The 69,629-nt window shown below is 32.9% G+C and overlaps 10 protein-coding genes across 19 annotated transcripts in view; 4 read left to right on the forward strand and 6 right to left on the reverse strand.

The window, feature by feature from the left end:
• Positions 1 to 4,457, reverse strand: part of LOC101249577 (mitogen-activated protein kinase kinase kinase NPK1) — a 7,542-nt gene extending 3,085 nt beyond the window's left edge. The window contains exons 1-14 of the mRNA XM_004229368.5: positions 3,986 to 4,457; positions 3,805 to 3,846; positions 3,414 to 3,479; positions 3,228 to 3,338; positions 2,728 to 2,808; positions 2,552 to 2,629; positions 2,384 to 2,466; positions 1,324 to 1,405; positions 1,122 to 1,222; positions 866 to 905; positions 617 to 676; positions 489 to 535; positions 171 to 393; positions 1 to 89 (exon numbers count right to left, since the gene is read on the reverse strand). The exon at positions 1 to 89 is cut by the window's left edge and continues 145 nt beyond it. Of these exons, the coding sequence (XP_004229416.1) occupies positions 1 to 89; positions 171 to 393; positions 489 to 535; positions 617 to 676; positions 866 to 905; positions 1,122 to 1,222; positions 1,324 to 1,405; positions 2,384 to 2,466; positions 2,552 to 2,629; positions 2,728 to 2,808; positions 3,228 to 3,338; positions 3,414 to 3,479; positions 3,805 to 3,846; positions 3,986 to 4,312 (1,430 nt within the window). The 5' untranslated portion in view covers positions 4,313 to 4,457. The remainder of the gene's footprint in view (positions 90 to 170; positions 394 to 488; positions 536 to 616; positions 677 to 865; positions 906 to 1,121; positions 1,223 to 1,323; positions 1,406 to 2,383; positions 2,467 to 2,551; positions 2,630 to 2,727; positions 2,809 to 3,227; positions 3,339 to 3,413; positions 3,480 to 3,804; positions 3,847 to 3,985) is intronic.
• Positions 4,458 to 6,615: 2,158 nt separating this feature from the next.
• Positions 6,616 to 14,691, forward strand: LOC101249855 (peroxisomal adenine nucleotide carrier 1). Its single transcript, XM_004229369.5, has 5 exons — positions 6,616 to 7,024; positions 12,084 to 12,315; positions 13,219 to 13,365; positions 13,585 to 13,745; positions 14,141 to 14,691. The coding sequence occupies exons 1-5, from the start codon at positions 6,882 to 6,884 to the stop codon at positions 14,418 to 14,420; spliced, it is 963 nt and encodes a 320-aa protein (XP_004229417.1). The 5' UTR covers positions 6,616 to 6,881; the 3' UTR covers positions 14,421 to 14,691.
• An 810-nt stretch (positions 14,692 to 15,501) lies between these two features.
• Positions 15,502 to 16,838, forward strand: LOC101250154 (uncharacterized). The gene has a single exon (XM_004229370.5). The coding sequence runs from the start codon at positions 15,730 to 15,732 to the stop codon at positions 16,588 to 16,590; it is 861 nt and encodes a 286-aa protein (XP_004229418.1). The 5' UTR covers positions 15,502 to 15,729; the 3' UTR covers positions 16,591 to 16,838.
• A 305-nt stretch (positions 16,839 to 17,143) lies between these two features.
• LOC101250442 (uncharacterized GPI-anchored protein At5g19250) lies at positions 17,144 to 20,652 on the reverse strand. The gene is made up of 2 exons (XM_004229371.5): positions 20,337 to 20,652; positions 17,144 to 17,846 (listed from the first exon to the last, which is right to left on the reverse strand). The coding sequence occupies exons 1-2, from the start codon at positions 20,413 to 20,415 to the stop codon at positions 17,341 to 17,343; spliced, it is 585 nt and encodes a 194-aa protein (XP_004229419.1). The 5' UTR covers positions 20,416 to 20,652; the 3' UTR covers positions 17,144 to 17,340.
• Positions 20,653 to 23,464: 2,812 nt separating this feature from the next.
• AGPL3 (ADP-glucose pyrophosphorylase large subunit) lies at positions 23,465 to 27,575 on the forward strand. The gene is given in 15 exon segments (NM_001247048.3): positions 23,465 to 23,711; positions 23,959 to 24,072; positions 24,169 to 24,342; positions 24,428 to 24,520; positions 24,921 to 25,004; positions 25,102 to 25,157; positions 25,297 to 25,390; positions 25,477 to 25,589; positions 25,885 to 25,957; positions 26,154 to 26,234; positions 26,411 to 26,497; positions 26,582 to 26,686; positions 26,911 to 27,017; positions 27,114 to 27,174; positions 27,271 to 27,575. Coding segments are annotated over 15 exon segments (1,548 nt in total). The 5' UTR covers positions 23,465 to 23,507; the 3' UTR covers positions 27,373 to 27,575.
• An 830-nt stretch (positions 27,576 to 28,405) lies between these two features.
• Positions 28,406 to 34,257, reverse strand: LOC101250731 (DEAD-box ATP-dependent RNA helicase 58, chloroplastic). Of its 8 annotated transcripts, none has more exons than XM_010324244.4 (10): positions 33,920 to 34,257; positions 33,352 to 33,445; positions 32,480 to 32,593; positions 32,252 to 32,374; positions 31,402 to 31,506; positions 30,267 to 30,425; positions 30,094 to 30,162; positions 29,638 to 29,733; positions 28,853 to 28,993; positions 28,406 to 28,709 (listed from the first exon to the last, which is right to left on the reverse strand). In XM_010324244.4, the coding sequence occupies exons 1-10, from the start codon at positions 34,138 to 34,140 to the stop codon at positions 28,446 to 28,448; spliced, it is 1,386 nt and encodes a 461-aa protein (XP_010322546.1). In that variant the 5' UTR covers positions 34,141 to 34,257; the 3' UTR covers positions 28,406 to 28,445. The 8 variants fall into 8 exon arrangements, with proteins under 8 accessions (XP_010322546.1, XP_004229420.1, XP_069155334.1 ...); XM_004229372.5 differs by having other exon boundaries at positions 29,638 to 29,727; positions 33,920 to 34,236; XM_069299233.1 differs by having other exon boundaries at positions 29,638 to 29,727; positions 33,352 to 33,506; positions 33,920 to 34,232.
• A 6,457-nt stretch (positions 34,258 to 40,714) lies between these two features.
• LOC101251028 (E3 ubiquitin-protein ligase RHF1A) lies at positions 40,715 to 46,609 on the forward strand. Its single transcript, XM_004229373.5, has 9 exons — positions 40,715 to 40,915; positions 41,001 to 41,132; positions 42,171 to 42,217; positions 42,350 to 42,412; positions 42,638 to 42,728; positions 42,815 to 43,122; positions 43,320 to 43,415; positions 43,494 to 43,869; positions 46,218 to 46,609. Exons 2-9 carry the CDS (start codon positions 41,016 to 41,018, stop codon positions 46,227 to 46,229), a joined length of 1,110 nt encoding a protein of 369 aa, XP_004229421.1. The 5' UTR covers positions 40,715 to 40,915; positions 41,001 to 41,015; the 3' UTR covers positions 46,230 to 46,609.
• A 1,530-nt stretch (positions 46,610 to 48,139) lies between these two features.
• LOC101251323 (peroxiredoxin-2F, mitochondrial) lies at positions 48,140 to 51,880 on the reverse strand. 2 transcript variants are annotated; one of them, XM_019215084.2, is made up of 6 exons: positions 51,548 to 51,880; positions 51,409 to 51,438; positions 49,754 to 49,912; positions 49,008 to 49,100; positions 48,651 to 48,745; positions 48,140 to 48,394 (listed from the first exon to the last, which is right to left on the reverse strand). In XM_019215084.2, exons 1-6 carry the CDS (start codon positions 51,728 to 51,730, stop codon positions 48,289 to 48,291), a joined length of 666 nt encoding a protein of 221 aa, XP_019070629.1. In that variant the 5' UTR covers positions 51,731 to 51,880; the 3' UTR covers positions 48,140 to 48,288. The 2 variants fall into 2 exon arrangements, with proteins under 2 accessions (XP_019070629.1, XP_004229422.1); XM_004229374.5 differs by lacking the exon at positions 49,008 to 49,100 and having other exon boundaries at positions 51,548 to 51,871.
• Positions 51,881 to 54,684: 2,804 nt separating this feature from the next.
• Positions 54,685 to 56,364, reverse strand: LOC101251812 (uncharacterized). The gene is made up of 2 exons (XM_004229376.5): positions 56,143 to 56,364; positions 54,685 to 55,228 (listed from the first exon to the last, which is right to left on the reverse strand). The coding sequence occupies exons 1-2, from the start codon at positions 56,272 to 56,274 to the stop codon at positions 54,971 to 54,973; spliced, it is 390 nt and encodes a 129-aa protein (XP_004229424.1). The 5' UTR covers positions 56,275 to 56,364; the 3' UTR covers positions 54,685 to 54,970.
• Positions 56,365 to 63,052: 6,688 nt separating this feature from the next.
• LOC101252115 (NEDD8-activating enzyme E1 catalytic subunit) overlaps positions 63,053 to 69,629 on the reverse strand; it is an 11,941-nt gene continuing 5,364 nt past the window's right edge. The window contains exons 4-9 of one of the 2 annotated variants that reach the window (XM_010324263.3): positions 66,399 to 66,631; positions 66,255 to 66,317; positions 66,089 to 66,145; positions 65,769 to 65,890; positions 65,494 to 65,611; positions 63,053 to 63,391 (exon numbers count right to left, since the gene is read on the reverse strand). In XM_010324263.3, coding sequence (XP_010322565.1) covers positions 63,341 to 63,391; positions 65,494 to 65,611; positions 65,769 to 65,890; positions 66,089 to 66,145; positions 66,255 to 66,317; positions 66,399 to 66,631 — 644 coding nt within the window. In that variant the 3' untranslated portion in view covers positions 63,053 to 63,340. Of the gene's footprint in view, positions 63,392 to 63,514; positions 64,039 to 65,493; positions 65,612 to 65,768; positions 65,891 to 66,088; positions 66,146 to 66,254; positions 66,318 to 66,398; positions 66,632 to 69,629 lie in introns of those variants that run through there. The other variant, XM_004229377.5, reaches the window with a different exon arrangement.

Here is a 69,629-nt window from a genome sequence, read left to right on the forward strand (position 1 = left end):
TCAAGGTTAGCTTGACTTTTCGTTAACACAGGACTTTCATCGAATTTGCAAGGCCAATCATTATCAGGTTCAGACATCGGGTTAAAACTCTACATCCAAGAACAAATGAAGATATACATTAAGTCTTCTCATTCACAACAACACATTATATTGACAGAAGGAAACTGCACCTTATAATTAGCATGGGAATGCAAATCTGAACTGCATTTCACAGATGCACCAAACATAAAATCATCATTATCCATCTGGCACATGTCATCGTCTGAATTCCCTAGTTTCCAAAGTGACTCGTTTCCGAATGAATTCTCAGGATATACAGTGGAGCACCTCACAGTGCTCACGTCGCAAACATCTTTCAAACCATTGCAGGTAGCTCTGATATCAGGATTGGTTCTGCAGCATCATAGATCCTCAGCTATTACACAGATTGTCATGATAGACAAAAAAGAATCTTCAGATATCCAAACATAGGAAAAGTAAATGCTTACGAGGTTCTAACATCCATCCTTTGTGCTGCCATGTTTTCGGAATTTCCCTGTTGATTGATCTATTAGCTTTGTTTTAACAAAAGTGTGATGAGTATTACGCCACAGTAAAGAAGTTTAAACAAACTAACCAGAAAGGAAGAACGAAGAAAAGTGTGTGCTTCCTGATGCTCTCCCGTAACAAATGGATGCTGCGCACAATTAGAGAAAACAAATGTTCCATCAGTGCCACGTTTTTTTATGTTTCTTACTGTTGCTAAAACCTATAAGCTTTGCACAAGGCAGTATTATACATATTAAAGCATCACGCCTCTATCACCAAACTAAATAACGTTTAACCCAACAAACATTCAGAAGTGAAGGACCAATTTCATGAATACCTGTAACAAATTTGATGCAGAAGTCCTCAGGTGTGGTTCCCTGCCAGAACATTAAGTCAAAACGAAGGAATAAGGATGTGAAGGAAGATATATGATAAAACTGAGCATCTCATGGAAATAATCCAGCTTATGCTTCATTTGCTAGTAACTTCCCAAGAGAGGGAATGCATAAACTTAAAAATAGGGTATAATGGCTGGGTGGAAATAGGGGGGGGGGGGGGGGGGGGAGGACATCAAGCAGAAAATCCAGACATACTTCTGCAAACATTTTAATAGGAAGTCCTTTGCTTCAGCAGACAGATGCTCTGGGATGGGAGGATGGGATTTAGTTGTCCCTATATGAAAAAGAGCAGCAACCTGAAATAGAAAAGTGTCAGGCACGAGGGTACCTATAATATTGAAATATTTATGTCAATTTCACAATGTAATTACTAACAATAAATGAAACACAAGCTTACCTCCTGATACTGCTGGCTCCAAGGAGGCTTTCCAGTAGCCATTTCAATAATAGTACATCCGACACTCCATATGTCAGCAGAGCTATCATTTTTAGAATAGCACAATTATTGTGGTGTCAAAATTCAGAAAATGTAGGGATTTGTAGAAGGGAAAAGCAACCAAAGTACCCAATCAAAAGGAGAGGCATTGATTCAAGAGGCAAAGTGCTTCTCCGAACACTAGGACATTTCATCAGTAAAGTGAGGCATTTAAATTGTACTATATACTTGAAGCTTGCCAACTTTCAGTTCCAAGGTCAAGTAAACAATTCATAATGGCACAGAGGATGATTAATTGGTTGAAAGATCTAAAGTTTCTTTCCAATGTTCTAATGAGGTTCATGCCATATGTTTTTAGCAAAACTTCCATGCAATTTGGGAAAACAAACACTGATGCTACTAACAATATAGGAGGATGGGTGAAGTTTAACAGATGATTGTTGGTAATAATTTATGTGCTATATTTGACTTCTTCTACAAATTTGCATGTGCACCATTTACTTTGATCAATAGTAATTTTTTCAACATAATTTTGACAAAACTAAGACTGGAGTTAAATCATAAATACTAACTAGTTAAGGAAAAATTGATTGAGTCTCTATTATGTTTTTTGTCGGAACAGCTAAACAGATGATTCAACAATCCAATCCTGCAAGTACCATTAAAATCCCACTTAGGGTCTCTACTCTGAAACTACTAGACACAATACCAATCATATGTCATATATACTGAAACATGAGGGTGATGTTTTGCGTGCATTAAGTAATCAATTGTTAATGTAAAGATATGACACTTGGGCTTAACTCAAACCCCAAAAGCTAGCTCAAGAGGGGAGAATTGCTCAAGTCCACATAAGCAGACCACCGGTCCATTCCCTTACTAATGCGGGACTCTAACAATTAAAAATACTATGTGCCATACACAATCAGAAAAACATGTCTTCTTTTTATAGTTACAGCTGGTCCTCTCAACAGTCCATACATGACAACTTGGATATTTTTTATGAAATAATTCTACTCACAAGCTATGGCCAGTCTGCAGAATAACTTCAGGAGCCATCCAGTATGGAGTACCCTTCATGGACTTGGCACCAGTCATAGTAGCCTGAAGCAGTGCCAAGAGTCAGCTATAAAGTACCAAAAGCAAGACCAAAAATAATAAGAGACAGTGAAGCCAAAGAAGTCCATACCAATTCAACAACCTTCTTGGATGCACCAAAATCAGCAAGTTTAATGCAACCTTTATTATCGACAAGTATGTTTGCTCCCTAAAGGGAAAAGAAACCTCATCAAACTTGGAGAGTTGTGGGGAGGGTGAGCATGAAAACAAGCTAATCTCATACGAATAGTTGAAGAAAAGAATTACCTTAATATCTCTGTGCATAATTCCATTCTTATGCAAGTATTCCAGACCCAATAACAATTGTTTGGTGTACATTCTTATAACCTAGTATGCCATCAAAAGAAATAATGAGATGCCCCAGAAGATCAGGAACCACTATCTGTGCTGATAAGCAAATTTCAGGTTGCAGTTACAGTAGTTAAGTCCGTTCTGACAAACTAGAAGTGTTGGCTGTTGGCTATGGGAAGAACTTAAGAAAGGTTATACAGAAAGGTTATACATTGGGCGATCATGGTATCCCAGTTGCCTGTCTACTTGTACCTTGTTGGCCAGGGTCCGATACACACCTTGTAATCCCCTTCCTCCTTTGTGTAATACTAAGAAGTTCTGTTATTCGTTCCTATTTGAACTAGTTACAGCCAAATGGAATGAGTTTTTCTTGAAAATAAAGCCAGAAAAGCAAATGCATACCAGTATGTACCCTTTTGTAATTCAAATAATAGACATATGCAGCCAACACTTACAGATTCAGGGAAGGATCCAAATTTTCCCAAAAGTGATGAGATTGAGCCACCAGGAACAAATTCCAACAATATATTTAGTGATCCCACCTCTCTTGCAGTTCCCAAGTATCTCTGTGAAAAAAAAGCACAATCAAGAATTTTATACTCAACCTTATGCAATTCAATAGACAGCAGAACTGCACTCACCACTATGTTGGGATGGGAGAGATTCTTCAATAGATTCACTTCTTCCTCGAGCTCTCTAACATGAGCCTGAAAATTACAAATACAGATCAGCTAAACGAAAAAAATAGAACTTTCCATAGAACTAAACGAAGGAGATTAAAACTAGTGAAACATAACTATAGTCTGTACGAACATGATAAACAATCTTGGTTCTTTAGAAATCAAATTGCTCGTAATAAACTACTGTTACTACTGAATCTATATCAGGTAGAGTCATTTATATGATTCTTATATATCCACCACACTATTCAGACCCATTTCACACCACTGGGGAAGTAATTTATCTTATAGGGAAATTGATCATACACTAAAGCGAATAACTGAAGCAATCAGCTAAATCAAAATCTCTTACTTGAGCTCGCTCTCTTGAAGCACCATTCATCGCAATGGAAACCTGCAATTGAATTAAATCAAACAGAAAGTATTAAAAATACAATAACCAAAACTCACAAATCTCTTGAAATGTTTTTTTTAAAAAAATGGAGAAAAACATAATGAATATTACTAATCAACTGAAACAGCAAAAAAATCACCTCCTTTATAGCTAGAAGCTCTCCAGAATCAACATTCATCCCCATATACACCCTACCAAAAGCACCACATCCAATCATTTCACCTTTCCTCCAGCGGATTGGCGTATTATCATCTTTCTTATCCGCCTTCACCGGTAAAGACTCGGCTTTAGAAATAGCCGGAAGAGCAGGAACTTGAGACTTGGAGAAGATCCCTATACTCGATTTACGTATACTGGAACCGATTTTCTCAACGAAACCTCCAAATGCACTGCCGGCACCGATTTCCGAGTCGCCTGAGGGTTTGAAAACTAGAGATCGGCGAACGGAGCCGATGAAATCCTGCATTTTGAGGGAGCAAAGAGAGGGAGAGTTGTGGATTAGGGTTCAGTGATTCGCATTTGATCGTTGAGAAGTAATGGGGGGATTTGTTTTCAAAAATAAAATAAAGCTTTTTTTTGAATTTGTGCCTTACTGTTCTTGGAGTTTGTGGATGCGTGTGTCCACACTCTTTCTTATTTAAGTTTCCCATTTTACCCAACTAACGGCATTATTATTTGGTCCTTTTTTAAATGCTTTGACCAATTGACAATTTTTAATATTTTTCTATTTCTTTTTTTTAAAAAAAAAACAAACTAATTTTTACATTGCACAATATGCTAAAGAGTCATGATGCACAATTTTATGAATTAATATCATATTATTAAAATATAAAATAAAATCTTTGTCAAATAATTATACTTAAAAGAATAAAGTCTGAATATTTGTGAATGATGAATATAGACTGAATAACGTATATATATGAGTTGATTATAAATTTTATCTATATCAAATTTTTTTTTGAGATTGAATATATCAAAAATATTTATTAAATAAAGTGATGAAATTCTGACTTCAACGAAAATAATTTGGATAAAATTATTGGAAAGTCATGAATCCTTTTACAACATGAGGTGCTAGAAGATCCATGGGCTCGCAAGCTACTTCATGTCTAACTTTTTCACATATTAAGGGATATTTGATTGCTAATAGAGTTATGCATATATTAGTAATGTAAGGATTAGTTATGAGTTAATTCATAATTTAGTTATTCATGTGATGGTTCTTTCATTTTCATAAAAAATTAATATGTTATTGATTTCCTCGTAACTTGTACATATATTAGCTATGCGAGATTGTCAATCAAACAACGTACTTGATTTGCTGAATTTATATATAACAACTAAAATACTACAAAACGTGATATAATATTGGTTTAATAGATAATTAATTCATGTTCTAACCAGCCATCAAACAACCTTTTAGCATCAATTTGTTAGTCTCATTAGAATATTCTATTAATGTCTCTTCAGTATATTTTTTTTGATAAATTGCTTGTTGTCCTAATTTGTTCTCCTTCCATTTTTTATTATAAGTTTAATTATAATTAGGCTTTGAATTTCATAACGAGTCCCAAAAATTTCTTGACATACTTTTCAATCTTGTTATAGGCTGATCTGAAATTACTTGAAATCCTTAAAAAAATTATCAAAGATTCATTATCCTCGATATTGAACTCCGCACAGTTGACTAAATATTATAATAAAAAAAGTTATTAGGTAGCTCCCTATTACAAATAAATTAAAAGTTTATTTGTTAAGTTTCTTTCTTTTGTAAATCGTATTGAGTAATATCAAATAGATTAGTATAACTACAAACATAAAATTGAATTATGATAGATAACTAGAATACAATAATCTGTCATAGACGACCTCAATGAATGAATATGAATATAAGAGTTGATTAAAAGCAAAGTTCGTTGAAAATGGATGAATTTTAAGCTTATTTAAAATTTGCTTTAAATAAATTTTAAACATGCTTTTAGAAAAAATCTGACGAATTACCATATAATACACATTATTATTTTTACTATGCATCTCTTCATCAACTCAAATACAAATATAATAAAAAAATATAATTAAATTTTTTTTTTTCAAATTTCAATGATTGATCATATAACACACTAATATGACTTCATGGACCTCAATGGCCGTTAAGGCTTGATCCGTTCATATAAGTCATGTAGCGTGTGCAATTTTCACCATTATTTTAGGCAAAGTTGTCTTCTCTACATCACTCCGTGCTCCAATATTTTCCAAATATCGCTATTTTTTTCTTTGTATATCTAACTCACCTCTCTTCACCTTTTCTTAAGCATCTCCCCTCTCTCACTCCCTGTCTCGCCCTTCTATATATTATACTATATCGCGAATGAATAATTGGTATGTATTGAATACAATCTATATTTTTATATCAAGAATGAATATAATAAGCATTACAAGACCAAATAAATACAAGTGATACAAATGTATTGGTCTGTATCAATCTGTATTTCTACATTGTTTTAATCACAAATAAATACAAGCGATACAACGATGCTTGTACATATCAGATATATTCTATATAAGCATGTATTCCTAAATCATAAAAAAATACACGCATACAAGTGCAAATAAATATAAATAATTTAATTTTACATGTATCGAAACATATTGTATAAAATCGTATTATTGCTACAACCTATATTTATCGAATTACAACTTATATCTAGTATCTCTTCAATCTCAATCACCTATTTCTTTTTTATATGATCAATAAACAATTAAATACTCAAACTATAATTATACTTAAACCTAAAAATCAAAATGAGTAGAAGTGACCCAAGTCAAGACCAGTGGAAAAGCCCTATAGATTTGACACCTTGAGAAATGGACACACAAAAGCAGTCGCTTGTCACTACAGCATGACAAGCCCATTCCCTCACGTTTCCGATTCCCTATGCGCTACTACTTGAACTCCAATTTTGATTTTTGGTAAAATTGAGTTATCTGCGATTGGGGTTCATTTCTCTCCGGTCAAATTCACTTGTTCTTCGATTATGGCTTTGAATATGGAGTCTTTGGCTGAGGCAACTTCTGGGGCCATAGGATCTTTGCTAAGCACCACTATATTGTATCCTTTGGATACTTGCAAGACCAAGTATCAAGCTGAACTTCGAGCTCATGGTCTGGCCAAATACAGGTGTTTACCTTTTTAGATATTTCTTTATCTGGTCATATCTATCAGTATCTTTTTAACTTTCTCTGTGTGTCTGCTTTTATTTTTTCAAAAATGCTTTTTCTCTCAGTTTTTCTTATGATTGTTTGTTATATGAGCATTTTTGATAATTATGATTTATGGGTTTTCGTGATAAGTGGGAAATGATCGCCGGTCCTCTAGTTAAATAACTCAACATTCAACCAAGTTCACCGTATAGACTTCTTGTAGCATGAGTGCAAGCAGATAATATTATACCAATTTTATAAAATATATACATGAAATACCTAGTTTTATGGAGAGACCACAGGTTTGCATGCCCCATTTTTAGGCTATAAACTTGCCCCTACAGCCTATACACCCTCCTCATTTAGTGAAACTTGAAACCTGAGATGTTGTAATATTTACATTAAGTCATATGCATTTAGTGTTGGAAAGAAATGAGTTGGAATAGGGTGATTTGACAGTTTGATATAGCGGAACCCAGTTAGTTTGGAATTGAGTGCAGTTCATCGATTGTTTGATTTGTTCATGGGGCTTCATTCAAGGATTTGTAATGTAGATATTGTCTTATCAATGTATGTGATAATGAATATGTGACCGTCATGGCTTTTTCATGCTAGAGGTGTCGATCAAGCTGTTTTCCCCACTGAAATAGCTACTTGTTCTCAAGGTTCAAGTAGAGTGACATCAATTTAGGATGTGGAACATACTCCATCACCTCAAGAGCAAATTCTGTGGCAAAGCCATCATTCTTGTTCACTCTTTTATCTATTCCAATGTTTGCTTTCATGTAAAAGGCATGGTAGTGTCTGAGCCACCTTGAATGCATCTCAATTATTCACCAAGTGGTTTTTTTCGCCTGGTAACTTCGTCTGCTAAGGTCGAGACAGATAGGAAGAAATCAGCTGGTGTTTTTTTTTCCTGAGGTCTGCACCCATTAAATTTACTAGGTTACAACTCTGTCAGATAAAGTACTTCTGGATGGCGTTGTTACTGTTAGAGAGATATAATTAAGAGAAGGCTTTTGTTCCCAATGAATTCTGATAACAAGGTTTCTTCGAATCTGATGCAGATGTTTGATCTGAATCCACATTTCCCTTAGCTTTTATATTACCTGTCAACCTTTTGACACCCGAAGTGCAGCTCCTTGTTGAGGACTTTCAAGACTTTTGATCTCTCTGCGAGTTAGTTCTGAAATATTGAGCCTCAGTAGTAAGAGGAGAAACAAAGGGGTGATATTACATGAGATTGTAACTGAAAAGCCAAAGGAGAATGTTATTGATTAAGTCCTTTGAGGACGTAAATAGCATGAAAGCCCGTCTAGAAGTGAAGAATGAGGTAGCTGGCTAGAGCTTATGACCCAGGCTCCAATGTTAGGTTCAAGGCCATTAGATGATAAAAAAGCATTAGGTTCAAGGCTATTAAGTTATAAACTTCTTTTTCATATCCATTTTGCCGTCAGATAGACTGACAACATGCAATCTTTCTCGGAATTGCATCATCAGCTCCCCAAATCAGGAAGGAGGTTGGACTTGGAATGAGTGCTTCTTTGGCTGCTTAAGGATAAGCTGCCAATGGAATTCCGTGATGTCCTAGCTAACCGGTGTTTTTTTGGGAGGGGGAGGTTGACAGAAGTGAAGAGATAATAGAGGAAAACTAATCTCAAGCGTTGCCAGAGCCTTTAAATCAAATGTATACAGTAATTGCATCAAGAATGTTTAGAGGAAATCATTCATAAAGATGGGTGATCATGACTATCTGTGACTATCTAAAATTGCAAAATGAGTATATATTTATCTTGTATACATTTTGGAAGTCCCATTTTAAATAAATGGAAGTTGATTGTTGGAAGGAAATTGTCTCCATTTCACCCGTAACTAATATAAATATGTAATGGTCAAATTTCTGAGTTGAAAATTAATGAAATGTAATTGTGCTTTTCAAGCAGTAAATATGCCAACGATGCACATTTTAAGAGTCATTTATTGGTTTGAAATGTAACTTTTTATATTTGAGGAAATTAAAAGTTCAAACTAAAGAAGATCAAGTTAGCAAAATATTTTTGGGTTTGGTTATTGACTATTAAAGTACCTAACATGGAAAAAGCTTAAAAAACTCAAATCAAGAATTCTTATTTGGTGGTCGGCATGATTGTGCATTGAAAAGGCTAGAGTAGAAAAAATCTCCTTAATTTCCTTAGTATATGTCTGAAAAAAAATAAAAAATATGTCATTGCCACATGATTCAGTTTAAGGAGTTATTATCATCAACAACAGACCATTGAAACCCTATTTATGTTATTGTATTTTCTTGAGGATTGTCTCTATAGTAGTAGTTAAGGAGGTTCAAGATTAGTACGAGACTCCGCGTTCCAATCTCGTTAGCACAATTTCACCACCTTTTTCTGAACCTTTTTAGTGAAAATTTTGGGTCAAATAACAATTCCAAAAGGGTCCTCCCACATAAGAAAGCATGTGGTGTTTAATTGTGTACACCTTCATACATCAAGATCTCCGAATACCATTTGTGCTTTTGATACATCTCGTGGTTAATTGGGGTAAGAGCTGAAAGAAAATGTGGCTCATTTCTATTATTAGGTGTCACACGTGCCATCTGTACACAAGAGGCATGTTTTTATGTACAAGTAGAGCGGTCTGATCAAAGAAATGGTTGTTAAAGTTACTCTTCGTTGGACGTTGATAGTGGAAAAATGATACACTCTTTTTATGGTGTATGCCACAATAACTGACCACATGTACCGAGTAGCATAGTTGAGAAATGGCTTAGCTAGGAGAACTAGGGAGCCATAGATGATCCAGATATGTTCTTTGGTAGGCTACAACATGTTGTGAGTGCTTATAGATGAAAATATTGGAGTGTGGCCCTTATTAGCATGTGCTTCGAATTATGATTTTGCAATCAATACTTAATTGCTACATAGCCAAGGCCCAAGGGTAAAGTTCCTTTACTACTCCTTTTGTGTTACATCTTATATCCAGTTTTTTGGTTTGCAAGTACTTGTATATCGGAAGTGTCTCTATAAACTTCAATTACTGCAAAAGTTTCTCATAGGAGGATTTTAAGTAAGGATTAAGGTTAATAAGATCTTTATTATCTGAAATTATTATCACGGAAGATAAATTTATCTCCTCTAGCTATTGAATCCTTTACTTGTATATATCTCACTATTTGTTCTTTATGTTTCAAAGCTAATTATGTTGGATGCTGATTGCTAATAACTGGTTTGCACTACTGTAGGTCCTGACACGTAAAAGAATGAGGTTTATAACTCGAACTTTTACCAAAAATATGCATAGAAAGCTACAATATTTATAGCATCTACACTGAATTCATCATCTGACCAATTTCTCCCTCTTTTTACTTGCTATACATGGATATATGCATCCATACAGACATATCTGGTAGCACTAATTTCTCTTTGCTTTTAAACCTCATTATGTTCTGATTGTCAGTGCTTTTTCATTGCATGATGTTACTTTTGCTCAAAAACCATGTTCTCGTTTGTTCATGGTTTATGTGAAATAAGAGGAGGAGAAAGAAGAACATTTGGAATTAGTTGCTTAATTATTCCCTCAAGCCATGAGTTTAAATAACCTTTACGAGGAATAGAAAATAAGAAAATAACGAATTTTTCATATTCAACAGTCCCCCTCAAGTTGGATAGTACATATTGCATGCTCCTAGCTTGTTACAAATATAGTCAACTCTGGATCCTCGAAGTGGTTTTATGAGAACATCTGCTAGCTGGTACTTTGAGTTGACGGAACTCGTAAAAACGCAACCAGACTCAATCTTCTGTCGGATCAAGTGACAATCTATTTCAATGTGCTTCATTCCGTCATAAAACACTAGGTTTGAAGTGATATGTAGTACATCTTGATTATCACAAATCAGTTTCATAGGTTCAGTGCCTCCAATCTTTAACTTTTGAATAAGTTGTCTTAGACACATAAGCTCACAAGTTGCCAATGTCACAGCCCAATATTCTGCCTCTGCATTTCACCTGGCCATCACGTCCTGCTTGCTTACTTTTTTTGAGATATTGGATTGCCTCCAAATAAAATACAATAACCTGAAGTGACTGTCTATCAAAGGATGATCCTGTTCAATCTGCATCACAGTATCCAACAATATTGCATATTCGTTGTCTTCATACCATGAATCTTGTCCTAGAGAGCCTTTCACAGATCTTAGGATGTGAATCATTACATTCTAACATCAAATAAATTGTCAGGTTGTGTGATCGTAATATAGTTGAGTTTGCCAACAAGTCCTGGAACGAGTTTAATGTTTGAGTCTATGAGAGTGTCCATAGGTTTGTAACTCATTATACCCGTGTCTTCCAAATGTCTAAGGCATATTTCCTCTGTGAAATGGCAATGCCTTTGCTAGACTATACCACCTCAATGCCTAAGAAATTGACCTTGAGCCTAACTCAACCATAAAACTAACTCACCTAACTCATGAGGTGAGGATTTCCCAAAATTATAGAAAGAGTCCAATTGCCCATGCCACAAACAATGTGGGACTACTAACACTCTGCATGCCTGGGACTGCGAACTGGAGCGTGAATAATATAATATGGGGTCCAACATCAGATAAATAAATAATTGAGATGAGCATGCCTCTGATACCATATGAAATAAGAGAAAGAATAAGAAGAAAATTGGGAATTAGTTTGCCTAATTATTCCCTCAAGCTACTGGGTAAGTTACCTTTACAAGGAATACAAAATAAGAAAGGGAAAAGGGTGAACCCCATGCACAAAGCATCCCGCGCTCACGCAAGGTTCAGGCCTTCAGGAAAGGGCCTCACCCCAAGAGTTTGTGACGTAGGCAGCCTACCATGATGAAGTATGCCTTTATTACTTAATTACAGGAATTTGGGAATTTTTCTATATTTACAATTTTACATAATATCGACTTTTGCCATGTTTAGCAGTTTATTTAAATATCTCTACTGGATTTTGTACCCAAGTATGACCAGTGATGTGATTGCATCAACTTCTTTTGAAATGCAGGAATACTCTTGATGTCTTACTGGAGGCCATTTCTTCTCGGCAAATTCCTTCACTCTGTCAGGGTCTTGGGACAAAGAATGTGCAGTCTTTTGTTTCGTCTTTTATTTACTTCTATGGATATGATTTTTTCAAGAAACTATACTTGAAGAAGAGTGGATTTAAATCCATTGGAACAAGAGCTAACTTAGTAATTGCTGTTGCAGCGGGGGCATTTACAGTCATAATAACCCAGGTGAATCATACTTGGCAGTTATTCTTGGACTAAAATTAATTTTATTTTCTCAAATATTGAAAAGAAGGTTGCCTGCAATTAGACAATTATGAAGTTTTGTAGATTTAAATTGCTGTGCTTTAAAGCTATGATGGCCTGCTTCCAGGCCTAGTTGAAACGGCAAAAGGAAAGGTGATTTCCCATGTGAAGTGCGCACTCTTATCTTTGTCCCTTTAAAGGATGTGCCTCTGGAAACCGGATTAATGCTAAAGTAGGTTATATGCTTCTGGTGATTATTAGAACTCAAAATTTGGTGATATATACTGACCCATGAACTCATACATGTGGTTCTTTTTTCATGGAGTATTTTCTGTTCGTTTTCTTAAATCATTGAGACCTCATACAGTTCTTGCGTTTGTAGGAAAACCTTGATTTCTTTACTAATCAAACAAAAAAAACTTGGATTTCTTTGGTAGCTGCATAATCAATCTATTTGATTAAAGACAGCATACTTTTCGTTGTCTTTCACTTTGAGTTGTCTACATCTGTAAGCTGGATGGCCTTGTTGCACAGAGGTGGAGATCAGAGAGAGTCATTCTTTTATTATATTTATTGGAACTTATCAAAAAACGAGTTCCAAAAAGCTGTTATTTCCCAGTTCATATATGTGCTTAATGCTTTTAAAGATTAAATAGAACAAGAAAGTTGCATGTCTCTTTTAGAGTGAAACTATCTGTACCACCAATGTGTAGAATAAGGATCTCTGACAGTGGATGTGGAGGTGTCTTCTGGCAGTGGTCTTTACTTTTGTTCTGGTTGCATCTTCTGGGAATTGTTTGCACCAGCTTGTGTACTTCTGTTTCTTATAAGGTTTCTTTTATATCTGTTCTTCTATTGATCTGAAGTTTTACTCTGATATTGCAGCCTCTAGATACAGCAGCTTCAAGAATGCAAACTAGTGAATTTGGTAAATCGAAGGGATTCTGGAAAACCCTCTCGGAGAGCACTTGGAGTGAAGCATTTGATGGTCTAGGAATATCCATCATTCTCACTTCAAATCCAGCTATTCAGGTATTTACATGCTTTATTTTCTAATGTGGGAGTGTTCCACCATTTCTTTCAATGTCGTATGTTTGTGATGCTTAAAGTACTCACCTGATACCCACTTGCATACTAATGCTTTACCTTCCAAATTTCGCATTATGTCTCGACACATTGCAATATGATATCACCAAATTATGTTCAGGGACATCAAGGAATAATTTTCTGTTGCAATGTGGTATTGTGCAGTACACGGCCTTTGATCAATTTAAACAAAGAATGCTGAAGGGGAAGATGAAAGGCAATAGAGAGGTGGAATCAAGTCCAGAATCTCTTTCTGTTTTTTCTGCTTTTGTTTTGGGGGCAGTCTCAAAATGTTTTGCCACCTGCATCACTTACCCGTTAATAAGGTATATTCAGTTGAGCATTTCATACTCAAGCGTGAGTCTATGCCAATTGTGTCAAACATGTAAAATGGTACTTGAACATCTGCTCCTTTTCTATTGTTATATACTTGGTCAGACACTATTTGCTCAAACATTAGAGAATACCAGTGCCAGAATCACCAAGATTTAGCCGGGAAGTCCCATATTGGGGGTAAAGCGCTCCCTAACAAAGGCGATTCCGTACATGGTGGGATTCAAACCCGAGACCTCTAGTTAGGATGAAGGAGTACTTACCACTCTACCATAACCCTTGTTGGTTACATTTGACATCTTAACTCCTACTGTATATCTAGTGCGTTGATGGCTCCTTTTTTTTTGGCGTCAACGTAGCTGTATTTACTCATATGCACTGTGTATAGGTGTAAAGTCATGATACAAGCTGCTGAATCAGAAGGAGATGCAGAGGATGAAGCGGAGTTAAAAGCCCGAAAAACAATCTCTGGATCACTTCATGCCATATGGAAAAAGGAAGGGCTCATGGGATTCTTTAAAGGGTTACAGCCTCAGATCCTGAAGACAGTTCTAAGCTCCGCACTGCTGTTGATGATTAAAGAGAAGATCTCAAAAACCACATGGGTTCTGCTATTAGCAGTAAGGAGATATCTGTTCCTAACGAGGACCAGACTAAAGAGCTCTTGAAAATTCTCTTATAAGAGCTGCTGCATGATTCAAATGTAACTATGCAATTAGCTCGTAGGTCCTTGTTCGAGACGTGGAACCACCTTGCACACAAATTAATTGTTTCATCTGATAGCGCAATTCTCTTTCAGTTTGTCTGTTGAAATGGTATGTTTCAGATTATCTTTTTATGTCTTCTTCCTGTATACAACAATCACGATTTGTAGTTCGTCTTCTTTCAAGTTCTACCTCTACATATCACTATTAATGTAAAGATTTGGTCATATTTCTACTTGTCTGCATTTGGTCTTCGTTCAGTAGAACATTACATTCTCCAGAAGTGGTTCAGTTTCAACTTTAGATCTATTTTATATTCAAGCATTTCTTTTCCCCCTCCAATTTGGTCAGCTTGTGATATTAAGCTTTGACGTTTTGTCATGTAAAAATTATATGGATTCCTACAGCCCCTGCATTGCAAATCTCTCTTTCTCTTTTACTTGTCTGATAATTTTCTTTGTTAATTCTTTCTATTAAGCAATTCTAGCAAGTAAATTAAAATACAAACTTTAATACTAAAGCAAGAATAACAAGAGAAAAGGACATAAACAGACTGATAAATATGAAACCTTGTCACTCTAAACTATTGCCCAATTGACACAATGCAAAACCTTCCTAGACCCAATTGCATTTTACAGTATAGGTTCCAAAAGCCCTCTTCGGAGCCTAGCTTGTTTTGGAAGGTTGTTACCAATTGAAATACACCACGTTGTTTGTTTGAATACAATGTTTATTTTAATTTTATCCTTACGTAGCAATCTAAAGTTATGTAATGACTGATTTGATATGATCATATTACCTTTTTCTTTTTCTCATTTTGTTTTGACCCTACACAAGGGTCAGAGCTAGCTTGTGGTCTCGGCAAAATTTTATACGCTTTGTATTGTACATGTGGTTAATTTTTTTTAATGTTTATACAGTAGATATCAACCTCCTTCTCTTAGTTCGTGTTTTTACTTCCTCCGATTTTGAATCTCCCTAACAAAAAAATACTAGCTCCGACTCTACCGATTGTATATATCTCCCTAACTAAAAAATACTAGCTCCGACTCTACCGGTTGTATATATCTCCACTCTGTATTTATCAAAATAATACAATACAATACGTGACAACTATCTAAACAAAGTGTAAATCCCAACGGAAAGAAGAATATGAATTGATGATACTGATCTCTCCACGCCTCTGTTTCTTGCTTTTCTGAGAGGATAAGATTATTAAGAAGAACCAAAACGGAAGATTGAGACAAATTAAGCATCAAATTCGACAGAATCCATGGCGATGGGAAGTGGGTTTAACCAAGAAACCAAAACTGGGGCATTTTTCACGGCCACACTGCTCATCTGGGTTTTCTCAGTTTTGTGGGAAATACTAATTAACAAGCGCACCAAACTGTTCCCAATCGTTCTGGGTTTCATTTTCTACCAATCGGCCAATTGGGTCATCCCCAAATTGCTGCGAAATCACGATCGCCTCTTCGTCAACACCTGTGTATCTCTTCTCCATTCATCCACTACATCTGCTTCAGTGCTCTTCATTTTGGTCAATCAGTCGATGATTTCAAATGGGGTAAATGTAAATCAGATGTTTGAACATTCGCAGCTTGTTGAACATACATGGCCATGGGCATTTACAGCTTTATGCTTTTCGTGTGGTTATTTTGCTTACGATCAATTGGATATGCTCTTACATAGATTGTACAGCGGATGGATTCCTTCGATTCTATTGCATCATTTCTTACTCCTTATCTGCTTCACACTTGCCTTGTATCGAAATGTCGCAATCAATTACCTCATTCTTACTCTCATTTGTGAGCTGCATTCTGTGTTTCTGCATCTGCGTAAACTGCGGAGAATGGCGGGTTTTCGTGATTGCAATGGCAGCATTTTTGTAAAAGTAGAATGGGTTCTCAACTGGACAACTTTTGTTCTAGCAAGAGTTGTATCTCATATTCTCATTACTGTTAAGCTGATAAGAGATGCCTCGAAGTTTGATAAGGGTGGTGTGGAGCTCCCTCTTGCCCTTTTCGGTATGGCTGGGATGAATTTGCTTAATACTTTCTTAGGAATTGATCTCTTTAAAGCTTACCGGAGAGAGATGAATCCTCAGAGGAGTCGTCAAAATCATCATGATTGATAATTCCAGTTGATCAAGAAGCCTGTAGTGTAGAGTGTACTTTAGGACTTGTGTTGGGAGCTTTGAACTCATGTATTAGGTCTTTCTTTTTCGCGTGTTTTAGGATAGTGAAAGATGAAGACTTTGTGAGTTAGGGGTTATCGCGAACCCCTCCAATTGAATTGTGAATCTCATGTTTGAATGTTAATCTAACTAGAGTATCGATCGTTCCTTCCTTCTTTTCAATTCAAGATTATTGGTTGTGCTTATGAGGGTTCAAGCAATTTTTCAGCTTGGTTTTTCATGTTCATTCAACTATAGTTCTTGATCTTCCTATCTCTTTTACTTGTTTTCTCTACTTATTCTTGACTGTTTTTGAGGGTTGATGTCTTTATTGTTCGAGTGTCCTGGATTTGGTGCTGTCATCTATGTCCCAGTTGTTCTTATATATTGACATAGGTCAATGATTTTGGCAATGTGAGTTGTAAAAGCCAAGCAGATTTGATGCCTGAAATGACATTGTATGTGGAGAATGAAAGCTGCAAAATATTTCAGAGTAGTGCAATACAGAAAATAAAAGAGACAATGGTATGTGTTTGTAATACAGGTTTTGTAGTCTTTTAAGGTACATTTTCTGTAGGGATAGTAGCTGATATTCTCCCTCTTTCAATTAGAATATTACAAAATTAACAACAAAATCAAGTACTGGTAACAGAAACTACACTCAAGATGTGAAAAATATATAAAAAAAAGTGTGAAGGTTTAACATTTTCACAGTAAGAGGAGAAATGCCATAAGGAGAAAGACTGCCTGAGAGATTAGACCAAGCTGAAAAAGTACGTTTGCTGAACTATTATCCGGTGTAAAGCTTCCCTCCAGGTTGTTTGTGGTCAAAATTACGACTATCCAGTTGTCGTCAGACCCAATTCCAACACCAGTAAACTTGGTATCATTCAGAGAAGTAGCATACTGGGACATTGTATAGTTGGAAAGAACGAGGTCTGGGACAAGGTTGGGAACACAAGCAGGCATTATCGCTGCATCTCTGGTGGTTGTGACATTCAATTTGCACTTGGATAATAGATTAGGATAGTCAGAGAACTGAGGTTCAGTGCCAGGTACAGTATTGGCGCCTGTTGTGTTTGTACAGGGTTGATCTTTAAATTGGTCAGCAATTTCATCAGCAAGGCATTTTGCTTTGTCATTCTCGCGCAGAGTTGTCAAATTTAGGGTTGTCCTGTAGCTGTTAATACTTCTAAAAAGGTTGTCTTCCTCATCTGCACCAAGGTGACACAAATATGAAATCTCAAGTGCAGATATTGAACCATATAAAAGATTAAAAATAGTCTTTTTAAGGGGATATTATGTGGAAAATACATCTAAAATGCACTCACAATGGACCCGTTTGGCCATAGATTTCCCAAGTAATATTTGGGGAAAAATTGTCAAATAATGTCTGTGCATACAATTTGCAATTATTTAGCAAATAATTTTGGCAAATATCCCAAATTCTCAAATACTAGTTTTTTCTAGTATTTGAGCCAAATATCATTATTTGATATCTTCTATAAATTGAAATTTTAAATCAAAACTTTTATCTGCTACAAAAACACCCCCTAAAATAGTTGTTTGTGTTGTATTACACAAGTTTTTACGTGTGAATATGAAAGTGATAATATGGTTGTTAATGAAAATGATGAACAATCGACAAAGAGTAACAAAGTCATGTGTTTTGTCTACTTCATTATGTATGGTATGATGCTTGTTGCACTCAGACCAAACTACCACATTGCTCCAGTGTCATGGAGACTACTTGTTATTTGTTGCAACGAATGTCCAATTGACTTGTAATACAAATTTATAAGTATTAAATCATATTTTTCTAAAAAAGTGAAATATGTTTCTCACTATGGGCCAAACACATGATGAAATTTCACCCAAATAATATTTGCCAAAAATATATGGAAAATTATGGTCAAACGCTAGCTTTCGTCTAGGAAGTGAATCAGACAGTGATGACTGATGTTCATGAAACGTTACAAGGTTTGGTGAATGCAGTTCAAGTTCTTCTCTTAGTATACATGATACTCTCTCCATCCACACCACAAATAACCCAAGAACAACAACATTATATCCACAGTAATCCCACAAGTGGGGTCTGGAAGGATAAGTGTATGCAAGCAAACCTTACCCCTACCTTGGGAGGTAGGGAGGTAGAGAGATTGTTTTCGATACTCAGCTCAAGGGAAAACATATCAAAGCTGATTGATGCAAAGAGACCATGGCAAAATACAATATAAAGCATGACAAAGCATATAGAAGAGATGAACAGTAACTAGACCACAAAGAACCCAAAAAGAGAAAAAACAGAACAACTCGAAGCTGAAGCGAAATTTCTGCTGAAACCTCTTTCCACATTTCAATTAACATCCATTTCTCAAAGCAACACATTAACACACTCTCTCAGTCCAAGAGAGGTTTTTCATAATTGATTTGCTTGAGATATTGCTGAGTAAAACTAGACCAGGTCACATGAATTTCTCTGATGGCAGAAGATTTGTAGAAATGATCCACCATGATCTCAACATATGGGTTGATAAAGATGTAAAAGTAACTGGTGATGTATAAGGCCAGTTTATCGCTACAGATTAAGAACCTACAGATGAAATATCATCCCTTATTTGAATATTGTTCCTTTAATGGCACCCATTTTACTAACGTAAGTTCTGCCACTTCCAAAATAATGGAGCAGCCTCATCGAGAAGAATCACTTGCATTGAAGATCAAAATCCATCGAGCACCCAAAGGTGTAGCCTAATGGTCAATGAAATGGGTTGACCAACCATGAGGTGTCAAAAATACTAGTCCTTAGCCTTGATGAACAAAGTTACTGTTGTGCGGAATTCGAGATAATACGAGAAAATATAAACGCGAAAAACAAGACAACAGATTTACGTGGTTCACCAATAAATTGGTTACGTCCACGGGAAGAGGGGGAGCAGTTTTATTATGGAGAGGCAAGAACAGAATTACAGAATAGGGTTTGTCATAGCGTCTATATATAGTGCTAAGCTATGCCCTAACAGGCTTGGGCCCAACATATAGAATTGACAGATAATTAAGGGTCCAATACAAGGCATTCAACGCATTCAGCAGTTACCTAATACTTGTTGTTAATGGGAGGTGATAGATATCTCGTGAAATTAGTCTAGATGCACGAAAGCATTCCCCGACACTCAGCTAACTTTTCCATGGATCATTTAGCTTGAGGTAAAAATATTTTGATTCTTAGGTAAGGTAATTTAATAAACCTCAGAGATCTATCTAATTCATCAAATCATCAGGTATTTGGGAAGCAGATCTAGCCCTATCTAATAATATATAAACGTCAATTACTTAATTTTCCACTTGCTCAAAAGAAGCTCAATCTTTCTATAAACAGTAAATTTGAAATACCATAAACTCAACACACAATCAGGATCTAGACACTCCTCTACTACTATTACTACTACCACAGTAAGCAAGCAAGATAATAAAGAATAAATTTGAACTGAACAACCCCAAATCTTCAAAAATAAAAAATTTTGAAATGGGTCATCGCTATCAAACAACAATACAAACCCAGATCTTCAAAAGAGGTGAATTGAATAAGCTCAACACCTCGTATGCAGAATCCAATTAGCAATTAGAAATGATGATAAAAAATAACAGGTTTGATGCAAAATGAAGAATTAAAAGTATAGTGAAAAGAGTGAAAAATTACGTACCGTCAGATTTGACAAAGGAGAAGAGAAGGGAATTGAGAAGAAGAAGAGAAAGTAAAAGATAACGTGGAAGAAACGCCATTGTTGATCCTCTACTTGTGATTGAGTTTTGAGCTTTTCTGATTTTATAACAAAATCCAAAGAGGAAAAATCATATATAGGGACTTGTCTACAGCACACACAATTAGAAAGCGGCGCACCACATGATACGACGTCGTTATCATGCTTGCTCTTTTCTTTCTAAAACATGTTTTTATTTTTCACTAGTTCTCGTAACTCGAATAAATTGTGTAACTCGAATAAATTTATTTTCATTCTTATATAAAACTTGAATCAAGACCTCTATTTAAAGTGAGACTATTCCACCACAGCATCACGTCGAATTTCATTTTCTTTAGCATAAATTTTATATTTATCAAAATTTCTTCATGTTCACCAAAGTAGATAGTTCGGAATCGTTGTTATTTATAGAAAAAAATATTTAAGAGATAAATTGAATATATTTTTCTATTTTACCGTTAGTAATAGTTATTTTTAGAAGTAATAAACAATTAATTAGTATAGAAAATCTAATTGAAGAGCACCTAAACATATTTTAACATTGTGATTGTTTAGATTTATATCACCTGCTCCAACTGACCGTAGATATTATTATCAATTTTGAGTACTGAATTTAAATCAAAGTATCCTTAAAATAGTTAATATGGTAATCATTTTTAATATTTTTTTTCACACACAAAAACCAAAATATTTTTCATTGAAGATGACTTCCTCAGCACCAAATTAATTTCTTAATTTAATACCACGGCTGGAAATAATGAAAAAAGAAATATAGATTCTCAAATTTTTTTTAAGGAAACTGTTGCTTAATTTTTTCTTTTGTATTGTACAGAATATATGTTGAAATGATTTTTTAGTCGGTGCAAGAATCCAAAAAGTAGAATCATATTTTTTTTAGCCTCGTACCAAAAATAATTTTTAACAATAATAGTTTAATTATAAATATTTATTTTAAAAGGTAATTTTAGTGATAATCATATTTTAGCATAATTTACTAATATCGATGAAAATAACATTTTTTTATTAATATATATATTATAGACTGATAGTAGCTACAATATTTTGTTGCTCTAGGTTGTATTTTAGTAATAATATATGCATACATCAAGCTTGCGATTATTTTATTTAAGTAGACTATCCTGCGTTAAGTCCATAAAATTTTAGCATGGTTTTATAAATTTTAAGAAGGAAGAAGTAGAAAAAAGAATTAAAAAAATAGGAAATTTTAGAGTTTGTTTGGTGGTTCACAAATATTAGGTGTAGAATCAACGTCAAAATGAAGCTATCAGATTATGACTATGACTCATCGCCAAACAGAACCTCTAACAAACACAGGTTTATTTCAACTTTTTTGGTTTGAGTTTTATATTTTAAAAAATGAAAATAATATGAATAACCAGATAGATCTAGAAGTCTGATTATCCTAACTCAGTTACTTTTTGCTCTAGTCGTATATATATATTTAAAAATCTATTAAATATCTAATGAATAATTAAGTAGAAATTCATATACTTCGTATCATAAATTTGCCTTTGTTTAGAATTTGTATAGAGACATTTTTGGGTTCTAACTCTTGTAAATGGATGAGGTTGATATACAAACTAATTAACTCCAATTTTAGGCCTTTTTCTCAATATTTGGTTTTATGTACTACATAAAACCTTTGGAAGTTTTGGTGATATTTCAATTTAAAAAGAACTTGTAACATTTATTTTATTTTTCTTTCTTTATATGTTAAAATAGTAAAAATGTATAGCCGAAAAAGGGTAAATTCACTTTAATTCGTAGTTAAGTACTTTTTTTTGTTTAGTGTGAAACCCGACTAATTCAAATTTGGTACCTAAAACCCAATAGGAAAAAATGTTCTTTATCAATAATTTTATCATACCCACATTCGCTAAATCATTTTTAATAGTCTTGTTACCTCTATTCTTTGTTTGGATAAAAATATTTAAACGAATTATACATTACGCAAATCAAACTATTTTTTCCTAGGTAAATACGTATATGCTTTAATTTACTATGACTGAATAGTTTAATAGTTCACATCAATTAATCACGGTTAAGTGATACTCTATTATTTATGTTCGAACACATATTCCATGATTTGATATAAATAAATTTCCTCCTTTTAAATATGTGTTATCAAAGACCAGGAGTTATATTTTTCATTTCTAGTCTTCAATTTATTTCCAAATTTATCCAATAATTCTGTACGGCACCACCTCGAGGCCTAAACCTGAGTTGTCATTTAGTTTATTTTTTAAAAGCATTTCCTGTTCTTTTAGGCTAAAATTATAATCATATAAAAAATTCTTTACGTCATTAATATATATAAGCTAATTTGTCAAGATCACATTTTTTACCATGTTTTAGCTATATAAAATAAATCGACAAGATAAATGTCCTATACTGTAATTTTAAGGAAACTAATTATTATAGAAAATTTGCATCAACTAATGAAATTGATACTCATTGGTCCAATTTTTAAAAATTGACCTAAAATTATTATTTATTACTTTTTCGACTAATAAAGTAGCAAACTATAAATAATACTCTCTCGATTTAATTTGTAAATATCTCAAATCCATTTACAAGAATCTCTGCATCCATACCTTGGTTAACCCTATAATATTTTACCAATTTTTTCAAAAATATTCAGTTTTTTTAAGGTTTAAAAATGCGTCGAAACAGTTTTGGATTAAGAAGTCAATTCTAAATAGGACTTGAAACACTAAATATGAATCCCAAAAAAAAAAAAAAAAGGAATTAAATAATCAGAAGAGAGGCCTTAAGTTCGATATACAGAAACCAAAAGCATATTCTTATGCTTTACAAGTTATTATTTGCAAAAAGAAAAAACAAAAGAAGAAAAATCACGTAGATTTTCTCTTTTGAAAGTTCAAATGAATTGGTGGATACCATTAAATTTGGATAACGCGGCCACTCCAACCAATAGTATGCCCCTTTACCCCAACCCCTGTAAACATACCTTGTTGTTTCCAACTTCCTAGTCCTCAAGTTTCATCACATCAACCTTCATATATCAAAAAAAAAAAATACACAAATATAAACAGCCATTTCAGTACTCTTGATTCTCAGAGGAAAAAAAAAATGTCTGTGGCTACTGACGGGAGATTCGCGCTACTTCGTAATAACCCTGCAGCACTGACAGGGACAAACTTGAAGATAGTGAAGTTTTGCAATGGAGAATTGATGGGGAAGAAACTCAAGTATACAAAATTTCAGTTAAGGAGTAATGTAGTGAAGCCTAATATCTGCATGTCACTTACAACTGATATTGCAGGTGAGGCTAAGGTGAGTCTTCTATATATATAAATATCTTTGCTTCATTTACAATTTTGAATGAAGCATTGGTGACTACTGTATTTAATAAAAATATGGGCCACTTCTCTTCATAAAACAAGTTAGATCAAATGAGCCACTTAACTAATTACGCCATATCATTATGATGTAGTATTGGAATGTAACTTAAAAATCTTGAATCAGTCTCCAACTTTACCTCTTAAAATGGCCATTTTGACTAACTGTCAAATGTGGACAGTTGAAGGATCTTGAAGCAAAGAAGGAGGATGCAAGAACAGTAGTAGCAATCATTCTAGGAGGGGGAGCGGGAACTCGTCTTTTCCCCCTCACCAAACGTCGTGCTAAGCCTGCTGTAAGTTTTCTTTTCAGATAATCAGAGAAAATATTACTACGAGTGCTTGCAGAGTTATCTGCATCTCACCAATGAGTCATTATCAATTTGCTTCAGGTTCCAATAGGAGGAGCATACAGGCTAATTGATGTACCAATGAGCAACTGTATTAACAGTGGCATCAACAAAGTATACATTCTCACTCAGTTCAACTCGGCCTCACTTAACAGGCATATTGCTCGTGCTTACAACTTTGGCAATGGGGTCACATTCGGAGATGGTTATGTCGAGGTAAACATACAACACCAATTCTCATTTACTTAGTTTCAGGTTTTGATGTTATTGGCAGCACCATGGCTGATAAGTTGTAGTACAGGTCTTAGCAGCAACTCAAACACCAGGTGAATTAGGTAAAAGATGGTTCCAAGGTACTGCAGATGCTGTGAGGCAATTTCACTGGCTTTTTGAGGTACACACATGATCACATTGAATTGCAATATCCATAATTTAGTAATTTACCCTAATAACAGTGCAAACATCAATATATTCCAGAACTGCAATATTTCTGAAGAAAAATCGAAATGCATATGTTCATACATCATAACTGGAGATTTCAATTATAGTCGACCTGAATATAATTCTTGATGACTTGATGGCATAGAAGTAAACTAAAGGTCCACTAATAGTTTTCATATTCAACAAATTACCAATGCAAGATCAAGTTAGCTAAGTTGTATAAGCAATACTTTTTCTACACTCAGCTATAGCCAAGCCAAAATTATCTCATTCTATGGGTTAGTCACAAACATGAAACTAATTCTAGTAAACATTGGGTATGCAATGTTCACACTGATTTTCCATAACTTAAGGATGCAAGAAGCAAGGACATAGAAGATGTGCTCATTCTCTCTGGAGATCACTTGTATAGAATGGACTACCTGCACTTTGTTCAGGTGAAGACTAGACTAAGCTATAAGTACTTACCTTGATTGATATCATATATCTGAAATTACCTATAACTCCTCATTGATATTTCCATCTCCTTGACAGAGTCATCGGCAAAGTGGTGCAGACATTACCATATCAAGCTTGCCAATAGATGACAGGTAGCATTAGGAGGGATAATCTAGATACTACATAGGCTATTTCTTCCTCTCAACGATGGCATACTTTCTCAAAGACTGCTTGAAAATCACAACAAGACATAATTTCTTCTATTGAATCACTTCTATGTTTTCATGATAGTCGAGCTTCAGATTTTGGCTTGATGAAAATTGATGACACAGGGCGGGTCATGTCCTTCAGCGAAAAGCCAAAAGGAGATGATTTGAAGGCGATGGTAATTCTTGAAAATTTGACAGTCTCAGAGCTTAATCTACTTTAAATTTTAAAGTTGTTGCAATCACTTGACAACAAGTACTTCAGGCAGTAGACACAACTGTTCTGGGATTATCTCCAGAAGAGGCTAAAGAGAAACCTTACATTGCTTCAATGGGAGTTTACGTCTTCAAGAAGGATATTCTCCTCAATCTTTTAAGGTATGTAACGAGTTTCTTCTATAGTACCCTTATTTAGAGAGTGTCATGGTCCTTTCAACATGCAAATGAGAGAAGCTCTGGAAAAAGGACAAAAAAAGTCAACAAATTATATGTATCCAGCTTAATAGGGGTAGCTACACTCAAGAGAAGCAAATTGTGGTGCTTATTATAAAGCAGAAAGAGACCGCATAAAATCTTATGTTAACCCCGAGTTCCCTCATACTTTATCTATAGTGACATGCTGAAGATGTCAGGTAAAAGAAGATCATGAAATGACTACTCTTTGTCTTTTTAGATGGCGTTTTCCAACTGCAAATGACTTCGGTTCAGAGATCATACCTGCCTCTACCAAAGAATTCTGTGTCAAGGTGTGTACCACTTAATTTCTGGTATGCATTTATGCAGGACCTTATCAGTTCACAATTCCTCTCCCCCTCTATTATCTTATTCCACCCCACCCCACCCCCCAGCCCCCCCCCCCCGGCATGTCTTTAACGTCAATTCACTATTTCGGTTATGGTTCCCTAAGCAGCTTATCTTCAACCTGTTTGCTTGATTTTGCAGGCTTACTTGTTCAATGATTACTGGGAAGATATTGGTACAATCAGATCCTTTTTTGAAGCAAACCTTGCACTCACTGAACATGTAAGAACCGGAGAGCTATTATATGATTTTTATAGTCTTTAAAGGGTTTATTTTTTCAAACAACCTGAGTAAGATGGAATATGGCCATTGAACACCAGTCAATCTTATTTGACAATATTAAAACGATGGTTCGTACTAATCATACGGCCAACTATGTTTTTTTCTTTTTCTTCCAGCCACCAAGATTTAGTTTCTATGATGCAACAAAGCCAATATACACGTCAAGGAGAAACTTACCTCCATCAGCGATTGATAATAGCAAGGTTCAAGACACAGACCCACGTCTTCAATCTTAAACAGATACATCTTTAACTTTTCTTCTACTAACCAAATCTATTTGTTGCCAGATTGTTGATTCAATTGTATCACATGGTAGTTTCTTGACCAATTGCTTCGTGGAGCACAGTGTTGTTGGCATCCGATCCCGTATAGGCACCAATGTTCACTTGAAGGTTAGTCTAGTAAAACAGCTATTGAAAGTTCAGTATTATGCTTTTGCACAACAAAACCAAAAATTGGTTCTCCAACTAGATTCCACGTAGATCCAACACAAGAACATTCGTGTTTCACATTGAAACAATTAGAACATACCATACAAACATGTTAAGTACTTCTACGTTTACTTGATTTTGTAATTGCTGCTAATTCAGCATACACTTGGTTGAAATCCATATAGGACACAGTGATGCTTGGTGCTGACTACTATGAAACTGATGCTGAGATTGCTTCACAGCTAGCTGAAGGAAAAGTGCCTTTAGGAATAGGAGAGAATACCAGAATAAAGTAAATCACTAAGATTGTTCTCCTTCAGTGTTTATCAAGCAAGAAAATGAATGTGATTCTAATTTTATTTCTCACGTTATTTCAACTAATATGCAGAGAGTGCATCATTGACAAGAATGCAAGAATTGGAAAAAATGTTGTTATTGCCAACTCAGAGGTATGACCTCCCATACTCCCAAAAACAGCAAGAGATCAAATTTTATCTTTTTATTACTGGGAGTCCCTTATTTTCCTCTGACACATCAATTTGCAGGGTGTGCAAGAAGCAGACAGATCCTCAGAAGGATTTTACATACGATCAGGCATCACAGTCATATTGAAGAACTCAACAATCCCAGATGGAACTGTGATATGACAAGTGTGACAATGTCTTTTTGTCTTCTCTTTCAAGTAGAATTGGCACCAAGAAAATTGTGAAATATGAGAAGTAAAAGTTTCAGATTATCAACTTTTCCACATGCAGCAAGTAAATATTGAACTAAAGGCCGATGATAAGAAGGGTTGTTTCTCCCATTGATGAATTTTGAACTAAGAATAAAATGTCTGTTCAAGGGTGAACTTTTTCAATAAACTAGCTGATGACACTAACAAAATATGGTTTTCACAGTAATATTTTATATTAGTTGGAAACAACTTTCTTCAAGTCAGAAATAAAGAAGGATAGGAAGTTTAAACTTACAGGTAACACTATTTACTGCATCAAAACCTGTACAGCCTTGCACTAGATTGCTGCATTATTCAAATCTTTCCTCTGTTTTCTCACGTGTACTACATCCTCACCAACACTGCTCTACTGGATCTTCTTTGGGGAATTTGAGGTGGTAAGTTAACAATTTAGTAAAGATAAAGGAACATAGGGCTAATTTTCTTGTAAGAGCACCTGAAGAGAACTATAAAATGTTGACATTTTACAAATTTGTTCAGCAAAATGTCTTCCTTAAATTGAAAAATTATACAGCTGTTAGAACTTGAAAGAGCAAAGGACTGAAATACTGTCTGATGTAATATTCTTAGCAAAATTATATTGGAAAATAAATGATTTTCTTATTCAGAATTCTGCAAGCAAACAAGTATTGTCCCAAATGCATTTATATGTAATCTAGAAAAACACTATGTGGGGTGAGGTGGGATGGGGTGACGGGGGTGGAGGCGTAGGAGATGGGGAGCAGACAATGAATTGGAATGTCATTTATGAATCTTGTTTTTCTTTTCCCACTAGAAGTCAATTTCGCAATTTATTATATAAACATATTTTCTAGAGAATATTTTCCAAAACATTTTGACCAACCAAACACGGGAGGACTGAATTTTTAATAGGTCGTATCAGTCGTTTATTTATCTTTTCCTTGATTTTGAAAAGAAAACAGCAAGAGAGAGGCAGAGATGACTTTTGAGGCCAACAATTATGGAGAAGAACTCAATGCACAGTTAAAAGAATAATTGTTCGCAACAGAACATTAGTTCATTTTCGAATCTCTTTAACACAAACCGCTCTTCCACTGTTATAATGCTGGTAACAAAACATTTTTTATCTGAAAATGGTTTTCTTCCAGTTCTTCCAGCTCGATGAAGATAATTTACTGCATCTTTTGGGATATCAAAATTGTATATATGTGTTGTCTCTGGTAGATCAACACCTCTAGCTGCTATATCTGTTGCCACCAATAAATAACCTCCTCCTCCTCGAAGCTCCTGTATCCCAAGAACATATAAACCACACACTAAGATAGGAACAGGAATTACAATATGGCAGCAACAAAAAAATTAGTTCACCATTTCCTGGGATCTATAGTGATAAGTCGACCAGAAAACAATAATATCTCAGCAAAACTTACAGATAAGGATGCAGCTCGTTGATTGAAATTCATATCTTCCTCTAGAAGAGAGATGTCGGAAAATCTCCCACAAGAGGACTTTAGAAAATCTACCAAAAGAGTAGTTGGAGGTGCACTTCCTGCCTTTTTTGACTTCTCAGACTGCTCAAAAGTTAACATTAGAATTAAGGTATGTGATTGCTATAACACTAGAAAATCAAAGTTGCATAGATAAGTAACATTCATTTTTTCAAATTACCTATGAGACTATGTCCGTGGTTCTTTCCAGTTTATTCATTTAGACATGTGATTTACAGACAACTGATTTTTCTTTGAAGTAAGTCTGATTTCTTCTGATGTTAAAGAGAGCATAAATCCAAAACATAACAAAGGAAGGAAAATGGAACTTTTAAAATTCCAATAGGGGAAGTTTACACATCCAATTTATACATAAAGTTGAAAAGAAGCTACTAAACATACAAATGCATCCCCTTAATGATATTTAGAATAAGAACCGTTCCCAGCAAAGTGCAACTTCTTGCAGCTCCTGTGCGGGCGGTGAGAATTATCACATAGCTTTTCTCTAGTCTCTACAAGATCATTCTGGAAACTCGACCAACCTCTAAATTTGAGAAGTTTCTGGTGTGTGCTTTCATTGATTATGAATTAAGAGGGATGTCAATACTTAAAAGTGATCAATATCACAATTAATCCTTCTATGTAAGGAATTAAAGTTTCCAATCACTCATAACGTAACACAAAAAATAATTATTGTACAGAGACTTAACAGGGTTGAAGATACTAACTTGCTCACTGACAAATATTATGGCAGATTCAGGTGAATCCGTCTGCAGTAAAGAGAGTAACATTGGATTTTTTTCCATTCTGTTGCATACCTGACACTTGAAAAGTTTAAAAACATTAGACATTCATGGAAATGGAAATAAAACAACCAAGGAACATACTAAGCAGGATCCAGCAACATGAAAGAGAATGATCTAATTACAGGTACTTTTTCAGTATGGCAGTTCCATCCCATACCAGTTAACAGAAAGATAGCTGATTTTATTTATTCTATGCATGTTGAGGATTGTCCCGTCTAATACTTCTAGCCTCTAAGATACCGTAAAACTGTGTAAGTGAAATTAACAAAACTCTAAATGACAAGTAATGAGCTTATTCCAGTAAATGGAATTTGTAAGTGAGTTAATTTGCAAGAAAAGAGAAGTAAAGAGAGTTGTAGAAGTTTATGATAGTATCACCACAAATCGATGATGGAGGCATGAAGGCATCGGCTCTACTGAATTCACATGGACGTGAACTACATCAGCCTGTCATTATAAATAAGATAAGTACGTCTGTAATGCGATTATCAGAAGATCATAACAAAGTCATAAAAAGAGAAATCATGTCAAAGATACTTGTTCCAGCTTACCCTGGTCCATTTTTGCTGCATACAGTCGTACAAAAATCTTCTGTGCTGTGGAATTGAAGCACTAGCAAAGATAGTTTGACGGTTCTTGCTGGATGAGTAGGATGTCAACAGCCTTTTAAGAGAGCTGACTTCTTTTGAAGAATTGAACATGAAATCAACCTAAAATATGTAAATGAACATAAACAACAACAAATCAATCCCAAATAAGCTGGAGTCAGCTATAAGAATCCTCATTAACTTTGTTCTTCACTTAATAAACTCGACTCATGTTATCATCATAACAAAAGAATAATCCAAAATAAGTCAAATACACATAAATAATAGTAATAACAATGACAATATTAAAAGTTCTCTATATTGTTACTGGCATATCAATCAATGATAAGGTCACACTCATTGAAAAGCAATATGTTCAAACCAATGCATCAAACAATAGCGCCAGCACTGGCCTCTTCTTTTTATTGATTCAATACAATAGGGGAAAAGATGGTACAGTTCCCTATTGAGACAAACTATCAACTCCTCTGCACACTCAGCATACATCTTCCATGTGTCTTTCTTCTGGCGAGAACTAACAAGATTAAAACCTATTCTCAACTATTAGATGCTATTGGATCTTTTTCTTCATGTGCTCTATCTTTAGCTAAGCCTGCATATATTCCGAAAATTGTTTAACTTTTCTAGACAACTTTCTTCTATGTGATTTTAGGTCTACTTCCCCTTTTAACACATTTCTCACCATAGTTCATACCTACAAATCGGTGCAATAATGAAAATGTAGTTCTGTTTCAAGCATTGAGTTGAAGTTGAGCAAAATAGTTGCAAAATACAAGCATGCATAAGATTCACTTGTTATGACTTATGAGGCTTAGGAATAGTATAATTACATAGCTTGTCATGACTTGTTCATGATATAGAATTTTCCAAAGAATATATTATTGTAGTTGTGATTTTACAAATGGAAAGGAAAAATATAGAAAAGGAAAGTTATAACAACATTGTAGCATGTTTTTTCAATTGCTCAGCAGCATCCATATGCTGATGCTATTGGTCTCACTCTTCATGGGATCCCATCCAAGTAAAGGATCAACAGAGGCAAGGAGAAAATATATGATAGAAAATGCATCTTGATTACCTCATCAACAACAAGTACTTGGCAGGTATCTAGCTTCAAAATATGTTTCTCAAGCATTTGACACAAACTTCCTATAGTTGCAACAACAATGGTGGGTGGCTCAGCCTGTAATGGCACAAACATCTCAGAGTCACACCTCGTAAAAAAATGCTGAAGCTTCCTCTTAATTTCTGGAGAATGAGCAGTAATAAACAAAACAGAGGTGTTGAGAGAGAGGCAACAGAAGTAGGAACGAGTTGACAGACTATCATGAAAAATAAAATTGCAAAAGTACAGCAAAAATGAGCTAAAGCTCCAGAGTAGTACCTTTAAAAAAAATAAGGTGTACTCCCTCAATACCACCTTACAAAGAATCTACAGAACGAGTCTAAGCCTTTTCTTTTTGTCTCTGTGTGTGTGTGTGTGAGAGAGAGAGAGAGAGATGATGGATGGATATCAGTAGTGTTTCAGCTGTATACTAAATTTGTTTCACGCGGTACTGAACTAATCTCTTAGTTTTACGGACAATTGCATATGTGCATTTGTAAGAGTTACACGCTGAATATCATTCCCATAGTGAAGAATGTAAACTGGAGATGCAAGATAGAGAACAACAACAACGACAATAACAACAATAATAAACACCAAAACGAGAACGAAACTTGGACACTATACAACAAAAGTATCAAAGATTTACTAAGAGGATCCCAGAAAAATTAAAACTTAATTAAGATTTCTGATGTCGACATATTCATGTGAGACAAGTACACGAATTTAAAAAAGATAAGACTCTGGGGAAGCATGAATTGGGATTTAAACTTTTCTCGCTCACGGACATTAAATTTACAAGCAACATTAAAAGCATCTGTACCTTTAGCCAACTCTTGTGTCGTTTCAACATCCCCCCATCTAGAAGAGCCATAACAGTGCATGATTTCAGTCCTGATTCATGTTCTGAAGGATTTGCAGCAAGCATCCGAGCAACTTTTGTAACCTAGATAAAGCAGAAAACAATGTCAGTGCATCCCGAATTTTCCTACTTTCAGCAAACATACATTATAAATGGAAAGCAAAAAGGAATAACTCCACAAAAACTTACTTGCATGCCAAGCTCCCTAGTAGGTACCACGATCAATGCCTGTACTGCTGACCTTTGACTGTCAACGACTGACAATACTTGGAGCAGGTACGCTAAGGTTTTCCCAGAACCTGTCTAGTGGGATAACAGAAAGAAAAAGCAACTTCAATTTAATTAACAATACAGGATGCCAGTTGGAAATGGGAAAAACTGAGCAGAGCATAAGAAAAGGAATAACGATTAAAAATTGTCAATGAATAGTTTCTATTGCTAAGAACTAGTAGTTCTGGTCTCTTTACATTTCCTGTTTTCAACTTCTACATTTCTCCTACTATGGAACTTGGAAGTTGGAATTTTTAAGTACCACTGTAGCAGTTCGTTTTCCCTGATAAAAAACAATCACATGATGGATATCATTTAAACGATAATATGTCAAGCACAATTAAAAAGACGATTCAGCCCTCGTTATTGGATATGAGGAGCGGGACACAACGAAACAATAAAAGAACAGAAAGGACATATACTAAAATTGATAAGAATTTGTAACATCCACATTCCACCCCCTAGTATCCATAAGAATATGCTCAACAATACATAGTACTATAATCACCCAATGGCATTTAAAGAGATAGTCAAGAATTTTGTTCGCCTACCCAGAGTAACTCACAATTTACTAAACAATAGATGCTAAAAATGATGATAAAATGGCTTCAAAGAACATTGAAGTTTTAGAAAAGTGAAACATCACCCAATAAATAAATCATTATTGCAAGAAAATTCAGAAGCAATGCATAAAGCATGTCTTCAATACAAAGTCCTCCCCATATAGAAACATCAAAAATCATAAAGTCAAGTTACAACACTGAAGCAACAGTCCAAAAGTATGTATCAACCTGAGCATGAAGCACACAATCACGTCCAGAAAAGAGGAAAGGCAATGCCTGTAGCTGCACTTTTGTAGGCATCACATATCCAATCTCTTCTGCCCTGCAATTTGTGCTCCATATATCAGTTTGTCCTTAGAGCCAACCTTTTGAATAACACAAATCTATACATAAATAAAAAATCTATCAAGCAATTTCTACAAAAAAATAAAAAATAAAAATTCTGCTTCCTTTATTACGAAACAAAAAGTTCAATCACTCTATACTTAGAAACTTAAACAGATACTACAACGATTTCCAACAAATATTTCCTAAAGCTTATAAATTTAAAAAATTACTTAGATAATTACTTCACAAGCAAAATTTAATCTATTTTTAATCAAAATTTGGAGCTTACGAAGTAAAATCATACTTTCTAGTTTCGACAGGCTCAATTTCACCTTTGCAAGTATCAATTGAATCAATATTTGGAGAAAATTTCTGTAGCATTAACACTCCTTCTGGAAAATTCCGGAATATCAACAATCAAAGTAATGTGACAAATTGAAGAGTGAAGCATAAGGGAACATAATCTTACCGGAGAATCACGTGCTCTTGCACGTGACCATAACAGAGTTCCCGGAGCGTTGTCGTTGATGAATCCTTCGTTAGAGTTGTAGTTTCAACATTGGATGAGCTGAAGGAAGCTCTCGAAGGCTTTGGATATAACAAAAGTTTCGGAGTTCGATAGGCAACGTTAGGGTTAATCGATGAAGTCCATGAAAGAGTATGCAGTTGAGTTGCAGAGAAATGCGCCATTCGGGAAGAAGGAATTGGAGTGGAGAAGATGAAACAAAAGAGGACGTCAATTGTTTTGTGAGGCTGAGGTGTGAAAAAATAAGAGAAGTATCAAACACACTATTGATAGATTTTAAAATATTTGATAAATTAAAGAAAAAACTTTCCTGCTTTAGGTGTTTGTATTAAAAAAATAATTCAATTCAATTAATTAAATAAAATTAAGTAAAAATAATTATAAATTTAAATATAATGATATTAAATTGATATAAATATCTTATACAAGTAAGTTTATTTATAAAGTAATCTTAAATACCTCTAGCGTCATGTGACATATTAAGTGATTATACGAGAAAAAGTTTTAAAAAAAACGTAAATCAGATTTTATTTTATTTTTTATTTTTTTCCTTCAATTTTTAATTATCTGCCGCTACAATACCATTCCTCTTCTTATTTAATTTCTCCTCCATTAAAACTGAAAAGTAAAATTTAAAAATGTCTCACTCTTATTTTTGCGTAATTTCGTATGTTATAATATTCTTTTTCTTCATTCAAAGTATTTAAAATTGAACAATTTTCAACAAATAACGAAATTATGTGATTTGCACATATTTTTGTGTAAAATTCATTATTTATTTGACAAAAAAATGAAAGTGATATTTTCTGTTAAAACAAACAATTTAAGAATGTAACTTAAATTTGAGTCAATTTTCCAAATGGTTACCCAAGTTAATAAAATTGTCTTAAAATATCATTTATGTTTCATTTAAGACGAACATATCACTTAACTATTATTATTTTCATCCAAATATACTTGACAATTCAAAAGCATAATTCTCTTCTAGTTGGCATGACATGTCATTAAAATCTTTTTTTAATAATAGACTAATTTAATTCATTAAACTTATTTAACTAAAATAATAATCATATTGTTAGATTTTTTTAATTAACTTATTAAGAATAAATTTTCATACTTAAATTTTTTTATCATAATTAAACTTTTTATTTTTTCATGTTATGCATAATGCATTTTTAAAATGTACTATAATCTCGTCAATTTTAAATACTTATAAACACATACTTTCAAAAATATTGATATATAAATCACTCATGAATGCTAATTTTATTTCAATTAATCATAAATTGTACAATAAATCAATAATATTCAAGGTCGATTAATTATTAAAAAAATAATTATTTGGGTGCTTTGCAATCCATATATACTTAAAAGAAAATAGTAAGTGAATAATATTTATAGAAAATAAAATTTTGATCTTTATTTATCAGTATATTAATCTTATATAATATATATGAAGGAATATTGATTGTATTGAAGTGTTAACCTAATAAGAGAATACATGGGAGATGTATATAGGAGATATAGGAAGGAGTCCTAATCCTAATAGGACTAGGATTAAGGATTACTAATCCTAATAGGACTAGGATTAGTACACAGTAAATATTAATATTATTTAATACTATTTATTTAATACTATCTGTTATTATCCCCCCTCAAGCTGAGCTGAGCGGAGCGAACGGAAGCTTGGAACTGAGGTAATCGTGCTGTTGGCTCGGGAGAGGCTTGGTGAGAATATCAGCCGGTTGTTCTTCAGTGGGTACATAATGCACAGTCATGGTGCCGGCCTGAACTTCTTCGCAAACAAAGAGACAATCGGTATCAACATGCTTCATTCTGGTATGTAGGACAGAATTCTTGGCCACACAGATGGTTGATTTGTTGTCACAATAGAGAGCAGGAACAGTGTGAGTGGCGCGGAGTTCGCGAAGAATATATGTGACCCACATGGTCTCAGCAGCGAGAAGAGCAAGGGCGCGGTATTCAGCTTCAGTCGAGGACCGAGAAACCTTGGATTTTTTTTTGTACACCAGGAGATCAGGTTCGGCCCCAAAAAAACGAGAAACCCCAATGTAGATTTTCTGTCATTTTTATCATTCGCCCAATCTGAATCTGAGAACCCCCGAAGCTCCAAGTTCCCGGGTCGAATGAGTAAACCACGACCAAGAGTGCCAAAAATGTACCTGAGAATGCGTTTTAGACAATGGTAATCATGTTCACTTGGTTGATGCATGCGTTGAGCAACTCGGTTGACAGCAAACTGGATGTCAGGACGGGTAATGACCAGATACTGTAGAGCCCCAATGAAGCTGCGGAAGTGGGTGATATCGGCAAAGGGGGTGTCGGCTCCATTCGTAAACGAAGAGACTGCCATCGGATCTGGCCATCCACGGCTTTCCAAGCGGCATGGGCTGGATTGGTTTTTTCTGATTTGTCCGTGGAGGTGATAACTGCCGGGCGGCGGTTCTGTGCTTCCATCGACGTATTTGAGAAGGTAATTGGCCTCAAGGGCTGTAAGAACGGTGATTTTCCATGTAGGGTAATTTATGTCTGATAATTTTTTGGGAATCAGGGCATGAAAATGCCTGAGAAGGAGTTAACGCCAGAAAGAAGTGAATCGAGAGGATCCACCTCGGTTGTCATGGCTGCCGCCACCCAAGAGAAAAGAGGGAACGATCGGTGCCCTAAAGAAAAAGAAAAAACCTAGAGAAAAGAAGATCTAGGTTTTCTGGCTCTTGATACCATGAAGAAATATTGATTGTATTGAAGTGTTAAACTAATAAGGGAATACATGGGAAATATATATTAGGAAGGAGTCTTAATCCTAATAGAACTAGGATTAAGGAGTACTAATCTTAATAGGACTAGGATTAGTACACTAGAAATACTAATATTATTTAATACTATTTATTTAATATTATCTGTTATTAATATATACTATGAATTAAATAAGTAAATTCATTAATTGTTAGTTTATTTATTGATGTTTAATTGTATGAAAAGTTATAATATAATATAATATAAAATTAAAGAATAAAAATAAAATTAAAAAAGTTAAATAATAATTTTTTCTTTCTTTCCAATTTTTTTGTCAACCTTATAAATTTATCTTAATACTTTTATTTGAAAAAATTGTTTAAAATTTTTGAATAATTTAGTTAGGTTTTATAAAATTATCAGATAATAAGTGCACAAAGAGATTTTTTCATTGTATTTTGTTTGGTGACAATATATAAAGTTACTAGTCTTTTTGAATTTTTTTTCTTATGACCTTCATAAATTCTCATGTAATTTATAATTTATTTAGAGACATAAGTTTGATGAATTAAATAGGCCTAGTATTTTTTAAATACGATTAATAATGATAGGGCATATCAACTAGAATTTAAAGAGACTTTTGAGGTATTTGGTATTTCTAATGGATAAAAAATATAATATTATTTACTTTCTTCTTTTTTATTTTCAAAAAAAAATTATCAGAAACATGAATTGCAAAATATACAATTAATATTATTGTATTGGCCTTTAATATTATTGATTTATTATACAACTTATGATTAATTGTGTAAATTAGTGTTAATGAGTGATTTGTATATCAATATTTTTTTAAATGTATGTGCTTATAAGAATTCAAAATTGACAAATAATAATATATTTTAAAAATGTATTCTTCATAACATAAAAAATAGTTTAATTATGATAAAAGATTTTAAGTATGAAAATTTATTCTTGATATATTAAAAACAAATTAAAAATAATATGATCATTATTTTAATTAAATAGGTTCAATGAATTAAATTAGTCTATTATTAAAAAATGACTTTAATGATATGTCATGTCAAATAGGAGAGTGATGATTTTAATGTGTCAAATATATTTGGAGGGAAATAGTAATAGTTGAGTGATATTTTGATCTTAAATTAAATATAAATAATATTTTAAGACAATTCTCTTAACTTGGGTGATTATTTAGGGAATTAACTCTTTAAATTTAAGTATAATTTAGAGATGCTTTTGATTAAAAAAAAAATTTAGACATTTCTATTTAATTTTTCTACTTTAGGTAAGGAAATATTCATCTTCTAGAATTTTGGGACGAAATTGCTTCAATCGAATAGTATTAAATCTCTTATAAAAATGATTTCCTTTTTATCATTTTACAAACGTATCATGATCAAGATTTATACATATTTTTGTTTTTTTTCTTAAAAGAAAAGATACTATCTAACTTTTGAATAGGTTGATTTAATGATTTTTTAATTTTATATTTCTTTAATACTTTATGACTATACGTATTTAGAATCTAAAATAATTTGAACATAGTATGCGAGGTCGGCACGATCCACGGCAAACAATTAATTCTTTTAAAAAATGTATTAATTAAATAAGAAAAGTCATATTAAAAATTAGTGAATCCAAATTAGATTTGCTCCTATTTTTTAGTACGTCGTTGTTGATTTTGAGATATCAAACATAATTAATTCAATAAGTAGTGGAATAATAAGATTTGTTTAGATATGACTTGTAATTAGTGATTAGAGATTATATTGATTTAAAATTAATATTTTATTTAGATATATAATTTGCATTTATTAAGTTCTCTTTTCAAATTTCATGACTGAAAATTATTTTTAAAAGTTTAACTGTACAATCTTAAATCATAACTATTGATAAATAAGATATTAAAATATCTTAAGTACATGCATTGATCACTCACATATCTCTATATTTTTTGTAAGTAAATACTTTAAATTACGTACTTTCAAATACATATAATTTAATAAAATTTACTTGCCAATAATAATACTAATTAATTATTCTTTAATATAAATTATTTCATATAGTATAAACAATCAATTTATGCCAAAGTGTTGGTCAATATGTACCATAAATTATAGTTGAGAAATAATATGAATAAAACTAAATATTTTGGTGGAGCAATTGATATCTTGCTCACTTTTAATTTGGTTGCTTTAAGATATAGCAACCAACATCATATAACTTAAACAATTCGAAATTAATTGAAATGTCTAAAATTTCATCAAAAAATAATTCTTCCTTCAATATAAATTTATTTTATTTTGTACCGTTTGTAAATTATAAGAATTTAATATATATATATATATATATATATATATATATATATATATATATATATATATATATCAATTCCCTCTTTCACTAAATAGCCTTCAAAATATAAAACCTTACACAAATATAAAACCACAAATGAACGTCAATAAAATGAGTAATTATTTGAGGAGTAATAGAACAATTAAATAATTATGTAAGGTATAGTAGGATAATTAGTGACATACAGTGTGAAAATTATGCTACAGTAATTACATAAATTACATAAGTCACATAAATAATGACATTATGTTCTTCACATAAACCTCGTAGTTATCATGTATTATAATTTTTCAAATTTAATATTAATATTTTCTTATCTAATATGCAACAAATTTGAGCAATTTAAAATCTAACATGTCTACTTCAGCTGTTCAAATCGGTTGCTTATTATATAACAAACTTTGTATATTTTACTCTTTCTCTTATTTAAGCAATTATATAACTTTACTATAATAAGCATTTACGTAGCAATTATACAACTTAACCGTAATAAGCAATTACGTAGCAATTATATAACTTATTATAGATTAAAATTTTAAAATCTATAGTATTAAAATATTTGCAGTCATTCATTTTGCACCTGATGAGATAATATTTAGGAAAAATTATATGAATAAGTACATTTTAAAAAATAATTACTGATTTTAGTGATATTTTTTGTTTATTATTATTTATAGCAATATTGTGATAAATCTGTAATATGTACTAAAAGTGAATTATGTATGCAATATATTTGAATTATAATTGTTTTTGAAATATATTATGTTCGGGTGCTCGAGCACCCATTAACTTCGTTGCGAAATATATATATTTATGTAGAAATCGATAGGTATTTATATAAAATTAACATAGAACACCCAATAAATAAATTATATAGTTGGCCCAATGATTCTAGGATGGGTACTTAAAACTTTTTTAATGTTGCTCGAATCTCATTGTTAACACATATTTTTTATAGTTTCACTTCAAAGCACCCTCAATCTTAAAATCATAGATCTGCTACTGTATTGTATTATAAGTGTATTAAAATGTGTGATAAATATATTATCCATCATTAAAACTTGTATTATTTTTGAATAATAAATTTATCTCTGTAATATATACTAAATTTGTATTATAAATGAATTAAAAATGATCAAGTGAAAAAAAAATTATTGCTATAAATGTTAAATATTTTTTTATTATAGTATATTTACGTAAGTTTTCCTAATATTTATATATTTTTTATTATTTAAGCAACTACATTAGATAACTTACTTTAGATTGTTATCTTTTAATCAACAACACTTTCAATGTTAATAACATTTAAGTATTTATTTACGATAAATGAAACACTTTATTGCTATAAAAATAATTTTAAATAAATCGACATTGCTTAAAAAATAATTTTATGTGTAAATATTTGATCTGTGTGATAAATACTTGTTTTCGCCACTAATATATATAACCAATAAGTAGTCATTTTTAACCAGACATAAATATATGAATCAATTATTTTGAAACGGAAAACGACCTCATAGTTCTCAAAAATAAATAAATACCAGGCAATAAAAAAAAAAGAAGACGAAAATAATAAATGGAACAAAAATAGAGTAAGAAAAGAACAAGCAAAAAAGGTAAGAGTTGATTGATTCCAAGTTCCAACAACCGTCTGAATAGAGATCGGACTTTTTGTTACTCTCTCTCTCTCATCCATAATTCTTTTCTTTGACCTTTCTACACGCTTTCTCTCTCTACATATTTCTAGGATTTTGTTAACAATATTTCCTCCATCTCCCTTCTTCTTTACTTTATTCTCCCCCCTTTGTATGCTCTCTCTTTCTCTCTCTGTACATACATTCTCTCTCTATATCTACACATATACTTACTTTTTTTTTTGGCATTGTTACAGTTCTAGCTGAATTTCATGGCGAACGATTTGGAAACATCGCCGGCGGCAGCAGCATCGACCGTCGTTGATGATAGCATTGAGGATGCCTGTAGTATTTGTCTTGAGCCGTTTAACTCCGATGATCCTCCTGCTGTATGCTATAAGCTTCGCTTTTCTGTTTGATGCATTTTCCTGTTATATTAAATTATAAATTTTTTAAAAAAATTATGTATAAAGTTAGGGATTATCTGCCTGTAGCATTTTTTTTCCTTTAGATGATCTTCCTGCTGTATGTTATCTCTAAGCGTGCCCTGTTTATTTTGTTGCATTTTCTGTTTTTTTTTTGTAATTCCATAATCGGCTATATATTGGTAAAAGTTAGGGTTTGTTTCTGGCTTCTAGCATATCCGTGATGCATTTTCTGTTTATGTAGGAGAGGTTATATGACTCGAATGTATGTTGATCAGAATGGATGAGTTTTAGCAGTGTGTAGTTTTCACACCTTGGAAGTTCCGACGACTTTTTAATGGAAGCAGTTGGTATATAAAACTATAAAAGAGGCAAAAATTTGGATTATGTGGTCTAATTGTGGAAATTTAGTGTGAGATGTAGTCATGTATATCTTTATTGATGTCATTTGGTCAGTGGGTATCATGTATCGTGTTCTTCTATAACTGGACCTTGCTCTAATTTCAGGACTCTTTTGTTAACCCTTTCCCTCTCTTATATTAGGATTTCCATAATGACAATGTAACCGAAGAAGGTATGCAAATAATATGCATGAAGTAGTGGTATGATTTATTTCAGGACTCTTTTGTTAACCCTTGCCCCCTCTTGTTGATACATCCATCTCAACCTTAATCTTATGATTTTTTACTTATTCTGGTCCAATGTGATACCAGTTAAACCTCAATGGAACATAATGCTATTAATCGATTTGTCAAGGATTGGTCTTATTCTCCCAACTAATTTTACTTTGTGAACTAGTTTGATTGCTACTTAAAAAAAATTTAGACAGTTTTCTTCAGTTTTTTTGACTTAAAGGGAGTATGTATCAAAGTGATGTTGCAAAGTTCTTGCTCTCTCATGGTGATGCGTTCCTTTGATTCTTGTGGCAATTCCTGTGTATGCTTGATTATTGTGTTCCATTATGCATTTACCCTAATTTCTTAATTTCTTGTTTTCTTTCAGGTAACAGATTGTAAGCATGAATATCATTTGCAGTGTATTCTTGAATGGTACATTCAAAATTTGTTACTGTATAATATTTTGGTCAAATGTCGGGGACATACATTTCCTCCCTGTCTGCACATTTTTAACCGTAGGTCTTGGTTGATATGCTCAATAAACATCATGCGAATTCTGTTCAGGTCTCAGAGAAGCAAGGAGTGCCCAATTTGTTGGAGGGTTTTTGCATTGAAAGACTCTGCAAGGTATTTGAATAATTCTGTGGCTAAGCACACAATTTTCTAACCGTTGACTACCTTCTCGTGGAATTGATCTTCTCTGTGGACAATAGCTGCTAGCTGCAGCATGCAATGCAGCCAGAATTACATATATTTATTTTCTAAAGGAATTTCATATTGTTTAAGAGCCAAGCATTCTGATTGATTCCTCATTGAGACGTATTTATTTCTCTCTTTTCTGATGATCTCCAGCCAAGAGCTACTAGCTGCAGTGGAGATTGAAAGGAACATGAGGTCAAGGATTAATGTGCGTCATACTAACGAAAATGTTGAAGCCAATCATGTGGGTGACATTGCCAAGCTTGGAAGTGGCTTATTTCTTTCCATTACATTTTGCTTCATTCTCACTGAGAGCCTTTGTATTTCCAGGATGCCACACAGCAGAATGATTCAGATTTTGAGGAGCGAATTATGCGACATTTTGCTGCTGCGACCAGTAGAGTCCGGCTTGTCAACAGAAGGAGAAGACAGGCGTCTTCAGGAATTGGTCCTACACAGGTTGTACCTTCAGTGCCGGTAGGAGTTAGTTCAAACCAGACACAGAATAATGAATCCACAGTACAGTTCCAAGGCTTTGGATATTTTGGGGATGGGTCTGCTGCTTCTGCAACTTCATCTAGTATTAGACCTGCATCATCATCAGTTCCTGCCCATGCAAGTGATCCTTCTAAGCTTAGGTATGACTTAGAACTATCAAGCTTGATGAATAACTCGGTAGTGTAACGAAGCTAACTACTCAAAATCCTTAACATGCACCATTTCTTAATCCTAAGTGTGGTTACATGTTTTAACTTTGATGTTTTTGTTAAGTTTTTCCACAATTGATCTGGAATCGTATGCCTCACTACTTGGTTACTTGTTGGAATTCCTTCAGCCAACCACCAACTTATGGTCCCCAGGGGTCAAGCTCATCCGAGTTTCTTGCATTTTCTGAATCTATAAAATCCAAATGGTCTTCTGCTTCTGCGAGGTAGGGGAACTCCAACTTTTTCATTTCCTTGAAAGCTTTTTTTATTCCCCTCTAAGGTTATTGTTTCTGTTTCAACAGGTATAAGGACTCAATCTCAAAAGGTACTCGTGGTTTTAAGGAAAAATTATTAGCACGCAACACCACTGTCAAGGAATTTGGCAGAGAAGTTCAGCGTGAGATGAGTGCTGGAATAGCTGGCGTTTCAAGAATGATTGAACGACTTGATCTTACTTCAAAACGTACTGGAGCTGCTGAGCCATCTGCATGTAGCATGGGTACCTCAAACTTTCCCGGTAGAGGAGTGAGTGAGCAAGGAAATGTGACATTTCAAGCGCATGATGGTTGCGGGAAGAATACTACAATTGGAGTAACTCCTACTAATCCCTCATTGATCTCCAACACCAACACCAACACAAACACCAGCACTGGCCAAATGGAAATTTCTCTTGGACAGGTTTGTACTTCGTCCAGCGATATTTTGAGTAGTTGTGAAGCTTTACTTGTTTCCGTGTTCATCATCCCTGATGTTGCCAGTATGCTCTTCTATTTTATTATACATAGCTTCTGCTGGATGTTTTTATTGCCTTTAAACAGAAAACTAAACTTAGAAGCCTAATCTGCTTGTATTTTTTCCAATTGGATGTAGAATTAGTATACAACTGCAGCATTGGAACTTCAACTCCGAAACTAAAATGACAATTTCCTAAACAGAATACTTCACATACTCTGAGAAAAAAGAGAGTTTGGGAGAAAACTCAGCTTGATTATTCTCTCAAACATTTTTTGTTTAAATAGCCAAGTGTACATATTTTTTAAGGAAAGGAAGAGAATCAATATATCTACCTAGGGTCCTATCTCTTGTCTGGAAATGTTAAAAGAGATGTTGCTTCAATTGAATTATACGAGCTTCATCATTGCCCACGATGACTATATCTTTTACCCCCACCCCCACCTCCACCCCGTCAGGAGTATCAATAGAGTTCCCACTTACCCTCCACCGTGACTCGAAACCTCAACCTACCGATTGATGGTGGAGGTGCTCAACCACTAGAGCAAGCCTCCCTTGTCTGTGATGGCTATATCATCAACATAAATGACCAATTGAATTCAATATGATTAACCTCACTGAGAGTCGTACCAAAGTCCTGAATGATCATGTTGGAACTTACCAATTCATGTTTGAGTAGATTGTTTCAAACCATATAGGGATTGATGCAACTGACATACAATACCACAACCACTATACTCTCCTTGAGTAACAAATTTAGGAGGTTGCTCCATATATACATCATCCTCAAGATGACCTGGAGAAAACATTTGTGATGTCCAACTGATATAGAGGTGACAAAGAGATCAATGAAGAACAATAACTATGGAGAGTAAAAGATGACCACATGCTAAGCTAACGGGGAGAAAGTGTCACTTCAATCACGCCCGAATCTCTAAGTACCTTTGGTAACAAGATGAGCTTTAAGTTGATCAATTCGACCATCTGGTTCAACTTGGAGGTAGAGGAACAAGCTCCCGAATACATGTAAAAAGACATCTCTTTGATCATCTCATATCACCATCCAAAATGGGATAACACTTCACTTGTGGACTTAGGGATAGGGATGGGATTAGGGTTATGAGTGGATCGAATATCTTCCAGAGTGCAATTGGTGGACTAGGAGGAGACAAGTCCGCAGTATGCGAAGGATCCAGTACAAGACGTGAATCATCTAATCATCTAGATACGATGCTGGATAATGACGGCGATTATAAGTCAAGAGTGGTGGAAATGGAGCTGTAGGTGATGGAAGTAGAGCTGTAGGTAGTGGAGTCGGATCTGTAGGTGATGAAACTGGATTTGTAAAGCAAGATGAAGGAGAAGTGACTGATCTCCAAAAGATGAAACTGGCAACACCTTCGTAATATCTAATATGATCTGGATCTGTGAAGTATGGATGGGTTTGAAAGAAGGCCCAGCAGAGATAAGGAACCACTAGAGGTTAGGTGAATATCTTTGGTACCCCTTTGTGCCCTCGAGTAACCTTGTAATGCACATTTAAGAGCACGAGAAGCTAAATTATCCTTTTTCTGAAATAAGGTTATGGCCAAAACACATGCTCCTGAAGACAAGAGGTAGAAGAGACCCGGTAGCTTTGGCTTGGACATTGTATATATGCGTAGAAATCTACAAAAGAAGTACAAATGATTGATTTTAAATCAAGTGTAAATCATATGGGTTGTTTTAGACACCTGAACAACTCAAGCCTAGAATGTTCAAATCCTGAATTCACCTCTAAATTTTGGAAAATGATTACAAGTGAAACAGGAATATGTGACACAGTAGTGCTTTGACAGGATTATAGGTGTTTGCGTTTCCTATGTTTGTTCCTTTCTGTTCTCCCACCAGAAATACTACAACTTTTTATTTATTTTCCATAGTGCGATGTGTTATAAAGAGCTTTTCCATGACTTCTTTTATTCCATCTATCGCTATGTACTTAATAGCGAAAACGATGACGGGTCTTTTTTGATTGCCTGATCAGCTCATCCTAAAGCCACTAGAAAAAAACATTTATTTTACTTGAAATGTGTCTTCTCCGAGTCTCTTCACGTGCATGCTTATTCTATTTCATGATCATGTATGTGTAAATATTTTTTGACAAAGAGAAATGCAGTAAGACTTGAACCTAGCCTCCTTTTACTTTGATAACCAAAAAGAATTTTGACTTATCCATCTTGATAGTTCTCTTTGTTTTTGAAACGAGCTGTTTCCACTGTTTAACCGTTTCTTTTCCTCTTTTTCCCCTTCAGAATGGAAACTGATGCTGCAACCCCATCGAAGTCAGAATAAATGATGCTTGATTATGGTCCTCTTTGTCTCTACTATTAACTTATAGCGTAATTTATGATCTGCAAGTGATGTACGCTTGAAAGGTCAGTTATTGCAGTAGGTGACTGACTTGCGTCCTGCAGTTGTGGAAACCTGGAGATTTGATGTGCTGTTGGAGAAATTACAGTTTGTGCTTAAGCATTAAGGTCTCATGACCTGTTCTCTTAACTGTAAACCTGTAGGATAGGAAGATTGTGGTGCTGATAAGCCTGTGTAATTAACCATGTCCATTAGCTTAATGGATATTCAAGAAGGGATGTCTTATGGACTATCCGTTATTCTTCTTTATGGTGGTTATATTTCTTCTTGATTATGCGTTTGTCCAGTTTATCTGATTTTATCTTAAGAAGGGACACGTCTTATGGACTATCTGTTCTTATTGATTTGCTTGAAAAAAGTGATGCTTTATTGTCATCACTTTGTTGTCGTGCACCTAACCTTAGGTGTTGTCATTTATGTGCCATGTGGAGGGGAATAGCTAATTTTTGTACTTTGCATACTTAGTTTGCATCTGCAAGCAATTTCTTGAAGACTACTTTGGTGCTTCTTCCATGAAATACCATCTGACCTTTTCTTGATAGTCACTGTAGATAAGGGTGTCAACCATTAGCTAACTTTTCACCTGCAGCAACAGAATCATTATGAGAACAATCAAGTCTAGTGTAGGTGAACAATATCAAGATTCTTCTTGCCTGGTAAAATACTGTTCGGATAGAGAACTTGTCAAGTGAAGTAGGAAGAGTCGTGGGATGCCAGTCCAGGAGCAACACCATTTAACACAAATTCCTTTAGCAACTTGTTGAAAAAATAGTCCTCCAGTGTATGAAACGTTGGTGCCCTTAGTAGTAGTAGGTTAAGTCTAAATTGTGGACTTCCTTCTCATGTCCCTCGTTTCTGTGGGAAAAACATTTCTTATAGCATATTCTTTCATCTTTTAGTAGCTCTTAATAATATTACGCTTTACTAGCATTTTCTTTGATGAGCCTTGATTAGGTATTAGTACCGTTGAATTCTTTTCTTTATTACTATAACCTGTCCATTGAGGATGGAACAACTGAAACAAATCTTCATCTTTTCTTGGTCAGTTTTTGTACTCCTCGTTTGTATTAGAAGAGCTTGTTGAATCTGGTGGAAAACATCCACACCATGTAAAATATCCTCACAGCCTTATGAGAATTCGTGATCAAGTATTTTTCGTAAGATTTTAAACGATTTCTGTCTCTTTCATCTCTTTCCACTACTCTCTTGTTTCCCATCTACCTCTCTTTTCCTTTCATCTTACTATCTGTTAGCTCATTCGTTATAGTTTATCATTGATATATATTCTTCTCTTCAGCCCAAGCTTACTTTGCGCCAATTTTCATTCATTTTTCTTTTGTGGACAAGTCAAAGATAAGCATTGGTAATAAAACCTCCTCTTATGTGCCACCAAAATAAATTTTTGGTATCTATTTTTATAACATGGTAAAATAAATTGTGAATCAAGTAATTTTTTACGTCACCTTTGTTTTTATCGGCCAGTAATATAAATTATTCCTTTATAAATATTTGTAGTTAGTAATTTAAGTTTCTAAAAAATATGTTAATCTTTCTTTTCAAAAATAATTCAATTGATATCTTAGTCTGACACACACAAAAAAAAATAAATTAGTTTGATATTCAAAAAAATGAAAAGAAAATGGGGTAATTTTTTGTAAGAAACTCCCTCCTCTCTTCCATTCTTTTGAAGAAAAAAAAAATGGAAGACACTTTGAATATAGTTGGAGCTTGAAACAACATGGTAGATATTTTCATGGATTAACAATTTACCAAACGTGGATAGTGTATATATAGCTCAGGTTAATTTGTTAGCCGAATATATAATTTATATTTATTAACTGAAATTACTAGGGACGACAATGGTTCGACTCGATTGATTTTTTAACAACATTGCGACACACCCATACATTAAAGTATGCAAAACTTATTGGAGAATGAAGAAATAGGGCAAATCTAGATTTGTCCCAGGATAACATCTCCGCCAGAAACCTTGAAGTCAGAAGGTGCTTCTTCAACATTCAGAACCTTAACATTTCCATCAACTACATATGCCGACCACCTATGCAACAACAATGATAAATAACGGATTAATAGAAGATAGACAGGTTGTTTCCGATATAGCCTGAGCTCAAAAGGCCAAGTTATTCGGAAAAGGAATGCAAGAAAGTTCAACAAGACTTGATTAAAACGAGTTAAACATCTGCACATTTCTCTGGGATTATCAATTTTGGAATTGGCAATTGTTGGAAGTAGAATCTTTAGTTATTGCAGGACAAAGTAATGAATGACATAAAACACGGACTCTGATCCCTTACCTATGAGATCGAAGTCCAAGCAAAGCAGCCGAGAGATCAATTGTTAAGTCTAAACTCTTGTGGAAGCTTCCATCAAAATCACCATAAAACTCAATCTGCATCGCAAAATAGAGACTCATCCTCGTTATTAGAGAAAGTATAAAGAGCAATTATCACAAAACAGCTTATAAAATGAAATTTTCTGATGCTATCAAACTTATACCCATGAGAAACAATTCAATATATGTATATGTATGGCATTTGAGATGTAAAGGTCATAAAACAAGGTGAGATGAACAACGCCGAATGGCTAATAACAGGATCACGAGAATCTTAATCATAGATCTCTCTCTTGGTTATCTGTATCAACTATCCTACCTGTACCAGCGTTAGCCATAAAGCATATGACAATCTACAAAGTTTGTGTTTTGATGCTTCATACAGTTCATGAATTATGTCATCCTCAATATGCTACAAAATAAATTCCAGTTAGAGATCAACTTCAGCCCACCTGTATAGATTTCCAGCTCATAGAGGAAGAAAGTTGAATTTTAACAGAAAAATATCAGAATATGGTCAGAGACAAACTTTGAGCTTGATTTGGAATGTATTAGCATATGGTGAATGGTCAGTGTCAATATCTTTGAACACGTAGAGGAATGTAAGTGTAATAGTTCGTTCCTTTAGCTGTGGCTTAAGTGTTCTAATCAATCAGATAACTTCTTCTTTTTTAAAAGTAGATCTGCTCCTCCATCTTTGACCCTACAAGGCCAAACCCACCCCTCATAACCGAGAAATCCCAGAGGACTGGTTTTAGCACATAGTTTGGAAGTGATTGAATATTTGGACTACCCTCTACCCCTCACTACTTGAAAACACCTAGCTTTTAATCTACATCAGAAATCAAACTCAAAATATGAGCTTTTAGCCCACACGCCACTCTATGCATTCTTAACACTAAAAAGAGCACACAAACAAACATTTTGCCAGTCCAAGTCTGGTCAAAAAGGATAGATTAAGTACTTGAAGTCTTCAAGGATGGTAGAAAGTTCAAATTAGTAATTAGTGAAGGTCGCACTTGCTTAAAGAAATACAGGATGACGAGGCAGGGCAGAGCGACTTACAGCATCTTTGGCTTGTAATTTTTCTGCCCAACCGTTCATAGTGTATGGATCATTCACAGCAACACAGATCACTGAGTCGATTCCTTTGGCCTTGAACTTATCAATGTTATTCTTGTAGCTAGGTACATGTTGCATTGAACACACTCCAGTGTAAGCACCCTGAAAATTGTACAAGTAACATCTTTAGAAGATATAAACCTAAGAAAACAAAGAGAACCAGATATTAAACAAATGGTTGGATATAAAATGGCTATGCAATAACGCAGCCTCCTATGAGGCAAATTTCCTACCACAACCATCAAAGAAAAAATGAAGCCTTTCTTTCTTTCATCATTTCTAAGCGTCATTTTATTCATTTAAAAGCGTCAGTTTATTCAACCTTCTATAAAAAACTAGGGAACACCCTTTTCTATTATAATTCAATTGATGAATCATGGTAGTCCATTTAGTTGGCTACGGCTACCTGAACTTTCACATTGCTACTGAAGGTTCAATTCCTCATTTCCCCTTCTGCTTCCCCTCCTTCTATGTATAAAATAAAAGAAAAAAATAGAAAGAATGGTATTAAATATTTAAATGTGTCCCGTTGTATCTTTCCTCCAGAAGCAAATATGTGCAACCAACCAAGTGGCAATGTTAATTCAGTAGCATGTAACAAGATTAAAGTATTCTGAAAATTTGGATTCGTAATAACAATATTCATTTGTACTCCCAGGAAGATAAAATATTAGACAAATAAAGCTGCTCACTGCAGTTAAGTCATCAGATACCACCTTGATTTAGTATTTTCTATTGAAAGTACAAAAGACCAATTTATTATTTGTACTAAAAGTAAAACGAAGAAGAGAAAAAGTTACCACTTTGATTTCTTCTCTATTTTTATGACTAGGTGTCTGAACCAGCTTTCGCGCACCTCGACTAATTCCACTTTGATTTCTTATTAGACTTAAATGAAGCTACATGGTCCGTGAGGATTCATATATATAGTGGACACCCCAACTTGGTTGGTATTGGCGCATTGTAGTTGTTATTGTTGTTGTTGATGTCTTATTAGGACTTTTTGCCTTTAAAATCCCAATGAAAAGGACAAACTTTTTCCCCTGCCCCAAACACAAAACATCATAAACAAAAAATAAATGATAAAAAGACCATGAATGAAGCACAAGTTGACAACTTGGAGGCCCTCAACAAAATCTACAATGGTCAAACGACAACAAGATAAACAATCCCAGAACTAATTTGGCATAACCTCTGAGGTTTCACTCTAAGACAGATCCAAAACATAACACTTATGTGTGGGCTCTTACACTTAGTGATTCATCTTGCTACTTTCCTTTACGTCCTACTTTGGGTGCAATTTTGAGCTGGGGGTGTACAGGAAACAACCAACCTACCCCACACCAGAGGTTAAGTAAGATAAGGTCTGCGTACGTCATATCTCTCTAGACCCCCACTAGTGTAATTACACTAAGTATGTTGTTGTTGACAAACAAATTCTCATAATTTGACAACCCCACTCTCTTTATTCCAACTAAAAGAGAACCAACCAAAAATATTCATCTAAAACCTACTCCTAACCACAGAAATGAAAACTAACACACAATACAACTAACTAAAAAATCAGTGGCAATAAATATAAAAGAAAGTCAACTTACAGGAAGTCCAAAGATTACAACATTTTTGCCCTGAACACCAAACAAAATACAACAAACAGTCAGAAATCAAGAAAAGGGTAAATTTAGGTATGAAAGATTACATTTTTAAAATTGGGGTTTTGATTATATTTATGATTACCTTGAAGATATCTTTAATAGGGGTAGTAGAGAATTTTGAGGAGACACCTTCATCCCAAGATCGAGCCTTTTGTAGAGAAACATTCGGTGCAGCAACAGTAACATCACTTCCTACTGAAATTGAAGCATAGGATCTCAGGCTTTGAGCCATCATTCTTGTTCTTTTTAAAATTGCTGAGGCCATGGCTAAATCTCCTAAGCTTTTGGTGGTGGAATAGTGATTTTTGCTACCTTCATTTTTAGTGTTTGCTTGGTGAATATATGGACAGGGAAAGAATGGGCCTTATTCGAGAAAGTTAAACTTGGGCCTAAATTTGGTGTCCCAACTTAATTTGGTTTCGAGGAAAGTCAAGCTCCCTTTATTAGGGAGCGTTATACTGGGTGAGCAATTAAAAAAGAAAAAAATAATTTACATAATTTATACAATTATTTATTTATTTATTTGACATGAATCTGAATTTAGTCGGGTTTCAATATGAATACCAAACCTCGAATGAGACTAAAAAGAAAGAAATTTTTTTATATAAATATACTATAATAAAAAAAATATTAATAATTTATAGCAATAACATTTTTTTTTTCACTTGATCACTTTTGATTCATTTATAGTACAAATTTAATACATATTATAGAGAACAATTTATTATTCACATATAATACAAGTTTTAATAATGGATAATATATTTATCACACATTTTAATACACTAATACAATCTGTTAAATTTTTACCAAACAAACATAATATATTTTAAAAAACAATTATAATTCATATATATTGCATACATAATTCACTTTACTTCATATTGCATATTTAACATAATATTGCTACAAATGGTAATAAATAAAAAGTAATGATAAATTTTTACCAAACAAACATAATATATTTTAAAAAACAATTATAATTCATATATATTGCATACATAATTCACTTTACTTCATATTGCATATTTAACATAATATTGCTACAAATGGTAATAAATAAAAAGTAATGATAAAATCAATAATTATTTATTAAAATGTACCAATTTATATAATTTTTCCAAGAAAAAACTCTACACAACACCAATTGAAAAATGGAAGGAAAAAAATATGCTACATAGTTATACAACCATAAATATCATACAAATACGTATAAGAGGTGTTTATACATCTTTCTACACTAGGCAAACATAATTATAGGATGTCGATAATATTATTATTGATTTCCGTACATTTTGATTAAAAAAAACTAACCTAACTTGCTTATCAATCTTCATCAAATAAATTCAAATTTTAACCATAACTTCAAAATGTCTTTCTCATAAATTGTAATAAATAGTAGATTTAAATTCATAATTTAAAAAATATAATAGATTCAATACTAATAAAATCTTAAAAACTAAGATCATAAAATTTAAATCTTAAATTCTTCGTTAGCAATAACATCCACTCGAAACAAATCTCAATTTTGAAAATTTGATTGCTTGAACTCAAGCTTTGAAGCTTCTTTAATAACTTCCAATGGAACTACTCAATTATACTTCGACGTAGCAGTTACCATTAAAAATTTACAAAAAATTCAACCAAGAAAAACAATTGATCAATAAAAGGACGAATTACAGAAATACACACCTTTTGTTTTACTTATTTCCATTATCCTTTATTGTTTTTGAAAATCTTTAAAATTTCTTATTTCTTTAATATATCAGAGTTGCATATTAATGTATCCTATCCAGTATTTAATGTATTTGAGCTACATATTATGTATCCGAGCTAGTTTTTAATATATGCGAGCTACATATGAATGTATCAGAGTCAGTATTTAATGTATGTGAGCTACATGTAGTATATTTGAGATATATATTAATGTATCCGAGATAATATATAATTTATTCGACCTACATATTATTATATTCAAATTTTTTAATTTTTAAAAAATTAATGTAATTAAAAACTTAGTAAGGATAGATTGTGATTTGATGTTAAAACTATAAAATTTTATGTAATTTACTCTTAATATAACATTTTTTTTTCCAAAATGTGAACACTAAGGATAGGGAATATGGGCTCATTTTGTTTAGATATTGGGCCGATTAACATGTCAATGTAAACATTTTTTACGGAGTAACTTTCATGAAGTATATTAGTAAATGTGCTAATCTCAACGCAACGATAATTTTAATAATTATATATCTTGTTTGAATTGCCTTTAGATATACTATATGGTAAAGGTATCTCACCTATTTTGCTATTTGTATTTCACAATTTTAGGTATTTATAAATCCAATATCAAACATGCACAAAGTGTATTTGTATGTATCAATTTTATTTGGTGTGTCCAATATAAAATATCTAGTGTACTCGAGTATCATTTTTATCTATCCAGTATAATAAAAATATATTGATGTATTCAATGTATCTATGTTTAGTAACAGATTACTTATGAGAATATACTAATATATTCAATATATTTGTGATGTATCTATTGTATCTATGCACTTAGTTATGAGAATATACTAATATATTCAATATATTTGTGATGTATCTAGTGTATCTATGCACTTAGTTATGAGAATATACTAATATATTCAATATATTTGTGATGTATCTAGTGTATCTATGCACTTAGTTATGAGAATATACTAATATATTCAATATATTTGTGATGTATCTAGTGTATCTATGCACAAATACATTTACCTAATATCAAACTTGTGATGTATGGAAACTGTGCTTTTCGAGAGTTAATTTGATTAAATTTTAAAGTGAATAGATTACATTAATTCGTTATTTTAAACAAAAAAATTTAGATATTCAAAAACTATATAAAAAGTATTCTGAAATGTACTTTTTTGCATATCAATATGATGAAAAAATACACTATAAAATGTTAACCAAAATACTTCTCATTTGACTTTAAAACAAAACCATTGCAATTGAAAGTGGACGAAGTAATATTTACTATACCTTAATCTATATGGTAAAGGCGGAACGTTTATTTAAACAAAAAGTAACTTTACTACATAATTTCTTCGATTTCAATTAGAATTTAAGAAATCGACTCCAAAAATTTTCAATCGAACACAAGCTTTAACAAATGATCTTATTACTATACATACATTATGATTCATACATAGTTATTAAAGGGGAACAAAAAAATACAACAGAATCAATTACATCTAATTAAACATGAGATGATTACACAATATTATCAACCTTAAAAAAAAACAATCATAAAATTAAATTCCACTAAAGATTAAAGAGAAGCACTTATATACCTTAGGTTGTACCTCTCTAAAAATATACTGCAAAGTGCAAAAAGAAGGATTCCCTTTAATTTGTACAACACAATACACCCCAAAAAATAAATTATTGTAGCTAGGTAATTAACTTATTAATTATTTTTAAGTTAAAATAAAATGTTGATTAATCTTAAACATATCATTTAAGAAGAAAATCTAGTAGGATTTAGTGAATTATAATGAGGTGGGAGTTGATTAATTAGTTGGCTTTGTGTTTGTCCTTTGAATTTGGTGTTTGATGAGAAATTATTATTATGTCTTGGTTGCCTGTTTTTTCTTCTTGGATGTGAAGAAAGTGGGATAAAAACTCCAGTTCCTTTGCTAATTTCTCTTCTATTATTATGATTCTGCTCATATACATATCCTGCTCTTGTAGCTGGATGAATTACTTGGGAAAAGGCCTGTATTTTTAAAAAAACAAAATTGGTAAGCACGACAAAAACGACTTTTAGCGGTAATAAATATGCATAAGTTTTTATCTTTATTAACTAATTGCCATTGAACCTCATGTTGCTATAGTGTTAATTGCCTCCAAAAACATATTTGGTGACATTTAAGCTATTTCCTCAGCTGCTTCAAAAATAATGATCTTTTTCTTTTTTTGGTTACATTTCCACGTGACATGTTTAAGTCCACAAAATTAATGGACAATTTTGTACATTTGATAAACCTTTAATTTAGAACCATCAGATTCAACATTATTTTTTATTTTCTTAAACTCCGTGTTAAATCAAACTAGACAATTCTTTTTGAAACTAAAAAAGTATTAATTATGCGAAATATCATTTTTGGTCTATTAGTTATTAATTTTAGTCTTCTCATGGATTTATGATTTAAATTCTATGGGTTTAATATTTAAGATTCTTAACATTCAACCTAATGCATAATATTATGGGCTCCACTAATATACTATTTGCTCAATTTTAGTAGGTTTTTAAAATTTAAATTTATGTTTCATGTTAAAAGTACCGAGTTTAGATTAATCGTGTCAATCACACTTCATCCACCCATGCCCCTTACTTGTATACATTAAGAAACAACTATTGGTAGAGCTAAACAGATATTTCAGATTAAAATTAAGGTTCAGAAATGGAGTAATAGTCAATAAAAATAAAGTGAGTTTAAATGTCGAAAGAAGTTACAATAATTGATCTTTTACTTAAATCATTTAGTATAATAAATTCTCTTCAATTGTTAATAAACTTTAACATTATATGATATGAAATTAATGAACTAGACAGAACTTAAATATTTTAGGGAGAAAAAAAAACAAGTTGAACATATATATTGAAAGAGAGGGGAAAATATATTAAACCTGAAGAGAGTCACGAGAATGGCGATAAACTGAAGAATTTTGATGTTCATGTTCATCATCGTCCATTATTAAAAGAGATATTTGTTTGCTTAAATCTGCAAAAAATATATCATCTTCTACTTCCATTGCCATATTTTGAAGAAGAGAACTCAAAAATGTTTGCTTTATTTTATTTTTTTTCTTTTCTTTTGAGTAGTTATGAGGATATTATTATTGTGTATTGTGTAGTATAAATAATAAATAGGAAAAAGAACAGCAAATAATGGGTTCAAAGCTAAAAAGGTATACATGTGGGATAGTGGGGTCAAGAATGACAGCCAACCCAAATCTGTGCAAGACCCACCAAAGGATATCAACTAAGAGCAAACTTATTAATACGAGTTTGGTGAAGTGGTAAGTATTTTATTTTAAAATAAAAAGGTTTAGATGTGAATATATTAGTATGTATATTTTTATTAGGGAGTATCTTGTTTTAATGTGAGATTTTTTGAGACACAAGTTTAAATTTAATTTCGACTCTTTTATTAGGGAGCATTTTACTTTCAATGAGAAACTTTTCAAAATGTAAATTTAGATTTAGTTGAGCTTCACGTAAACATAAGATACCAAATAAAAAATTAAAAAAAAAGAGAGCAAGCTTTCAAATGATAATATATTCAATGTAATGTCATAAATATAATTTGTTTTTTTTAAAAAAAAATATATAAGTGAATTTTACATAAAAATGATTGACTCTCACCTCGAAAGTAAGTGCAAATTTAGTAAAGATCACCTCAAAAAAAGTGCAATATTTAGTAATAACAACGTACCTGATATAATTCTAAAATTTAGATTTTATTCTTACTTGTATAAAATAAAATATTATTTTCGATAAATCCACAACTCTTTTTTTTCTTTTGCAATCTTTAGTATGAATTTAAATTCTATATACTCGTTGTATTTTTTTTTTAGAAAAAATAAACTTTTATTATAGATACCTATTCATAATAGATATATTTATAAAATACATCAAGTGTCAATTACAATAAAAATAAGTACATTATTACTTATTAGTATTAAAAAAGAAAGAATTAGATGATAAATGTATATATAATAATATATTAAATTGTTATGGTAAGTATTGAGGAAAGGATCAAAATGGTCCTTTTTTTTTGGGGTTAAGGCTCAAAGTGATTTTTGAGTTTTCACATGGAGCACTTACAGTCTCTCATGTTTGCAATATTGGTGCACTTTTGATCCTCCTTCAAAATTTTACCTATTTTTTAGCATTGATTTTATTCATAACCTATGTATGAGATGCTCAATCGTTATTTTATTTATTTAGTAGAAATAACAACTTTATATGAAAAAATATGAGAAAAAAAATACTTTGTTTTGTTTAGTAGAAATCGTACTGCAAGTAAAGTTGAGAGGTTTATCACGATTATTTCACGTACAATAGTACAATTTTTTCTTTTCCTGCAAAGTCATATGTTAAGATGTTTTTAGTTTAGTTACAATAATATTTCTAGTGAATAAAATAAGATATTTTTCTTATTAGTTTCTCTTAGATAGAGTTATTATTTTTATTATATATATAAAAAAACGATTGGACATTCCTTATATAAAATTTTGAACAAAATTAATGTTAAAAAATATACAAAATTTGAAAAGATAAAAAATGCATCAATATTGCAAACATAAAAAAATATTAATACTTCATGTAAAAACTCAAAAATTACTTTGAGCCTTAACCCAAATATTAGGAACTGTTTTGAGTCTTTCCTCGATAAGTATTACCCATATGAGAATTGAGAAAGAGAGAGAGGGACAAAAATAAAAAAAAAAAGAAGATGAGGATTGAAGAATCTACATTATAGTGACAGCCCACACTTTAGTAGATCAGATTTCTCATCCAAATATGGACTACATCAATCCATTATACTTACAACGACGCCTTGTTAGAGCCACATGCATCTGCACTATGAGGCGGAGTCAAAATTTTTAATAAGAGTTTATAAAAATATGCATATAAAAATAATTGAAGAGGTTTAATATTTTACTATATACAGATGTAAAATAATTTTAATTATAAATAATATAATTTTTTTATCGAAGGGAGTTCGGATGAACCCCTTCGTACGAGGTGGCTTTGTCCCTGCATTGGTTTCATCTGAATTTAATATTTTTAACGTATATTATAATTTGTGTAAGAATTTATTACAAATATAATAAATAGTATATTAGAATTCATAAATTTAAAACTATGTGAATTTATATTAAAATTTTAAAAATATTGAACTCATAAAGTTTGAATCGTGAATCCACTTCTGCTGGAACTCAATCCCAGAAGCACAATGAAGTATATAACTAATATGATAAAAGAGGTTGCTCAAACGGTAATCATATCTTACTTTCAACCTTAAGATTAAGCGTTTGAGTCACCATAAAGCAAAAATGTAGAAACTCTTAAAGAGGGGTAAGTTTACTTAATTTAATAGTAGGAGTTTAAAATTAATAATAATTTTAATATTGAATCCACCTCGATGATTGATCTCTTCAATATCAATTTGAATTTAATGAATCGTTAGATTCAACATTCCTTTCTAAATAGTATCACTTCTTAATATTTAAGTACGTATTTTAATTCAGACGTATTAATTTCAATCAAATCGGTTTATCCTCTCTTTGTCATCCACTAGTTGCATGAAATTCCTATTATTGCAATTTACAAAGTGTATGCCACTAGCTATAAGATCAGAATATATAGCTGCATCCATCTTGTTTAATTTGTCACATGACAAGAAAATGGAAAAAAAGGTTACACCTTTTTTGCTACTTATAAGAATGATGACTACATATCACGTGCTTATGGTAGAAAAAAATTTAAATAATAACTAACGTATAGTTTATCAGTTGATGATTAACAATATATTAACATAATCAAATTGGTTGAAATCTAATTATTCTTCTTAGTACGAAGTAGCTGGCTATCTTTTTTTTCTTTTCTTTTTTTTTAAAATTCATATATGAGGTCTATATTAGTGATATATATATATATTCCTTACAGCAAGGAGAAGTGGAAAACATGAATTGACAAGAATGAATTGCCAAACTTTAGAAAAAAAAATCTCACAACTAGTACTGAAAAATCAAATAATCGATTCGATCTGACTCGATCCAACTTGAAACTTGGCTTTCTCAAAGGGAAAAAAAACACTGTTTCATCATATTTGATAGAAAATATGAGGAAAACGACAAGAAAAGATGTTATAAAATATAGTGTAGTTTTTGAAAATTTTTCTAATAACAAAGTTGATTCACGTTTATCTCATATCATTTAAATTTTAAATTCGTCTCTATTTAATAAAAAAATAATTTAATAAAGTTGGAGAAAATCCGAATCTCAAATACAATTTCCTACAAGGGCCAGACCTTAAGAATAATTAGAAAATGGAAATTCTCAATCATTAAAATTTCAAAAGCAGAAAGATGGAAAAAATAGTAGTTTTGAAAAAAAAAAAAGTCTTTCTCCTTTTTTTAGTCAGGGTGTCAGCTACAACTTTCCACTCTCACAACACACAAAGTTAGATATACCTTTTAAGTTTAGAATTTTAACTTTATAAATTTATTGATGATTTTAAATATTATCTTTTTTATTTTAAATTTAATATTTATATTAAAGTTAATGAGTTTGATTGACTCGTACTCGAATTTTTAATTCTATACCAATCTTATGTTAGGATTAAAAATAAGCAGATGTAACGCGGAAACTAGCAAATCAAACCTCGAAAGATCATAAGTAAAAGAACGAACGAGAAATAACCATAATACATAAAGATTTAACGTGATTTGATCAATCGACCTACGTCCACAAAAGAGATGAACAATCAACTATAAATATGAGAGTATAAAATACTCCTATAACCGCAAATCTCAAAACCCTACGACTATATTATGAATGTTAACTAATTTATGGAACAAATCTATATTTATAGTCCTAAAACCTGTCCTTAAAAAAACTAGTAAAATATTAACAGTTGTTCTTTACAAATTTTTTTTATTTATAATAAGAAATCAGGATAAATAAAACTGTTTAAGCTAGTTGGAGATATTATTAGTTTTCAACTATTAGCATTATAATTCAATGAGGGGGCACCACTAAAAAAACATCATGATTCTTTAATTTCTTATCATAGTACAGCTACTTCAGTCCCTCACATGTAATGTATTATATTATATAATACATCTAGAGATGCAAGAAACTATTTTGCATCTAGTAGGCTCCATTCAAACTAATTTTTAGATCCAGCAATTAATATATTTTATATAAAATGACGTTTGAATTTGTACTTTACATTGTTGCACCACTATAGTTGATATGATGTCTATAGTGTGGATGATAGAATATGGTATTTTAATTATTATATATTGAATAAACCATTGATAAAATCATTAAATTGAGGGGTTTAATAGATAAGATCTCTCTTATCTTTAAAATATAAGATGTATCTGAGTTTTCACTCAAATAAAATCTTTTTTAGCTAGGAAAGTGTTTTTCTTAATGAGCTTTACATGATTTGATCATGCAAAATTAAATTAGTCAGAATTTGATAAGTTTTAATAGGAGAAAGTTGCACAAAAAACACTAATAATAAGAATGAGGCTAACCCTAATATGATAATAAGAAAAAAAATTTAGATCTAACATTATTTCAAAAATTAGTACATATACTGAAGATTGTCCAGAGATATTGCTCCCTTCTGTTCAATTTATTTGTTTGTTATTGACTTGATAGAGTTTCGAAAAATAAAGAGAACACTGAAATGTGATCTTAAGCTAAAGATATAGGTAGATTATACTAAAATGATTTTAAATTTGTCATGTGAAAAATTTAGATAAAAGTAGTCAAAAAAAATAAATATTTTTTTTGAAATAGACTAAAAAAGAAGTTAGACAAATACATTGAAACGGAGGGAATATAAGACAAGAACAATACACGCAATCAACAATGTTGAATACACTAAAACATCGTTTAGTAGGGTATATAAAAACAGTGTTATATTAGTAATGCTGACATTAGTAATAGTGTTACTTTTTCTGTCCTATTTTATATGAGTTGGTTTGACTCATGAGCACAAAGTTTAAAAAGGATATTTGTATGATTATAAATCATTTCATTAAGGTTATAGTAAGTATTTTAAAATTAAATTGCTACTTATTACATATAAAACTCCATCATTTTTTTGGACGAATTAAAAAAAGAAAACAACTTATATAAATTGAGTTATGCTGAATTAATTTCTTATGCACTATTTTGTTTAGTGTACTAAAACAAACATGTATTAACTAATTTCAAAAAAAATATAAGTTGTTACAAAATATCCTTCATAAATATAATAAAATGAATGTGAAAAAGATTTTGAGGGGTAATTATTTTTTTAGGCATAGTAATATATGCATTTTTAGTACCATACCATGTTATGTACTAGTTATATACTTTAACAAATACCAAATAGAATGTATATTAATGTTTGTATTAATCATAAATAAATTTTATATCAAACAAAATAATAATAATACACAAAGCTAATGTATACTCTATTTTTTCGAAAGCATCTCATTGAGATCTAGAAAAAACCTTTTAAGGCAGAATTTTTAGTCAGAAGAAAAAGTAGAGAAAGAGCAGAAGACATATTTGGCACAATTTATCAACTTTATAATATATATATTCATTTCAAATTTAACAACTCAAAAAAGCTAGAATTTAGAATTTACACAAAAAAACATCAAATTATAACTTTGCATATCTCCTTGGTGGACTTGAAGTTTTGATGTTGCATTTAAATATGGATTACAACTGATGCTACTACAATAAAGTTGAACAGTATGTATATCTAAAAATGTGTATATATATATATATATATATATATATATATATATATATATTATATTTCTTAGTCTTATCTATGATTTTCAATATTAATTCAAGTAGGACACACATATGTACACAACTACAAAGCTACTGAATTATGACCTCCATACCCAAACCCTTCGTAGGACCAAAAAAACAAATGCATAGCTAGTTGGCTGTTAGAAGTTTTAGTGTCACTGTCTTTTTGTATCCAGGAGGACCTGGTATAATTCGATATTTTAAAGTTTGATTTTGATATTTTACAGTATAATAAATTGATAATTGTTTAACTTCGGACTATTGTATACTTGCATTATAGAGTATTACAACTTAGACAGTTCAAAAAAAAATCTCAATTGTTTTATACTAACACATTACACATGTAGAAATATACATATTTAAAAGAAAGTACAAACAACTATTTTTGTTAATCAATTACATTTACAGTAAAACCTCATTAAATTAATACTCGATTAATTAGTAATCTCTCAAAGATAATATTTTCCTCCTATCCCAACTTGGTGCCAATGGAAGAAATCACTCATTTCGATAAGATAATAAAATAATATATTTTAAAAAAAAAACATATAAATAATGAAGTTCACAAATGACGTCTTCACAAATGGATTCATTCAAATTCTCTAAAATTTCATCTGCATATGAATTTTGCGATGTCGGAACACTCTTTAAATTAATAAATATAATATATCTATTAGATAATACCTTCGCAAAATAATAATATTGCATGACCCCGCCTATATTGATTTTATGAACTTTACTGTAGAGACATTTCAAACAAAATAGAGTAATCAAAATTTTAATTTCTAAGCACTTGATTTATATTAATACTAGGTTGCATACTTGTTAGCATTTTAATAATGTATTTATGTAACCATATACTTTGGTATGATACTCAATATTTTGGTATGTTGTTTTAAATTCCAAATACCATATCTAATACCAAAAAAAAATTAAAATGTATTATCATATACCATATCAAATAGCATAACACCAAAATGACTGAAAAATTTAAACATCGAATGCTATCATGCCCATCCTTCCTTGTATTTAAAGACATATTTTATCCTTTATCAATGTTATTTTCAAGAAAAAAATAAATAAAAATAGAATAGATCTAGAATCCATTTTTTAGATCTCTTTGTTTTACAGATAGATTTGTTGGATTAGAATGTTTGACTGGAAATAGTAAAGCTAGATCACATCCATATTTATCACCATCACTATCCACCCTTCCATATTTTGCCCACAGATTTTGGATAAGTTAGTTGAGTGGTGGATAAAATACTACTTGGCAATATTTCTGCCAAGATTTGAGAAAACGCCCATTCTCTGCATCTGAGATTTTCTATGTCATGAATGTTCAATTAATCATATACACACAGTAATATAAGTGAAACAGCTGATTCTGCATTAAAAAATATAAGGAGTCACAGTGCGTATTTGACAGATTTTCATAGATTATGAGGTGTATAACTCACTCGTTTCATTTCACATGTTATAGATAAATTCACCAATTTTCACGTCCACGTGATAAGTAAAGAAAGAGAGTTACAAAAATGGAGGCTTGCACTGCATTCATTCCCTATCAACCTGTCTGCTAACTACTATAGAAAAATTAGAGGAGAAAAAAGAAGATATTCTCCTAAAAGTGCTTACCAGGAACAAATAAGGATATGCTGATGGGTGACGTAAAGTTAAGCCCCACCAGCCATGTCCATATCTGTAACTCCTACCATTCCCTTGAAAACAACACGTAATTTCCTAGAACATGACTGCTTTTTATCTCCTTTTCCTGCTGCACCAGTAACATGAACAATGTCCCTTGGAGTTTTACCCATAAGCTCAAACAATGGTAAATCCAAATTAGACCGGGTCATTTCTTCCAGTATCGGAGGTGCTTGCATGTATAGATTCTTCCCTCGATACGTCACACTTACTCTAATTAGTAGTAGCTTAGGGTGATCTTCAAGGAGATCAATGAACTGCACGACACCAGAAAGAGAGAAGCTTATGCATTTATTTAGTTGTATCACCACAACCAATTAGTTTATTACCCTTCTATTGTGGTGGAGTGTTGGACAAGCTCAAACAAGAAGAAGAAATCGACACAAATCTAAGTCCATCAAATTAGGTGGTCTTTGCGCTGATGAAAAAAGACATTTAAATCCACAATATATAGCATCTTCTCATGATATTTTTATGGAAGATAACTCAATGTATCAGAGAGAGTAATTCTAAAAGTCTTTTAACACGTCCCAACTTTCAAACAGAAAAAATATGTGAATGAGATGCAGCCCACAGTCATAGATTCTTCCACACATTTAAAGGGCACAGCTATGGCGTAGTGAGCTCAAACAGAAACATAAATATTACCGCCCCACCCCATAAATAAAGAAAAGAAAGAAAAATGAGATGATGTATGCTCTCTTACGTTTATTCAGTTTTTCAAAAGATTGTCCAATTGAGCTCTTTTTCCAACCGAGAGTATGATGACGTCCTAAGTGATTATTCCAACTTTGACTACAAGCAATCCATACCAGATAGTTACTATGAACATTGAAGATTTTAATAGGAACTTCCAACTTATCTGCTGTACTAGAGATTTTCTCATCAGCAAAGGGTGCCATTTTTGGATTATTGTTTATTATAATTGCTGCAGATGCCAAGCTACCTCATAAATTTCATTTTGCATTATTTCATTTTGCGATTATAAATGGGTTCTTTTACTAATATTACATTGGGTTGTTGAGATGAAAAACTTGTATCCATCGACTTTCACATGATCAAACTTTTACGGACGAGTTTTTCCCTTTACATTTCGACAGGTTCCACGGACCTTAGATTGCTTGCTTGTTCCTAGTTCCTACAACTCAGATTCATAAAGGCTTCTGATTTTGACACTCAGCACTCCTGTAGTGCAGCACTACCACCATTAGAATGATCATTGTCAGGGATTGACCAAATATAGTTGTTTTTTTCATAACCATGGTGTCTAGGCCAGCTTAGGCGCACCTCGACTGATTCCACGGGGTAACTGCTACCTCTCACCAACACAGGTATCCAGTAACTCTGTCCACCAAGATTGGGACAGATGGGGAGCAAAAAATACCTGGTGTTTATCTACTGGAATTTGAGCCTAAGACCTCATGGTTCTTAACCCACTTCCTTGACCACTAAGCCACACCCTTGGGAGCAACAATATAGTCATATCAAGGATGCATTGAAACATGCAAGAGAAGTCGACTAGGTCAATATCATGATATCGCTCCCCAATTCTCAGCTGGTTTCTTTTTTCTGAATGTTGATTGGAAGTACTCTATTAAGCTGCTTTAGCGATGCGATACATAAAAAAGTTTCTCGTCGGACATTTTAGTTTACTTAACAATCTTGTGAGTGATGAGTAACCGTAGGGAGCTGAGAAATAAAAAGAAAAGAACCTTTTTAAGAGTAACTGAAGCTTCTAGCTCAATAAGAACACCAGGACCACAAACAAGACAATCTTTGTCCCTCACAAACTCAGTCACTTTGGTGTGCAGACCTTCAACTCCATTGTACCTTCAAAAGGGACAGAATTCCACATTTTCATATGAAAAATTAACCTTCAAGATGTTATCAAATTAAAGTGTTGACAATAAGATCATTGATCATACACAACAGAACATGCTGCAACATTGTGGAGGTACGTGAATTAGAAGTTAAAACAGACTCTTACGTTAAGTAATTCGTTAATGTTTTGCTACATCCAGAAACAACCTTCAAGGTCTCCAGAGCACAGGCAGCAGAAATTATAGCATTGGTGGATGCTATAGCAGGTATGATATTTTTAACCACACCCTGTAAGCAGCAAAAAAAAGATTATTCAAATATGCACTTAACAAATGAAACTACAAAAACCACTATACCAGCATAATATGGCTGGAATAGAATAAATTCTCACCTAAATGCAAAATGAAATAAATAAATAATTTTACGTTTGGCCATATTAATGGGAAATGTCTACAGAAGGCTGGAACTTTCATATCATGAGCTTACCTGAGTCAAGGAATAGGTAACTCCTGGGATTCCAAAGAGCTCTGCTCTCTTAACAGCCTACAGCACATGGATAAGAGGAAGTCAAGGGTTGAAAAAAGAACATGAGAAATGATTGCATATGACTTAAGAAATAGGAATGGAGAAAGCAAAAAACATAAATTGCAACCTCTGAATACACCCATTGCATGTGTTCAGGATCATCTGGATCAAATGTTTTGCCACTATGAGCCTGCATAAAACTTTTAGGATGAAATAACAGAGCACTTGGTCTAGAAGTTTGGAAAACCAAGGGCTGCGAACTTATATTTACCTCATCCCATTTGATTAAATGTGCATACTCAATGCAGTGTGCAGCAGTTCTAGGAGTTTCAGCAAGAGTACACAAAGGAAACTTCACTTGTGGGGGAAAGAGCCATATTGTACACTCAAAGCAAGGGGTTACACCTGGCATTATAATCCTTGCATGGCCCTTGAATCCTTCAGTCCCACCATCAACCATAGGCTTAATTGACTCTTCCTGTGGGTTGTCATCAGAATCGTACTCTGCATGAAACGTCAGATGGGTAAGCTAAATTAGAACACTTTCAAGAACCACCTGGCACCAAGTATGAAACTAGCCAGCATCATAAGACACATTTCGTAGGGGCTGAAAAGGCTACAACACATCCTTTGGGTTCTGAAAATGCCTCATTAGTTGAATATCATTATTAGGAATTTATCCAATCAGATATTCTACTTCCCTCTTCACACTGATATCTTCTTATGCCATGTATGTTTAATTCATTTGTTGCTCCTAAATAATAGAAAGGGACCCCTCCAAGAAGGGCTGGTCTGAGATGGCCTTACCCTTCCCCTCTTGCAAAGATGATTCCATTCCTTAAATAACCTTATTTTGTTTTTACAAAGATTAATTATTTTTTTGATGAAGTAATTAGTTCTATTGCAGGCATCAAGTAGATGCATAATAGTTACAAAAGCTTAGTAGCAAAACGTCAGCAGCTCTCCTTTTCATTGTTAATTAAGAGTCGGGGAGCTGACAAAGTTAAGAAATGAATCGGGGGAATCTACAGGGGATAAATAAACCCAACTACTAAGATAGCTATATTTTTTTTTTTGATAAAGTAATTAAATGATATTAGAAATCATCAAGAAGATGCGAAGTTACAAAAGCACCTTGTGCAAAGAAGCTGCTCCAAACAGAAAATATGGAGCTAGCTTGGCAAAAACTTGTGAAACAGTCAATAGGTCTTAAGTGAAAACTTGAAATTTAAGGTATAAAATGTAATTATTAAATATTTAGGATTGTAAATTGCAAAAATTACATATTTTAATAAGAAAATAAATAGAGAATCAAAGATATTGAAAATATTGAGTATGTCCGATGATTATGGAGTGACCAATAACAAGAAGGTGCTGTGAGGTATTTAGAAGGAGTAACAACATTACATATTGTGTAATGAGCTCAAAGATACCTGTCATGGTCTCTATATTGCCATGTTATACAATAAATAGTAGGGAAAAACATGAATAATTACACTCTAGTGCACGACAAACTAATAGAAAGATCTACCAGACTAACCTAGCGTCCTAACCTACATTGGAACTTTGATATACTGATAAGTAAAAATTGTTGTTCAACCATTATTGAAGCTCGAAGCTTCAAAGTTTGAAAATCGAATTTCTGCAAATAAGCTCCATTTCAAGTGGGTATTATTGCAGAAGATTTGTTACATATTGAAAAGCCTAGATCCAAAACTTTGGGTGCTTTGGTGTAGTTCTTTTTAGGTGTTTTTGGATGAATTTGGTGCTTGGATTCAAATATCAAGGAAGAAGATGAAGTTTTTTGTATAATAGTGTATTATGTTGTATCCACCAGGTGATAGCAACTGTGATCTCAGAAATGCAAGCTGGATTTGTACCCGGGAGGAAAGTGGCCGATAACATTATTCTTGCACATGCAGTAGTCAAGGCCTATAAAAGGAAGAATCTGTCACAGAGATGTATGATAAAAGTGGATATCCAAAAAGCTTATGATACTGTTGATTGGAAATGTTTAGAACAAATAATGCCAACATTGGAATCCTCTGACCTCTCAAGTTCATATGCTGGGTGATGCAATGTGTAACTACCGTCTCCTATTCTTTCTTGAACAATGGGGAACTAACAAAACCTTTTGAGGCGGCTCGAGGACTACAGCAAGGGGATCCAATGTCCCCCTGTTTGTTATGGTCATGGAATATCTAAGTAGGAACCAAAATGACTTATCCAATCACAGGATATTCAAATACCACCCTATGTGCAGTAGGCCTAAGATCACACATTTAAGCTTCGCAGATGACCTTCTCATGTTTGCAAGAGGTGATCAAATATCAGTTCAACTACTCCACAACAAGTTCACTGTGGTCACAGCAGCTTCCGGATTGAAAGCTAACTTGTCTAGAAGTGCTATATAATTTGGAGGAGTATCTAGTACTGTAATGTCTCACATCCAACAAACTCTGGGATACAGTCATGGGGCCTTACCTTTTCGATACCTTGGTATACCTTTGTCCACTAAGAAACTCAATCTTATTCAATGGCAATTATTGATTAATCAAACAGTAGCAAAATATCTTCATGGACAGCTAAAAGACTATCCTATGCAGGGAGAGTTCAGCTTGTTAAGACAGTGATTTTTGGGATTCAAGCAAACTGGGCACAGCTTTTTGTGATACCAACTAAGGTGATGAAAGCAGTCCAAGCCTACTGTAGGAGTTTTATATGGTAGGAGTCAACAGCATAACTAAGTAGGCCCTAGTCTCTTGGGAGAGGATGTGTACACCAAAGGTGGCTGGAGGAGTAACTTGGTGAATTTAAAGGTACTGAACAAAGCAGCAGTTCTAAAGATGTGTCGGGATATCGAGCAGAAGCAGGATAGACTTTGGATCAAATGGATACACAGTTATTAAATCTAAGGCCAAATACGGAAGCTCTCAGGGTTCCTGCTCAAGCTTGTTGGATGCTTAGAAAAGTTCTTGGAGCAAAGGATCACCTATATGTACCACATCATGCTATTGATGGCAAGAGAAGCAAGATAAGACAAGCCTATAATCAAATGCTAGGTGATTACTCAAAGGTTGATTGGAGAGGTCTCATATGTCATAACTTAGCAAGACCTAAAGCCATTTTTATCTTATGGCTGCAAATCCAGAATAGACTCCTTACAACAGATCGCTGAAATGTAGAATGCAAGTAGATCCTAATTGTGTTATGTGTAAGCAGGAAAATGAAACAAGAGACATTTATTTTTTAAGTGTGCATTTGCCAACTCCTTGTGGAGGAGATTACTCCAATGGACTGCTATCAGCCAACCTCCAAGCATTACTTTAAATGCAATGCAATGGATTATCCAGAAGACCAAGGGGAAAAGCCACCAGGCCCAGCTACTACAACTAGTATACACAGAATTTATTCATGCCATATGGAAGGAGAGGAAAAATAGAGTTTTTGAGAAGGCAGAGACTACAATGGAGGATATTGCTCGTAGAATTGCTTGTGTTTG

Source organism: Solanum lycopersicum, chromosome 1 (genome assembly GCF_036512215.1).
Source record: "Solanum lycopersicum chromosome 1, SLM_r2.1".
In the NCBI taxonomy this organism is placed as follows: Eukaryota; Viridiplantae; Streptophyta; class Magnoliopsida; order Solanales; family Solanaceae; genus Solanum; species Solanum lycopersicum.

Excerpts from the sequence above, each read along its gene's own strand:
- LOC101251028 (XM_004229373.5), top strand. The coding sequence starts at position 41,016 with ATGGCGAACGATTTGGAAACATCGCCGGCGGCAGCAGCATCGACCGTC. Across the intron at positions 42,218-42,349 it reads TTGCAGTGTATTCTTGAATG|GTCTCAGAGAAGCAAGGAGT; the intron begins GTACATTCAAAA and ends AATTCTGTTCAG. Across the intron at positions 43,123-43,319 it reads AGTGATCCTTCTAAGCTTAG|CCAACCACCAACTTATGGTC; the intron begins GTATGACTTAGA and ends GAATTCCTTCAG.
- LOC101250154 (XM_004229370.5), top strand. The coding sequence starts at position 15,730 with ATGGCGATGGGAAGTGGGTTTAACCAAGAAACCAAAACTGGGGCATTT.
- LOC101250442 (XM_004229371.5), bottom strand. The coding sequence starts at position 20,415 with ATGGCGTTTCTTCCACGTTATCTTTTACTTTCTCTTCTTCTTCTCAAT. Across the intron at positions 17,847-20,336 it reads CTCCTTTGTCAAATCTGACG|ATGAGGAAGACAACCTTTTT; the intron begins GTACGTAATTTT and ends ACCTTGGTGCAG.
- LOC101251323 (XM_019215084.2), bottom strand. The coding sequence starts at position 51,730 with ATGGCCTCAGCAATTTTAAAAAGAACAAGAATGATGGCTCAAAGCCTG. Across the intron at positions 51,439-51,547 it reads CTATTAAAGATATCTTCAAG|GGCAAAAATGTTGTAATCTT; the intron begins GTAATCATAAAT and ends TTTGGTGTTCAG. Across the intron at positions 49,101-49,753 it reads AATTACAAGCCAAAGATGCT|CATATTGAGGATGACATAAT; the intron begins GTAAGTCGCTCT and ends TTTATTTTGTAG.
- LOC101250731 (XM_010324244.4), bottom strand. The coding sequence starts at position 34,140 with ATGGCGCATTTCTCTGCAACTCAACTGCATACTCTTTCATGGACTTCA. Across the intron at positions 33,446-33,919 it reads CAAGAGCACGTGATTCTCCG|GGCAGAAGAGATTGGATATG; the intron begins GTAAGATTATGT and ends CACAAATTGCAG. Across the intron at positions 30,426-31,401 it reads AAGTACTTGTTGTTGATGAG|GTTGATTTCATGTTCAATTC; the intron begins GTAATCAAGATG and ends TACATATTTTAG.
- LOC101251812 (XM_004229376.5), bottom strand. The coding sequence starts at position 56,274 with ATGGCAATGGAAGTAGAAGATGATATATTTTTTGCAGATTTAAGCAAA. Across the intron at positions 55,229-56,142 it reads ATTCTCGTGACTCTCTTCAG|GCCTTTTCCCAAGTAATTCA; the intron begins GTTTAATATATT and ends TTAAAAATACAG.
- LOC101249855 (XM_004229369.5), top strand. The coding sequence starts at position 6,882 with ATGGCTTTGAATATGGAGTCTTTGGCTGAGGCAACTTCTGGGGCCATA. Across the intron at positions 7,025-12,083 it reads CATGGTCTGGCCAAATACAG|GAATACTCTTGATGTCTTAC; the intron begins GTGTTTACCTTT and ends TTTGAAATGCAG. Across the intron at positions 13,746-14,140 it reads ATCACTTACCCGTTAATAAG|GTGTAAAGTCATGATACAAG; the intron begins GTATATTCAGTT and ends CACTGTGTATAG.